The 72,089-nt window shown below is 27.0% G+C and overlaps 3 protein-coding genes across 4 annotated transcripts in view; 1 reads left to right on the top strand and 2 right to left on the bottom strand.

Moving 5' to 3' along the window:
- Positions 1-8,887, bottom strand: part of LOC145831517 (uracil-DNA glycosylase-like) — a 10,884-nt gene extending 1,997 nt beyond the window's left edge. Inside the window, exons 1-6 of the mRNA XM_082938796.1 lie at positions 8,814-8,887; positions 3,927-4,024; positions 3,127-3,232; positions 2,733-2,903; positions 357-468; positions 1-11 (exon numbers count right to left, since the gene is read on the bottom strand). The exon at positions 1-11 is cut by the window's left edge and continues 168 nt beyond it. Of these exons, the coding sequence (XP_082794922.1) occupies positions 1-11; positions 357-468; positions 2,733-2,903; positions 3,127-3,232; positions 3,927-4,024; positions 8,814-8,876 (561 nt within the window). The 5' untranslated portion in view covers positions 8,877-8,887. The remainder of the gene's footprint in view (positions 12-356; positions 469-2,732; positions 2,904-3,126; positions 3,233-3,926; positions 4,025-8,813) is intronic.
- An 11,962-nt stretch (positions 8,888-20,849) lies between these two features.
- LOC145832244 (cullin-3-B-like) lies at positions 20,850-23,063 on the top strand. Its single transcript, XM_082939565.1, has one exon. It carries the CDS (start codon positions 20,850-20,852, stop codon positions 23,061-23,063), a length of 2,214 nt encoding a protein of 737 aa, XP_082795691.1.
- A 13,010-nt stretch (positions 23,064-36,073) lies between these two features.
- Positions 36,074-60,709, bottom strand: LOC145831405 (uncharacterized). 2 transcript variants are annotated; one of them, XM_082938659.1, is made up of 22 exons: positions 60,624-60,709; positions 60,330-60,416; positions 57,970-58,077; positions 57,672-57,719; positions 52,457-52,582; positions 50,636-50,755; positions 49,087-49,173; positions 47,518-47,580; positions 47,022-47,213; positions 46,010-46,177; positions 43,191-43,364; positions 42,835-42,951; positions 41,942-42,034; positions 41,597-41,674; positions 40,925-41,050; positions 40,510-40,545; positions 40,002-40,058; positions 39,668-39,836; positions 38,069-39,279; positions 37,348-37,890; positions 36,594-36,754; positions 36,074-36,489 (listed from the first exon to the last, which is right to left on the bottom strand). In XM_082938659.1, exons 1-22 carry the CDS (start codon positions 60,689-60,691, stop codon positions 36,422-36,424), a joined length of 3,900 nt encoding a protein of 1,299 aa, XP_082794785.1. In that variant the 5' UTR covers positions 60,692-60,709; the 3' UTR covers positions 36,074-36,421. The 2 variants fall into 2 exon arrangements, with proteins under 2 accessions (XP_082794785.1, XP_082794786.1); XM_082938660.1 differs by lacking the exon at positions 40,510-40,545.
- Between the last annotated feature and the right edge of the window lie 11,380 nt (positions 60,710-72,089).

Raw genomic sequence — 72,089 nt, 5'->3', positions numbered from 1 at the left:
CAGCAGCACCCCTGAAAATAAATTCCCCTAAAGCGAAAGTAAGGAATGTTGATAGTTAAAAGGAACGCTTTTAAACTTAACTGTGCTTTTTTATTATTATTTGTTTGTATAACGATTAAAATATAAGTGTAGCAGAAATTATAAAGTTTAAGTTTTATTAATTAAATTTAAAATTAATTATAACATAAGATAAAACATTACCGTGAAGCCAGATCATAATAAATAAATTTTTAAATACATACATGTTAATCTAACTTGTTTTTCCAGAAAAAAATTAGTAATTCAAAATTCAAGTAATAATATTTATGTCAAGTGTAAAAACAAATAAGTGCTTTTTTTTCTATACTTAATAAAACCTTGTTTTGCCCACGGAGTCAAATCACCGTGTTTCGGAGTTACAAATTCATCATACTCTTTGCTCAGCAATTTAAATATATTTCTCAAACTTGGTGGAAACTTGATGTCTTTCTGTTAAGTTTTAAAATTGTTATTTAACTTTATACAAAACATTATTGTGGCAACTAATTATGAAAACTTTTAAGTATACTTTTTTAACCATTTATTACATTAATCACTTGCACTGTAAAACTTCCTAAAACTACTAGTGATGATGCCAACCAGTAGTAAATTGTAAATATTTAAATTTGAACAAAGTCTCATGTGTACATTAAACTTAGACAAAAAACAGTGAAAAATAAAATGTATCAGAAAATCATTTATACTTCTATAGAGTAATAAAAAAAAACATTATTTTTTTAATTCTAAACTGTTATTTAAAGAATTAAAAAACTGTTTTTTTTTGTGGACATTTATTTTATTGAAGCAACTACGTCAGTAAGTTAGAATATTATCCACACGGATGCACACTGACTATATACTTAAAATTAACTTTAGATTACTTAAGATTATTGTTTTTCATCTTAGTTTAGATATAACAATATTTTTCATGGAGAATAGAAACAAAAAATAACTAAATATATTGGCTTTTCAATATACAGCTACCCAGAAACATTTTTACAAAAAAACCACCAAACTAAAAATTGCACAATGGCTTAGTGGTTTTATTTTTAATGTGCACAATTCAAGACATGAGGTCTTAAAACAACATTAATACTTTCATTACTGGAAAAAAACTAATATTATATTTTTTAACTATTTTTATAAGTTAATGTAAGAAATTAACAATGGTTAAGTTTAATTTTTTTCCACACTTTTTTTTGTGAACATAAAAACTTCTAAGCAAAACTTTTTTTTAAAGCAGATGTTGGTGATTTATTAAGTACAGGGTTATTAAAATATTTTAGAATTTTTTTCCCAGTTTATCTGAGTTTCTTCCAGGTTTTTTGGTCCATTTTAAAAATAATATTAAACTAAAGGTAAAAAACTGTGTAAGTTATATAACAACATTAAAAAGATATTATAAGCTACTTTTAATGCGTTTTTAATAGAAATAAAATTTTAGTGAAACAAAAAAAATCTATATGTATAATCTATAAAAAAAATCATATCTACTTTTATGTCTAACTGAAAATTTATTACTTTACATGTATAAATAGTTTAAAATATCAGGTATTTTATTGATATTTGTTTGAAATTCCAGATTTTTAACTTTTTTTTTTCAAAATTTTTCATGTTACAGACTTTTTTGCCTATATTGTCAAATTCAACGTTTTTCAAGGTTTATCCAGAACTCCAGGTTTTTGGAAACCCTGTAAATATGTAACGTTAATTGTATATCATTTTTAACAACTTTAGCACTGAAAAGTAGATAAACCATAAAATCAGTATCTTTTTTAAAAAAACACACATTTTAACTTTACCACTTTTTTCTTCAACTAACATAACTTTTTTCAAGTTTCAGAGCTTATTAAGAAACTGGCTTAGAGTTGGTATCAAAAGAGACTCATTATTTCAATATCAACAGGGTTGTCTATCATTCAGTCATAATATATGTCCTGAGTGATCAAAAACTGTGCGGAGTCATCCTGAGCATTTTTAAACCCTTTTAAACAAATTTTAAACTTTCTAAAACAATCTGTGTTTTTAAACAAATAGTTTATAAAATAACAAAATATTGAAACTAAAATAACCAAACCTAATTCTAAGTCTAGAAAAATTATATCTCGAGATTAATAAAAAAAAAAACTTGAAACTATCCTAAGTTTTTCATGAAAAAACAAAACTGTACTGAGTCAGCTTTAAAAAAAATTATAGTACCTTGAGTTATCCCAAGCTGTCCTGAAATTTTCAAAAACTTCAAAATTTTTCATAGTAAGTGGCAACCGTATATCAAACAAAAAGTTACTTAATTACTGGTAAACTTTTTAATAAAATAATTTTTATTTATATGAATTAATGAATTTTACATTCAATACATAAACTTGGTTTTAAATATATTTTATAAAGTCAATAAAAGTCTTTTGTTTAAACAGCTTAAACTATTTAGCTTATTTTTACAAACAATATCAATCAGTGTAGAAATATAATGAAAGTAAAAATATTGATAAAATTTTATTAAGAATAAAATTAATTAAAAATTAAAATAAATACTTAGGAAGTTGAAAAAAACTTAGCTAAGCTTTTTAAATCTTAACTATTCTTAAATACTATTACAAAAAGCTATTACAACAACAAACTTATCACAATTTTTTTAGTTATCTAAAAAATAAACCAATTAAATAATTATATAAAATAAACAACATTGAAGCATAGAAATTTAGTCAATAATTAACCTGCACACTGAAACAAAGACCATGGGCTTGGTTAGGACCGTGGTAAGGATCTTGTCCTAGAATAACAACTTTAACTTGGTCGAGTCTTTGATGCAGCGTCCATGAAAAAACATCTTGCAAGGGAGGATAAATTGTGTACTGAGATTGTTCTTTGCTGACAAACTGACTAAGCTGAAAGTGGTAAAAGTAGTTTTTTTAAAAAGAGGTTTAATAAACTATTGTATATAACAACTATTTGTAACCTTTTAAAAATAGTAACATAAAAAGTTAGATTTGCCATTTTGCAGAATCTCTTTTAAACAGTTTTCTGTTTGAATTTAATTAATTTTAAAATAAATATCTACATTAATAATATATTAGGAATTCTTCACCTAAACAAAATATGACATGTTACCTTTTTAAAGTAGGGCTTCTTACTCTCACCAGTTAGTACCTCAGCCCAAGAGTTTCCAATAGTGACTGTTGAAGATGCAAACTCAAATGCACAGTTTTCACCGGATCTAAAAATTCACAACAACTAGTCTTTAACACAATCTTTCAAAAAATTATAATTGAAAAATAACACAAAGACATGTCTTATTTTAAGATCGACTTAAAACAGATAAAATTGTTCTAAAGAATTTTAATTTAAACTCGTAATAAGTTTATCTAAAACTAATTAAACACTTTTAAAATTGTTATATATACAGGGTTGCCACTCCTTTTTTTCAAACTTCTTCCAGGTTTTTAAAAGTACACATTTTTGGGTCTATTTTTAGTTTAAAGTTAAGTTAAAGGTAAGAAACTGTGTTAAATAGTATATAAACATTGAAAAGATACTGTAAATATGTTTTTTAATAAAAGTAAAATTTTATGATAATTTTTTTTTTATTTGTATGATAGATTTTTTGAGTCAAATCGAAACTTAACTACTGAACATGTGAAAATTGTTAAAATTCTAGGTTTTTTTTTCAAAATTTCCCAAATTCCAGGTTTTTCCAGTTTTTTTTGTCTAAATTGTCAAATACCAGGATTTTCCAGGATTCCAGGTAAAGTGGCAACCCTGTATATAACTTTAATGTTTTAAACAAAGTGTTTTAAACAGTATCAAACTTTACATAAGCATTTCAGTATGTTATAAGCACCTTTTTCTTTCAAATAAACATGTAAAAAAGATGTGTAGAAAGCTTTATAATTTGTAAAACCAAATCAAACTTTTTGGCGGTAACTACTTCTTTCTCTTCCACAGGTTTTGTTTCAACTTTTGCTTTTTTTTGAGTCACTTCTTCATCTTTTTCTGTTTGTTGTTCAGCCTAGAAAAATTATCTAATTAATTGTCTTAAATTCCGTTTTCTTAGATAATTTTTATTTGCAACAAAAATAATAATGTACTTTTTTGAATTAAAATGTTGGTTTTACTTAAAAATCAACCAGTAATTAAATCATAAAGATACACACAAAACAAACTTTATACTTAACAGTCATAACTAAAAAAATAATAAAAAAATGTATATACAGTTTAAATATTTTTAAGAAATCACTTTTAGACATTTCGGTCTATGACAATATGTAAGTGTTTTTCTGCTAAGCAATAAGAAATATGGTAGTACTAAAATTACAATTTTTTGATTAGATACAAAACACTTAAAAAATAGTAGTTTTAAAACTGTGTAAAAATTGATTAGTTGTTTATTAAACTTGACTTGTGTATAGTTTAAAAACTAATTATTTATTAAAATAACTTACTTATAGTTATAATTAATCCTAATTAGATATTAACCTAAATACAAAATAGTTTTTTTTTTTTTTAATTAATTATTACATATTCCACCTCAGTGGTCTTCAACCTTTTGAAAATTGTTAAAACAGATTTAAATAATTATGCGCACTCTAGACTATAAAAACATCAATTATTTTTATAGAAAAAACTTATTTTTACGTTTCAAGTGTTTTAATTAATAAATTGTGTCTTAAGAATAGTGTAACAATTTATGTAAAAATTAGCTTTTTCTATTATAGAAAATTCTATTGTAGAAAAATTTGTTATTTGAATTTTTAATCCAACTGTAGTTCAAAGGGAAAAGTTAATCTAATCAGAACTCTGTGTTATTGTGTACATAAAATTTGTTCCCCACAATTGCTACTATGTGAAATCAAACAGATCAAGTTACTATTAAACAAAAACAAAGGTTATTTAACAAAACAATCCATTCACATTTGAAAAATTTAGATAAAATAAAGACATTAGGTCCTGAAAAATGTGTAGTTAATTTAAAAATTCCATTCATTAATAAAAATTAAGAAATGTTAGAAACAAAAATTAGAAAATTGATAAGAAATACTTATCATGCAGCAAACCCTAGAATCTTCTTCACCTCTAAACTACTATTAACACCAGGTGGTGAGGATCCAATATCAAGCTTAAATAAAAGTATGGTAATTTACCAATACAACTGCTGTTGTAAATCAAGCTATATAGGATTAACAACAAGACCTCTAAGTAAAAGGATAAAAAAGCATGTCCCAAAGAATGTAGAGAACTTTTGCTTTTCAGATAAGAAAGATGATATAGCGGTCAAGGTTTTAAATGTATCTAAATGTTCATCCATTGCAGAACATTTGATTAATAATTCAACATGTGCAAACAGTTATAATCTAAATATATTTAAAACTATTAAAACTAGCAGTAATGTTTCTGATTTGATTAAATTAAAAGCTATTCTTTTGTTAAGGAAACCTATTTTATGTAAACAAAAAGAATTTGAATTTACTGTTTCTTTATTTTCATAATAATTTATAAATATTTTTTTCATTATATTGATGTTTAGTTTTACTGTAGATTAATTATAACATAAGTAAACTTAAATGCTTTTAATTGTTACTAATTGCTTTTATCTGCTATTAATCTCTTGACTACTTTATGATTACTTGGTTTCTATAAAAGTTTGTAAAATCTTATCTCTTGTTAGCTTTGTACTCTACTGATGAGAATTGCTCGAAATATATCTATTTTTATTGAAAGTGTGTGTCTTGTATATCTTATTGTATAATTACTGGTCACTTATGTTCCAATATTTGAATAAGAAGTATGACAAAAATGTTATCAAGCATTGTAATAAGCTGATGTTCACACAGAGTAAAGGTATTTGAAATAATTGCTCTTATTAGTTCATAGAGTTCTTAAAACAGTGTATGATTAAAATGGTTATTCCAAAGAGGATTTTGTTAAAAATAAATAACTTAAAATTAAAGTTACACAGTGAAGTAGAATAATTTTTTTTAATTCTGAAATTCTGGAAATTGAAAGAAAGTATAAATATCTTGAATATGCAATTTTAAATTACTCAAGTAAATTAAAGATAGTTCTTTTTCCAGAATATTTTGATAAATTTAATATTTATGTGAAAGAAGTTGTAATTAAACAAAATAGTAAAATTATGAAGGACAGTAGTAAGAAATTGAACAAATTGATATTGCAAAAGTTTGGTAACTTAGCTAGATAAAATGCTTTTAATTATTCTAGGCAACAGTTGACAGAACAAGAGAGCTTTGCATTAAGTCTTGGCATTAACTTTTTGCTCCTTACAACACATGCAGATAAGGAATTGCTTTTTTTTAGGATTTGAGTGTTTTTGCAAACAACTGGTATGTTGAAACCTAGATCTATTGATGAGGAAACTGCTACAAAAGTGAATTTATCATCCTTGGCGTATAATTACAGGGTTGCCACTCGTTTTTTTCAATATTTTTTCCAAGTTTTCCAAATTTCTTCCAGGTTTTTAAAAGTACACATTTTTTGGTCTATTTTTAGTTTTAAATTAATTTAAATATAAGAAACTGTGCTAAATAGTATAAAAACATTGAAAAGATACTGTAAAGTTACTTTAAATGTGCTTTTTAATAAAAAATTTTTGATGATGACAAAAAATCTTAATTATATGATAGAATTTTTGTGTCAAAATGAAATTTTACTACTGAAAATGTTAAAATTATTAAAAATTCCAGGTTTTTTTTCAAAATTTCTAAAATTCCAGGTTTTTCGAGGTAAAGTGACAACCCTTTAATTAAAGTAAACGATAACCTAAAATAAGTAGCTTGTTGGATTTCTTTTAAACAATAAAAATAGTTAAAGAGTTGAAAAATGACAATAATTTGATAATTTCTAAACTGGACAAGTGAAATGGGTGTGTATTAATGAAGAAATCTGATTGTTGGGGTTATTCATTAATATTTAAACTTTTAAGCTCAGCAAAAGAATTAGACAACATTGATTAAGTTGAAATTGAAATTATTAAGTTTCTGAAATAGTTATTAACTTTATTAAAAACTTGCAAATTATTCAAGATTTACCTACTTTTTCAACTAGAGATTTCGAATTTTCAGGAAATATTCCTTGGAAATTCTTTAAAATTATGCTAAAATAAAATTTTAAAATATCAAATATTTTGGAAAGAAAAAAGTCTAATTTCTTGTTTATTTAAGAATAAAAAACCTTTTTTTAGTTTGAAACTAGATTATTCTTTCTAAATAACTTTTCTAAATTATAAAAGATTAGACTGAGTTTTTTCTTTAAATGAACACTCAAAAACTTTTAGGAAGAAAACTTTTATTAAAGGGTTTCCATAAGTTAAAAAAAATCCAGGTTGTTGAAAATACAAATTATTTGTCCCTTTTTAGTTTGGAAAAAATAATGGTTAAATAAAAAAAGAAAAATGTGAATGCTCACAACTTTAGTCAATGGATTGGTGTGGAGAAAGAATTTTTTAACAGCACACTGCAGGTCATTTGGTTGTAATCACTACTTTGATTTAAATTTAAAGCAATAAAAATAATCAAACATAAAATATTTTTTCAAATTATTAAGTAATGAACTTTTCTTAGATGGTAAGCACCATCTATAAACACATTCTGACAATACTGACCATTGAAACCAAGGTCAGACCATGGGTACCACACTGTCTACTTCATTAGATTTCAGTTTTAAAATCATTATAAGTTTGTTTCAAAAACAAAAAAGATGCTTAAAATATATATTCTTAGGACCTGGTGCACAAAGAATCTTTTGGTTAATGAGAGGTACACCACAGATACCTTTTAATGTCTGGTCCATTTTCGCTCACATTTTTAATGTTGCCCTTTCTCAAAAAACAACCAAAAAATGTAACTTAAAGGGAGAAGATGTAATGTCACTATAAACAACATATCTAGTGTAAAATTAATACTGGAAAAGCACTATATTTTTATAGTATAGTGCTTATTCACTTATCCGGACTAATTTCCAATAAAAACTAGTTTGTTAGGAGTGATATGTTTCCGTTAAATTGACTTTAAACTTAGTCAAAGTTTCCGTTTTCTTTCTGTCTGTTTTTTTAAGTAAAAAAAATCTTTTATTTCATTGAAATAGATAGGTTTACATTATTTTTTGTTTTTAAAGATAAATTTAATTTATATTTTCTCTTAAACAATTATTAATATTTTTTCTAAATAAATATTTTTTTAAATTAATAGTTTGGGCAGATGGAATTACAAATGATGAATTTTACTTGCTTGACCAATAAAAAATGTATATAGTTGCAGAGGGTTAGTAAGTCTGATGTTTTTCTACCATAGAAAAAATAAATTAATTAACCTTAAGTTTAGCTTTTATTATTTATCATTTTATTATATATTACTTACAATTACTATGTATTTGTTTTTACCATAACACTTTTATTATGCACTACATTATATGCAGCAGTTATATAATTATATGAAAAAAACGATTTTTGTAGTTATTCGGACACGTTTACAGACAAATCTTGCCCAACGTGTCCGGATAATTGTTAAAGGACTGTATATGTGTTGGCCAAGGGTTTGGATTTTGTAACAACTTTCAACTTGGAGAGCTTTAAAGCTGCCATTAGGATCTCTGTCTAAGTTTCTATAACTTTCAGTACATGGTAGGTAAAAAATTAAAACTACTAAATGTATCCTTAACTTATTTATTGGTTTGAAAACTTTGCAGTTTTAATCAATAAAATCTAGCATTATTACGTATCAAATAAAAACATTACATTAGTATCACTTTAAACTATGTTGTTTTTTATAAGTAAAAAATCAAACCTGCTCAGCCTTTCGTTTTGGAGGTGAAGTGAAAAATGATAAAATGTTTGCTTGACTTGGCATTATAAAAATTACTTATAATTTATTTGTATATATAAATAGAAGCCTATTTAATTAGTTTCTATTCATAGTTCACTTATTTTCAATATGGCGCCAACATTGCTCATTGTTCACTTGTTCATAAAATAAATTGGACTCAAAAGCAAATAATTAGGAATAATTTATTTTTTTATCTAAAAACTTTAAATTATTTCATTACATACATCTGCAGTCTAAAACTTGAAAAAAACTTTTTTCTTTCCTAAATTTAACTTCATACGTTAGTACAGTGGAAGGGTCTTAATGATAGCACCAATGACTGTAGAAATTAAAAGTTGTAGGATTAAATTTCACTAGGACTCGACAAAGAACTTTCAAACAAGCCTCCAATCTTACGTTTTTTAGCAAGAGTTTCGATATAAATTAAAAGTTTTCAGTTTATCAATTTTATTTATTTCGTTTGTTTTTTGGTAAGTTTAAAAAAAGTAGTTTGATAGAACAGAAAAAGTTGTGTGCTTTATATTATATACGTTACCTAATATATTAATATTAAATAATTTTTATATTATTTAGTTATAAAAATAAAACAATATTATTCGGCCTTAACTAGCTGTATTAGAAAAATGAACTGTATAATGTACATACTTGAAAAAGAAATGCGAGTTTTGATAGCCACTATTTTTTTTTTTTTGGTAGCCACGGATCTTGTATCTCGTTTCGTTATCTTTAGAAATTTGTGACGTAACAAACGTAATTAGTTACGATTTCCCGCAAATACCGACAAGTATGTTCACAAGACCGGAAAAACTGGTTTTTTGTTGATATGTACTATACTAGTGTAAAGTTTTATTTACACTTTTGTTACAATATTAATTGTAAAAAGATTTGTAGTGATCTACTGGATCTACGATTCCGGATCCGGTTTTAGATTTTTTCTTAATTAAGATTTGGCCGGATCCGGATGCGGATTTATTTTTTCAAATTAATAGAGAGCAAAATTATAAAATTCAATTATTTTAACACCATCATTTAGTAAAAAATGTTTAATACAAATATCTTGTTAAAAAAACACAATGTTGTTGTCTAAGTATTGTATTTTATTACTAGGAAAAAGAACATTGTAAAAAAAATCTAGTTATATGAAATTTCAGTTTAAATACTAAGTATCAAGCTACTTATACGACTAAATTTGAATTTTGTACCTTGTATGACGTAAGCAAAAGATAAACTAAATGTAACAATGATTTAAAAAATAACAAACTTAATTTGTTTTTATGATAAGCTTTATATTATACTTTTATTTACAAAAATTTGAGCTATAAGATGAATAATAATTTCTTTAGCAACTGTTATATATAGAAAAAATTTAGTATATAAAATTTACTCATATCAACGCAATTAAGCTACAAAGAAACCTGATCTTGTTTATTCAAATTGTTATGAAGATATAAAAGTTTTTCACCAGTTTTTGGAAGCAATCGATTTTGCTTTTGTTCGTACAAATTACCAGCATCTGAAAACAACCTTTGAGAATAAACAGAAGATGATCGTGCTAAAAGATACCTTCTTGCAAACCAAGAAAGATGTGTTTATTTTTTCGTTGTTGAGTTCAACCAAGACAAGACTTCAGCTTCTTTAACTTCCTCAACAGATATTTTTTTTCAGCAAAAGAAAACTTAATTTCTGTCTCAATCTCTTGATCAACTGAATCTTGTTGCTAACTTTCGTAAATGTTGCACTTGTTTTCGATTCAAATGTAGAATAGAACGACAAAAGCATTATTTTAGGTCGTTAAGCTTTAGGTTTATTATGCGATACTAAAGGAACTTGATGACTTTGACCAGTCTCACGATAACAATGATTTTTTACCTCTGATTTCAGTAGCCATACAACCTTTTGTTTGAGAATAGCAGGGAAAAAGTCAAGTAGATACCGTATATCAACAGCTGTTGTGAGTAATAACAAGTCGTTATCATGAAGGTTTGTTCGTTTGCTGTTATAAGTAGTATAAAACCTTTCTTCAAAAGCCTTTTTATATTTTTTGCTAAGGTTGTAAATCTACTTTGACCTGGTGGATTATAAGCTATATGATTGATTTTTTTTAAGTACTGCTGCATGCGGGATTACACTTGTCAGCAATGCGTTGTTTTTAAAAAAACTGCTGCGTTACTATGTAAAAGGGTTCGAGCAGCTCATTAAGGAGGCTAACAAGTTTTCATTAAAAAACTGTTACAAAAACTTTGGGTTTAAATTTGTTGTTAGCTACGTAGTTCTGGACATATGTTTTAATTTTTCTATCAGTTTGACTGGCATTGGCTATTGACATACCTATGTTTTTTATGAAAACATTGAATCTTTAATTATCAGTTGAAGCGTGTGAATGAAACAGGGTGCTGAAGAAGATTTTAACAACAACATACTAGCTTTTATGGTAAATAAATTGTCGCAAAAAACTTTTTGTTGAACTATTGCTGCATCTTGAAAATTCAGTAAACAAATATTAAATGAGTTGTATTTGTAGAGTTTTTACCATAATTTAAATTTAACATAATCAAATGAGAATAAAAGAGTTAAACTTAGGTTGTAAAGACTTTTAACAAACTGAAACACACCAAAACTTAATTATATATTTGATGTTAACAAAAGAACATATTCTTATATTATAAATAGAACTAAAATATAAAGTTAGTAGAAGAATCTAATCTGCAAGAAAAGTTAAATTAAAAATTCACGTTTTACTCTAATGCAGCGATTCTTAACTTGGGGTAAATTTCTTTGTTTTAGAGCATGGTTTCCCAAAGTGGGCGATATCGCCCCACTGGGGGCGATTTTAGTAAGTCGGGGGGCGATAGTTAGTAAGGGGGCGAAAGGGTGGGCGATAACTAGTAAGGGGGCGAAAAGGGGGCGATTTTAAAATGTTGGGTTGTCATAAATTTTTTTTTATCTTGCTATTTTACTAATTTTAGCTTGCTATTAAATTTTTGACGCTGAGGTAACTATCACCTCATGATATTTCTAATTGTTTTTTGAAAAGTCACTAAGTAAGACTAAGAAATAAAACTATATAGGGTTGCCAATTTGTCTAGAAACCTAGAAAAACCTGGAATTTGACAATTTAGGCAAAAAAACCTAAAAAATCTGGAATTTTTAACAATTTCAACATATTAAGTAGTATAATTTCGATTTGACACAAAAAAGCTATCATATAGATAAAAATATGAATCCCTTCGAGGCAGATCTTTTTGAAGTAAACGACGTACAGGAAACTTTCTTAGACTTACAAATTGACCTTCAACTTAAATAAATTTTTCCAAAGAACGATATGAAAGTTTTGGACTCAACAAAACCTAAGGCAAAAGTGTCCAGTCATTTGAGAAAAATTTAGATTGTTTTTTATAGTTTTTCCTTCTAGCTATGTTGTTGAGAAAGCTTTCAGTTCAGTTATCAACATATTGAGCAAAAGATCTAATCTAGATATTTGTAAAGGAGGCGTTATTTTACTGATTAAGAATCAGATTAGAAAAACTTGCAAGCAATCATGAACCTCATCCTTCACATTATTTTAGACTTCAGTAGCAGACATTATTTTATGAAAGTTTTTTTATTTTATTTGATCTTTTAAAATACTTCTTATTTAACCTGGTTTGTATTGTATTTAAGTAGTCTTTTTATAATAAAAATTTTATTAACTTATTTATTCTACAACAGGTTTGCATAATGCCTAATAAACATTAATTACGGTAGACTTCCTCTTGAGTTCGCACTTTTTACCCAAAAAATAGTGCAAATTTATATTTTCTAAAATTTAACTTAAATAAAGTCTATTACTAAGTATGTATGAATAAAACAAAAAATACATAATATTTAATAGCTATATAGATCTATTTTGTTAATGAATGATAGTTTTATGTTTTAGTTGATTTCATGTTTATTCCGAACGTTATTGCATATAACACATTTAAATTTATCATTTTGTAAAAAAAAAAAGGTAATAATTTAAGAGTTTGCATTTTTTGATTTTGTTCAAAGTGCGAACTCAAGCGGAAGTCTACTGTATTTATTAAATGGTTTATGTTCTTTTAAATCTGTTAATAGTTTTATTTTGACCTGGTTAATTGTTTAGTTTATATTTGTTGTTTACATTACACTAAAAGTTTATATAGCATAGTGATTAAAGTACTTATTTAAAAGAAACTTATTTGAAATATTTTTGTTATTACTTGTTTAATCTGTATAAATTAAAAAATCTTGATACCAATAAAGTTTTTAATTCAAAAGTTTTATTTTTGGTTTTAAAAGAATATAGATTTGAGATCTCTATTTGAAATAACTTAAGAATTTTCATTTAAAAAAATCTTAAATTCAATTTTATTTCCTAATTTGATTTATTATTATTTAAAATTCTATATATTAAAGAATTTTAAACTTTTAATACAACTGGTTTTTGTTTTATCTTAATTTTTAATATATTAGCAATTAGAATGTGTTGTTTATTTTAATAGTTCTACACTAGCTTTTAGTTTTTCACTATTTTCCTCCGGTAAATTATTATAGGCTAATAACTAGAGAAAAAATAAATTTAAGTATTATTAAATAAGCCATCAAAAAGACTGCTACAGTTACAAAACAAAATTTTAACCTAATTAAAAGAAATTTTCAATCGATTACTTTCTGATCATAGAATTAACAGTAGAATTTTGATTTTTTTTTTAATTTTAATTAAGAAAAAAGATAATGTTAAAATCAAGGTTTAGTTTCCTAAAGGTTATTCCAAGTCAAATACTATTTAATGGTATTCTACTACAAAACAAATAGTTTAAAATTAAGTTTTTAACTTTACAACTAACTTACTTATAATATATCTTAGCATTGAAAATAATAATTTTACTGCATTATCTGAAGCTGTTAATGAAACCACTTTTCATGTGAGATAATCAACCAGTCGGTCAAACTTCCTCAAACTAGATCAGAAATTATGTTTTAATATTTGTTATATTATGTCTAAAATAAACTGTTCATTCTTTTATAGTTTTTTAATCTGTGATACAGTAATATTAGAATATGCCTATTTATAAAAATAATTCAAATACTTTGTGCGGCTTAAATAAGTTACTTAGTATTAACTTCTAAATGTCCGAAAATCGTTATATGAGAGATTATTATAATGTCAGATTTCAGTTAAGATTTCAGATGGGTAACGTACGGTTATAATCTAGTTAAACTTCGACCCGCTAAGTAACTTGAAAACTACTTATACAAAATAATTAAAATTTAGTTTTTTGAAACTCAATATTTTGAAATACACTTTCAATATTGTTTTCAGTTCACAATAGTATTTCCTAGATCACAATATTACTAAATCATTTTATTACAATTTTGCTGGAGTTTTTTAATTTTCATTTTTTAAAATTATGCAGCCTGCAATTACATTTTTTACGAGTTGAAACTAGAAAAGATTTTTTAGTAAATATGAATTGCTGACTACAAAAGTTGTCCACCACTACCCTAAAAGTTTCAAAACAATTCATATCTAAACAGGAGTTATTACAGATTACATAAGGCTTTTTTAAAGTATTTTAATACACTTTACTGGGCTTATAAGAAAACAAATATAACTTATTTTCTCAAGCCCTGTAAACTACATTGGACACAGCCCAAAAGTGCGTGCATAAGAAGTACCAGACTAAATTACATTTCGAACACAACTTTTTCGACTAAAAAGTTTGTACTCAAGAAAAAAACTACTTTGTAAAATCGTGGGGGGCGATTATTTTTTAAATTTCTGAAAAAGGGGCGATTTAGAAAATGAGTTTGGGAAACCCTATTTTAGAGAGTAACTATTTTGTTTATTATAAGACATATTAATAAATGTTTAATAGTAGTCATTTTAATGTATAAGGTTGTTTTTAAATAATTTTTTTTCAAGTTAAACAAACTCGTTATACTTTATAATTTTTTATATTTAATAAGCTTAAAATTCAAAACTAATTTTTTTTCTCATAATTAAACACTATTTTGTATATTGAGGATGAATTTGGTAATTACCTTCCAAAAAGAGATACATTTGTTAATAACTTTCCAAAAAGGAGTAAAACATGAAAAGATGGTTAAGAACCGCTGCTCTAATGGGTGTATGTAGCTGTATGTTTACAACAAATAATTGAATTATTTAGTTAGTCTGTTTGGCTTGACTAATTTTATCTATATCAAATATTCATAACACAATAATATAAGTATATAAAACTGAAAGAAGCTGATCGCGGAAAACAAAGTCTTTCCAAACTAACTGGATCCGGTATCGGCTAAATCTCAGCTAGGGTCCGGCCGGTTCCGAGTCCAGGCAAAAAAATGACCAATTCCAGTTCCGGATCTTGTATCCGATAGATAACTAATGATTTTATAAACACTTTTAGACCTTATAAACAATACATATAATAAAATAATTGTTTTACACGTAGATCACTTTAATTATTTAATGTTGTAAAATTAAATATTTTTCAAACTTAAAAATAGCACTAATTATATTTTTGAAAATAACTTTGAACAAAGTTTTAACTAAGTAATAACTTAACATTTTTTTATTTATTTTTTTCTAAAAGGGTGTATTTCGTTTGTTAGTTGTTAGAATTTTTAAGTATTTAACTTAACTTAAATATTTGTTACTAGTTTTTAAAGTCGTCATTAGGACTCGTTAGCCACAACACATTTTACTACATATAAGTTTTAAACAAGACTATAACTTTTTTTAACTAGCTATTTGTTTTAATCTAGCAATATTTTTAGAATTCATAAATGGTATAGTTTATTGAACGACAAAAAAAAACACTCAAAATATTTGGTCCTAGGACCTAGTGCATGAGAAAGTCTTTTCAGTTATCGAGTCGCACACCATAGATACCTTTTAACGTCTTGTCCAGGACAGATATCCTAATGTATCGAATTTAAGAAGCGTCGGTACCTAAAATACAACTTAAAAGATTACCTTTAACTATTTTAGGTACGTTAGTGGTATTTTTTGTCAAAATAGATAAAAAATTAAATGTCAAGTGTCTCTTGAAAAGTTTTTGTTAAAAAGAACAAAAATGTAATATACAAAATAGTTGCAAAGCTTTCTTTAGTCAGCTGTTTTTTTCAAATTCTTTAAAATACAAAGTAGGTTTCTTAGAAAAAAACAATTTTAGCTTATCTGTAATAATAAATTTATTTCTAAGTATCCATAAAAGCCCTTTTTTTAATATTTAATTAAAAATTTTACTGTTTTTGTTGTAGTTAGTTTTTTCAAGTTTTACTCAAAAAAAGAAAGTTTTGAATGTTGAACATTTAAAACATGCTTACCTAGCATGGAAACTGCACATGTTCACAACTTTGTTTAGTTATAAAAGCTTGGATCATAAATATATGTGAGTGTTGTTACAATTTTAGTTAATTACACTTCTTTAAATTTGTATTTTTGTCTGACAACAAACATTATTTAGTGATTAATATCCCGACCATTAAAAGAAGAATAGAGGTTGAGTAAGTGTTATTTTTTTTATAAATGTTTCAATTCATATTTTAAGGCTTGTTTAGATATAGTAATAAAAAAGTATGACAATTCTTAGATGAACTGATGAAAATTGCAACTATATTTACCGTACCCCTTAAAACCTAACAAAAATTGTAACCCTGAATCTACTATGAAAAATGTGTGAAGACTTTATATAAATAAAATGCTTTGTGTTTATTTATAATTTAAAAAAAAACTATATTTAAAAATAAAACTATAAACAACAAAACTACTAAAATGGTAACATAACTTATTAAAAACAAAATGTTTGTATACCTAGGATGTAAATATTAGTTTTTAAGTTCAGCTAGCATAGTTGTTATAAATTAAATAATTTTAAAACTTATTTTTGTGGTCTTACAAGATTTACATCCTCCGTATACCAACTTTTTTTTTTAATAAGTAATGTTACAATTTGAGCAGTTGTATTGTTTTTAGTTTTTTTTGAATATAGTTTTTTTTAGTTTATAAATAAACATAAAACCTTTTGTTTTATATAAAGTATTAATATATTTTTCATAGTAGTTTCAGGGCTGCCACAGCCTAAAGCTAGTAAAACATGTTTTATAAACTATTGCTTGTTAAAAGACTTTGAAATACACAACCTGGTGTTTATTAAGACCTAAACAAGGTTGAATTAATTCAGCTTTCATAAAATTATGTAAAAAAATCGTGTTTTTGCAGCTAACTTAACTTACCAATTTTTGAATGTTACTTAGTTGCTAAACTTAAAGTTTATTATGTTAAAAATCAAAAGCTTTTAAAAAGTTCAAATAATATAAAAAAATATTTTATACAAGTTTAAAGATGTAAGTTTTAGTTTAATGTTCATAATTTTTTGATATTAGTAGCTCTAATTAGAATTTACCATGAGAGTAAATATTCTTTGGTTATTTTGAAATAGGACCACCCTCATTTTTAGTTCATATTTATTTCAGGTAATTTATTTTTTTTAAACAATTTCAAGTTCTCATACTTATAAGATTGGATAAAAAACAAAGAAAGTTGAATAAAAAATAATTAATGAATCTAAAAATTCCAGGAAACAGTTCTTTTATACTATTTAAAAAAAAAGTTTTAAAGATAAAAAGTGATCATGCTTCATCTAGTTCTATACATACAGTTTTGAAAATACTTAATAATTTTATTTTTTAAGACTTAAACATTTGTTAAGGTATGTTGTAATATTTTTAAACCTAGAAAGTGCAGGGATAATAAATACAGTTTAATCTTTAAAATAGATGTAAAACGGATTTCTTTATTTTTTATTCCTTTATGTAAGTTTATTGTCTTAGTATTTTTGAATTTACTTATATTACAGGGTTGGCTTTCTGTAAGCATAAATTCAAAGCTATCATGTTTCAATTTAACAATTAAAAAAAAAGTTATATATGTGTTTTTATAAACAATTAAAACCTTTTTATCTCTTAATTCATAATTGAAAAACACCTCTGAACTAATTTATTTATCTGAGGTAGTTATACTAAACATTTTTTTTTGCTTTTGAAATCATACTAGATTTTTAAAAGCTTAAAAATAGTAGTACCCCATCTATATAAATTGATATAACACCTTCAAAAAAAAAGCTTAAAATTATTACTTTTTTTTTTCTTTGGAGAGTTTGTGTAATACTAAAAAGTTAAAAATTATTTAAATTAGTTTTTGTAAAAATAAATTACTAGCAATCTTTTTACTTCAATTTATACTTCAGTTATTAAAGAATATAAATTCATTAGTTTTAAGATCTGCAATCTTTTTGTAATATATTTCTAAAGTAATTTAAAAGACTATACAACAAATTTTATATATATTGTACGTATTTAATTAATATTATTGATATTAAAATTGTTTAAAGAAATTTCAAAAATCATAGGTAATACTTACCATTGTTTTAAGTTATACATGTGCACTTTACAGAGTGCACACTGGTGTGTATAACAATGATTTTTATTTTTCCATAATGTTATATTAAGTAACTTTTCTTTAAAACAAATTATTCTTTAAAAATTATTGAAAACTTGGTTTTTTAAACTTAATAAAAAATTGTAGCATTTAGTTTGATAGAAAGTTAAAACATAATTATAGTTGTAAAATGTTTTACTCAAAATATATTAAATAATGTTATCTTATTAAATAACTCTTAGATTCAGTAAACAATTTATAAAAAATTTGTAACTACTTGTCCACAAAAAATGGTAGCTTGCTTTTTATAAATTATTATTTTTTTTAAATTCAATTAAAACATGATTTCTCAAACTTTTTTTCAAAAGGCCCTTTAAAGAAGTTTAAAAAGCTATAGCCTTTCCAAAAAGATTTCTCAAAAAGCCACAATTAAAACTGCTTAAAACATTTTTTTGCTCTTCATCAACTCCTGAATATATAGTGTAACTTTCAAGTTATGGCCTTGTGGCTCCCTAATTTTTTCCATAATATCTAGTATAAGTTTTAAATCTACCATTAAAAACGCCTAAGACCTTTTATTTTTCTTCATCACCAACTCCAGAATATATAATGTAAGTTTAAATTTATGACCTCATGACACCCTAAATTTCTGTAAAGACCCAGTTTGGGAAACCCTGAATTAGAATAACAAGTATTTTACTTTATTAACAGTATACTGTCATGCTGGCAACTTCTTAATTAAACATTGCATATCTGTAGTTTAAATGCCTTTTTTAGTCTAGAGTAATCTATGTTATTTAAACAAAAACTTTTTATGAATTAATAATTAACTCTCATTAAAGTTTTGAATTTTAATTATCTTTTAGTATATTTTGTGTAAGAAATTGAAAGTCTTAGCTATATACTTTAAATTTAAAAAAATGTGAAAGTTATTTTATTTAAAGTTACTGATAAACACTTATTTTATACTGTAAAATGTTTATTTTGTTTAAAAAAGCGTTCCTCACAAATAGCTTAAAACCAGTTTAATATTTTTACTAGATAGTAGTAGTAGTGTCATCAAAATATATATTAAAGTATTTTATTTTTTTAAGAAATAATTACATTAGCTTGTGTTAGCAGTAGTAAGTCTTAGTTAGTAAGGTTTACTTATATGTTCTATGCTAATTGGGTTTAAAATGTTAATCCAAGACACAACTTTTAAAAACTTGTCATAAAAATATAGTTTGGAGTAAAAAATATAACTAATTACTGTTATTTGTCAAACTAAAATTATATAATGAAAAAAAACACACATAATTAAATAAACTAGATATATTTATGCTTTTCTCATCAGTAAAATACAAAGTAAACATGGGATAAGTATTTAAAACTTTTATAGTACCAATTAAATCAAAAATAATAAAATGAGCAATAAAAGATTATAACAATTAGCACAATTGAAATTAACTAATTTTAATCACAAGTAGTTAGCAAATAGTAAATCTACAAATTAAAACAATGACAGAAACACCTTATGATATATAAAGTATTCGAAAATTAAGAAACAGTATCTTTGTGTTAACATAAAACAGGTTGTCTTAATAAAGTAAAAACCTATTTCAGTTTAATTAAAACAAAGTGTTTCTAAAAATTTTTGATTATTAAAAATATATTCAAATATAAACGTTGACACACGTTGGGTTACTTAGTGAAATCAAGTTTTGAAACATTTAAAACTTTAACCAGTACACTATCGTTGTTTTTGAATAGCAAAAATTACCTTTGCTCTTTTATCCTTTTTCTTAGCTATTTTGTTGTCGATCTGATATAGCTTCCTTTACGAAAGTAGGTAAATTGATGAATTATTATATTTACTTTTTAAAATGTGGATGCCAGATTTTTACCACTTGGTGTTATTAGTAGTTTTGACGTGAAAATAATGGTAGGATTTGCTGCATAATAAGTTGTTTTGATCAGTTGTTTTACTTTATTCTCTAAAATTTTTAAACTTTAATTTATAAGCAGAAGTTTTAAGGTTACTAAACATTTGTCTGGTCATACTGTCTTTCTTTTATCCATTTTTTAATGTAAATTAAATGCTTTGTTAACTAACTCTTGTGGGTACCCATTTTTATCTACTAGCAACTTAAACTGATTTAACTGACTAAGAAACAATTCAGGGAAACGAATTTTATGTGCAATCTGACACAAAGTTCTAAACAAGTTAACTTATCTCTTTAGATTGCAGGTAGCTATAAAACTCAAATAACAATCTGTAAATGTTTTCTTTCTATACACAGACAATAGAAGTTTCAAAATCTTCTCTTATGTTTGCTTTGTATACTACTGAAGAGAATAGCTGAAAATATAGCTAGTTTATTAAATTGTGAGTCCTGTTTTCCAAGTTACTAGTCAGTAATACTAAATATACCAAATTAAGAATTTTTTTATTAATAATTTACTTAATTTAGTGATCAAAACAGTAATAAACGTTGAAAAATTAACCTAGTCAAATCAAAATAAAGAACAAAAACTTAAGACTTATAACATCATCAAATTTTACAAAAATGGAATGCACCCCAGAGAGGCTCGGAAAAATAATAAAAAGCGCAAGCATAACTGCGTTCGAAGCAGAGTACTGGAACCCTCAGAAATCAAACTTTGAATCCACAATGGAAGGCACCATGAAGCGGCTGAAGAAAGCCACCAAGCGCTTGCTGAGAACGAACTTTGAAGATTGCGCGAAGCACCCGACGGTGCTCAACGACAGCTTCCAGTGCGCGATGTACGGACACGCCGACAAAGTTTGCAAGATGTTCGAAAAGGTCGTTTCGACGCACGTCCGAGCCAACCTGCTGCCGAAGCTGAAGAGCGTGGAGCGAGCCAACCTGGTTCGTGTGCTGCAAACCACCCTGAACGGTTTCAGGGGCTCGATGGAGCAGTTCGGCGCGGTTTTCCGCCACGTGGACGAGTGGCTGCGAAACAGGAAGAAGTTCTTGAAAATCGGCGACCTCGGCTTGAAGACCTTCGTCGAAGAAATACTGCTGGACGGGGAAATTTCACGGAAGCTGACCGACGTTGTTTTGGAGCGCGTCGACGAACAAAGACGAGGATCAAGTGTCGACGTGGATGAGTTGAAAAGTTTCGTCGAGCTGCTCGACAGCATGGAGTTTGAAGTGGACGGGCGGGGCTTGCGCGCAGCAGTTTTCGAAGAAAGTTACTTGAGGAGGGCGGAAGAGTTTTACAAAGTTTTGGCCGAGGACAAGATATCGAAGCTGACCTGCTACGATTACGTCGACGAGTACAAGAAAGTGCAGGAGGAGGAGAGGAGAGCTGTTGGTTTTTTCGCCGGCAAAGAAACGATGAGGAAGTCAAAAGAGATGCTGAGGCGCGTTTTCATTTGCGACAAGGTGGGACGAATTGTTTACAACGACAAGTGCACTTTGGTAGAACTTTTGCAACACGACGAGGCTGACAAGGCGATGAAGGTTTGTAAATGCATCAACAAAATAAAAAGAGGCCGAAACGTTCTTAACGAGTGCGTCATTGCGTACTTTATCAGCGCGGGCAAGGCATTGGTAAAAAGTATGAACAAAAAGGAGGTCGGTTTGCAATTAGGAAATCTTATAAAACTGAAAGAAAATATCACTAAAGTAACAAAGTCCTCTTTTAAGAAAGAAATCGTTCTGGAATTTTCGAAAATTGTCTGCGACAAGCATGTTATTGAAAGCTTGTCTGTTTTCATCGACCAAACATTAAGACAGAACGTTAAGGTAGATCAGGAAAAGCAGCTTTTAGAAAATGTAGACCAGTTCATAACCATCTTCAAATTTGTGGAAAACAAAGAATTTTTCAAGCTAGTTTACCACCGCAGTTTGAGCAAGAGACTTCTCAGTAAAAAATGTTCGCTTGGCAGCGAGAAAATGGTTGTTGAAAAGATTAAGGAAGAATGCGGGAGAGATTATACTAGTAAGTTTGAAAAAATGTTCAAAGACTTGGAGACTTGCGAAGAATTTAATGACAGGTACAATAACAATAGAGCAAGTAAAATGGCAACAAGCATCAAAATACTGTCTCCGTTCATCTGGTCTATCAAAAACAGCCACCCTATCAACATGCCTCCTTCCATACTAAAATATTTTGATAGCTACAGCAAGTTTTACAGGTCCAGCTTCGGCAGCAACCGAGTGCTGAAGCTCAACTACTTGCACGGGTCGGCGGAAGTCGTTTTCGTGACCGCGGGCAAGCCGGACAAGGTCCTTCAAGTCGGCAACTTCCAGATGACCGTTCTGATGCTGTTCAACGCAAGGAACCAGTGGACCGTGAAGGACATTTCGCGGGAAACGAAAATTCCGATGAAGGCGCTGAAAAACGTGCTCAGGTCGCTGGCGTTGGGAAAGACCAACGTGCTTCTGTCCTCCTCGCAAAATGAAGTCTCTTCAGAAGACATTTTGAAAGTGAACGATGATTTCACGAGCAAGAGGAGAAAAGTTAAGATTCCGATGGCGGCGCTGCCCGATGAGGAAAGAAAGGAAAAAAGACAAATTAGGAAAAACTACGCGGTCTTCAGCAAGGAGGCGATCAGAGCTGCCATCATGCGGGTTATGAAGCGAAAAAAGTCCCTAAGTTACAACTTGCTGGTGGTTGAGGCGTTGAAGGTTTTGGCGGGAAAGATCAAGCCGGAAGTTAAGGAAATAAAAGAGGAGGTCGAGTATTTGGTCAGACACGACTTTATTAAGCGCGAAGCTGAAAATTCAGATAATTATTTGTACATTTCTTAAACTTTATTCTGCTGCTATCATTTTTTTTATTGATAATTTTAGGTTCTGCACGACTGATATTTAAGTTATGAAATTATGATTTTAAGTGCTTTAACTTTTTTTGTTAAATTAACATTATTATCTTGTTTTATTTTTCAAGTTTCTTGTTTAAGTCGTACACATTTTAAAATTGTTGGTTTTAAACAAGGTTTTGAAAGTGTATTAAAGGTTTTTACATAACTATGTTTAACAAGTTTACAACTTTAAACGATTGAAGTAAGTTTAAAATTGTATATTTATTTTGTATTTTATGCTTATTAAATACTATTAAATTTGTTTGAAATACTTAATTTAACGATATGATAAAAATAAGGAACCATAGATTTGTGTTATATAAAGTAGAATTTGAAATAAGTAAACTTCTAAAAAAAAAACATGCTGTACTTTTATATATCAGTTAACTTGTGTAAAAGTTTCGAGTTTATAAATTATCGAGAAAAATTGTTAGCTTACTTTTTTGCTTATACGTCTAGTTAACCTTTACTACGTTAAAATGATTTTATATCGTTTTTTAACAAAAATTTATAGATATTAGTTTTTTTTTTTTGAAAATACTCAAAATTTTAGTACTGCTCAAAAATGTAAATATTTTGGTCATAGTTTCTATAAAACTGTTGCTCTTTATATGTCTGATCATATAAACATTTTTAGCAAAACAATGCTACAATCTAAGTTGTCTTATAAAAACTTTTTGCGCGAAGAGTCAATTTTGCACGAGAGTAAGAAAAATAATTAAAAGAAAAAAAAACAAAAAAGAAGAAAATAGGCTACCGACCGAGGGTAAGGGTTAGGGGTAACAGTGATAGTATAGATAATAAAAAAAAATATATACACATTAAATAATTTTTCAAATCGTGCAAAAGTGTCTTCGTTTAAAAGTGACCTCTCGTACAAAATTGGCGCCGTATAAAAAAAGTTTCTCTTTGTGCGAAAGTAACCGTTCGTGCACAAGTTTCATTGACAAAAATTGACTTATTGTACATATTTGACATCTAACCGTTCAATTTTAAAGCATTGGTAAACAAATTATAGCTTTTTCTTTTTAATATATAAGCTTAAACCAATTAAGTTTAAATAAACAAATAAAACTATATGTGTCTTATGTAATCAAAACTAAAAAGAAAATGTTTGTTTAAGATAAATTTATTTTAATAAGTCATCTAAAAATCAATATATTCGTATTTTATTAAATTTTTTTTTGATATTAAAATTTTAACTGAAATTCGTTACAAAAAATCCGTCGTAGTAACTTTAAATGTATACATACAATGTTTAAATTTTTTGTATCAAAAAAATTACAATTTTTATTACATACACAACTTACAAAAATGACATTTTAGTTATTTAGCTAAAGTTTAAAGCTGATTCACAAAAAGTAGAGAATTTTAAAAATAGCAATTTTACTTTTTACAAAAGTTTATGTTTTTTTAAAGTTTATTTTAGTTTTTATATTCAAAAAATTTTTTTAAAATTGAATAACAGCCTAGTTTATGAGGTCGAAATCACTACAAGTTTTCGTGGTCAATTATTCTCCTTTTGGATGCACTGCCAAAGAACCACCGTCCGAAGTTTGGTTTCGCTCGCACTTTCTTGTGATTTCATTCAAATAATCTCCTTCTATGTTTACTTCACTTTCCTCAACAAGAATTTTATAATAGTTGTTTTAATTGAGATGCCGGGTTGACCTATGGATAACTTTAGCGCCCTGCTTTAAGTTGTCTTCGTGAATCGTTGTTCCGTAAACTGCGCCATCTTTGCGAAGGACGGCTGAAAACGGCGTGAAACCTCCGTTCACTGTGACGCTGATCTTAACTGATTGTGAACTTGTTGTTTCATAGGCGCTCACTGCTTTAATTTGGAAATTGTATCCCGTAAAATCCAACTTTAATCCGTCGGCTTCGCGCGCAGGACGATAGCTGAGTTTGTGGTTCGTGTCGTCGAAACGTTGACCTAGAATTTAAAGTTAAGCCGGGCTCAGCCTAGCTTTGTCTTTAAAATGTACCAGTGCAAATTTTTTGCTTAATCAAATCCTTGATCTCTTGATCTAAAGCAGCGTGGCATTTTTAAAAACGCCCATGGTCGTCGAAGAAGACGGTTACAGTACCAACGAAGGTACGGTTTTCAAGTTCGGAATTTTGAGCTATTGCCTGAGTCGGCGTTCTGTTGCTGATTACTTCTTCCACCCAGTAAATGTGGCCCAAAATTTGTGTTGCGTCATCGGGCAGCATCCTTGCTGGCACTTTCTGCTATTTTTTTCTCGCCGGCTATTACAAATGCGTGCACGACATCGTTTTCATCAACTGCTGGACCCCCGAAGTCCCCACTAGTAAAACCACTTTCGCCAGCTGTGTCAAACTCAAGAAGTCCACTAGATTATTTTTTCGAGTACGTGAAAGAGCCTTTAAAAAACCTGTCTGTTCGTCTGTTCGGAACCCGTAAAAGCTGTAGTTACTTCCCTCTACCTTGCTTTCATTGACGTTAGCAATTGTTGCTACTGTCAGAAGGGAGGTGCACGAAGGGTTCTTCTGTCTTGACGAGCGCGATACCGAGCGTGTTTCTGCCTGCGATTATCGGTAACAGGTATTTTGGGTGCACGAGCCAAAAGTAAGAGTTTGGACCTCCCTAAAGCGGGGCTGTTGTTTACCAAGCCCGCGTGAACGTACACTTTCGATTTGTTTTTGATCCATTCCTGTCTTTCTTCCATGTCGGCTAAACGAGAGTCGAGGCAATGTGCCGCGGTCAAAACCCACTGGCGCGTGACCATTGTGCTACTGCAAAAAAAATAGTGGAATTGTCGCGCAGGTAAGAAAGCAAAACGTAAAACGTTGGCAGATCTCTCCCGCGAACGATGTCACTTAGTTGCCCAGTGACCTGACCCACAGCTAAATTGGTTAAGCCAACTTTGACCAAAGGTAAAATTTCCTTTCTAAGACATGCGCTGGCTTGCTTGAGATAAGTTTTAGCTTTCTGAAAAATGTATCGAGTTAGAAACTTATAATGTAACTGTAAAAAGAATTAATTGTGGCAAGTTTGAAATAGAAAAAAAAAAAAATCAAAAAGGTTTGTTTAAGTTTTAAAAATGATCATAACTAAAAACTTAATTAAATTTTTTTTTAAATAACTATACCATAATTATTAAAAAAATAGTCTGAAATAATAAAAGCATGTACAGTTTTAATTTTAAACAAACTAGTTTTCAGTCAAAATACTAGAAAACGACCTGATGTGTTTTACTTTAATTTTTTAGGCAATATTTTTAAAACTGAATATAGTACTCTGTTCACTTTAAATAGTTAGCACAAAATCTTTTTTTATGAAAGCGATTTTTTTATCATTTAATTTTCTTTATCGGCATAAAATAGTTTAAAACTTAGTAAGAAGTTGAAATTAAACAAAGGAATTCTCGTAACAACTTAAAGTAAATTTCCACATCAAGCTTCCAGTGTACAGAAAACTAACTACAAGCATTTTACAGTTCACACTTTGAAAAACTGCTCAAGTTATTAAAACGTTCACAAAGAAATTTTTTAACTGTAAACGGTTGGTCATTTAAAAAAGCGCGCTCTGCAAACCAGGTTATATTTAGTAAACGCTTTATCTTGAAAAAAAACTTTTACAAGTTAATTTTCTTGATTGGTATTTATTAATAAAAAGCTTGAAATGATAAAATAAGTTTGAAATAAACTATGTTAGCTACTAATATTCAATGACTTTAAGCTCTTAAAAAAGTTTAATTTTATGATAATATATTATTTATAGCTCTAATAAAAGATATTATGCAAAAATTCAAAAACTTAATTTTTGGAAGCTAAAAAATGTGTATGAAAAAAACAGTGTGTTTTTGGACCTTTAATTAACAAAATTCATGAACATGCATCGGATATTGTGAAAACGAGACACGTTATTTAAACTTTTTTTCAAAATTTTTTTGGTAAAGGAGTTCTTGTTTTTCCTATCGTAAACTTAAAAAGTAAGACTGTATAAAGAGTTTAAGCAAATAAAACTTTAGAAAAGCTCATGTGGCGATTTTTTGTATGTTTTTTATTATATTTAAGAAGTATATGCAGCAGACATGGTAAAAAGCGCCGCCTTTGCATAAAACTAAAACAAATACTATTAAAAATCCCCGGCAGTAGGATTTATTAATCTAAAAGATAAATAAACTTTTACAAAAAATTTGTAATAGCTAGTGTTTTTTCTTAATTTTTTTTTTCCTTAAACTGAAGATATAAAATGAATTTTTCAAAATTTTTTTCAATTTTATTATTAAAACCTATGATTTATTTTAAAGTTACAAATTTATACTTTGTAGTTATTTCATTAAAATTAAGTCTACTATTTTAAAACTATCATTTGTGGACAAAGCATGCACAAAATAAAAATAACTAAATAAATTTCAAAAAAATATCGTAAATAAAAAATTAAAGTATTTCTCTAATAATGTTGCTTCTTTTATTTATTTATTAACAAGGATGTCAAAACATTTAAGTTTTTTGTATTTTAAAGAACTTATGTATTTATTTATTTAAATATGTTGATGCAAAAAACAATTTAGTCAATAAATAATAATTTTCAATAAAAGGTTAAGTTATAGAAGAAGATTATTTTACACTGTAAAAGTTATTTTATTCTTTTTCAAAGCTTTAGGCTAAAAAATCACTTAAGAAAATTAATATGTAAAAATAATATTATAAACTGTTTTAGTTTTACAAACAAGGTATAAAAATAATATAGTACATTGTAAGTTAAAACTTTTTTATTTAACATGATAGTAAATTTATTACATCAAAAGTAATAAAAATTAACTTATCAAATTCGATAAAATGTAAAATATGAGAAGTAAAATTAGCTATAGTTTATTACTTTAGCTTTCTAGTTACTATAGTGATAAAACAGCTGTAACTAATGGTTTTCAAATTTTACCATACCTGATATGCAGTACATATTTCGTCAAAGTAAAACAACACTACTTCTATTTATAAAATGTGTTTATTAAAGGCAAAAAAAAAAAAAGTGTTGTTTATAAAGCTATTTATAATGCCAAGCAATGTTTTTGTAAAACATTTTAATATTTCTGTTTTAAAGGTTATGTATAAAGTTAAGGGGTGCACGACTATTCAATTTCTGACAACTCAAATTACGACAATTCACACTCGGAAAATTCAAATTCTGACGACTTAAATTCGACAAGGCACATTCGGAAAACTCAAATTCGGACAATTTAAACTCGGACAACTCGAATTCCAACAATTTAAATTTTGACAACTCAAATACAGCAATTTAAATTTTTTAGTACATACTACTATTTAAATTCAGACAATTAAAATTCAAACAACTCAAACTCCGATAAATCAAATTCCGTCAATTTATATTCAGATAATTAAAACTCATACAGTTCAAATTCCGAAAAATTATTCTTGAAAACTCTAAAGTGACAATTCAAATTTTTAAATCTGACGATTCAAGTTCCAAAAATTCAAAATCTTACAGTTTAAGTTTAAACAAATAATATAGCAAAAACTGACATTTTAAAAATCTCAAAATTTGCACTTTTTGTCGTAGAATATTGGTTTTTAGGTTTGTGATATTAAAGTTTTGACTAATTTTTTTTTAATCACTTTAAGGAAATAAGTTTTGCTTAAATAAACCGTTTTTTTTATTCGAACTAAACCATGTTATAATGATGATTTATCACTTGGAGTATATTAAAACTTTTTTCTAATAATTTCAACATAAAAAACGAAGTTGTATAATCAGTTTATATTTATAGATAGATATTTAATATTAAAAGTTTTAGGATATATAATTCACTTTTAATCTATTTTAACGTTGATTTAAGTTAACACGTACATAACATTTAAAACGCGCGAATTAATACGATAGTTTTTTTGCTTAGTTAAAAAACTAAATATAAAAATTTTACTTCTTTTAAATTAAATTTTTAAATAATGTACACTTTAAAAAACTATTATAGAAACTATCATTAGTATAAACTGTTATGAGTAACTTTATATATAAATACATGTATTATTAATCCTGGACATGAAGTTAAACTGTTCTGGTGCATGACTCGATAACCGAAAGGTTTTTTCGTGCACCAGGTCTTTGGACCAAACTTTTTGAAAGTTTTTGTCCTTCAATAAACAATATAATATTATAAATTCTTTTTAATCACTGTAGAGTTTTGCTTTAAAAATTAAATTAATAATAAATACTTTTTATCACGTTCGATTTTTTAAATTTTATTGAACATCATTAACACATTACTTAACAAAAAACTACTGAAATAAAAACTTCCATCTCAAACATACATATTATTTATACATAATAAACTGATTACAATTATTGATTTGATAGTCCAAAGAAACACAATGTAGTAACTAACAAAAAGTTAAGGACCGAATCACGTTGACAGGGCTAAGACCCAAGCTTTTAGTGCTTTTAATTTATATTTTTTAAATTATCATTTAAGTTAAATTTTATCAGACTTAGTTTTTATAAACCCTTATTGAGCATTAATATTTTTTATTTTTAGTAACAGCAATAACAACAATTTTTTAAAATACTTTAACAATTTTATTTATATCTTTAATACTATTAAAAAAGAAATCAAACATTTAACTATAACCATAAGATTTCTAGCTGTTTGTATATTCTTACTATTCGAAATATAAATTTAAGCGTTTGCTAATAAAGATCCTCGCAAAACAAGTTCACTGGAATGTATAATAATAACAAATTTCAACAGTACTCTTTCTTTATTACATATTGTTTATTACATGTTTATTACAGTTGTTTTATAACAATCGGATTTGAAATTGTGTATTGTATCTGTTATTAACCATTAGTCTACAATAATCTATTTATTCTTATTTTTTATTAACACATAAATAACACCTGTTTTAACTTTTATTTTATCCTTACAATACTTATTATTTTTTACAAACCACCGTTGAAGAGTCTTAACTTGTTAACACACAGAAGCATGTGTTAGTGTAATAAAGAAAGAGTACTTTTTAAATTTGTAGTTATTATTAGATATATAGAGGTATATACAGTTACAATAACAGTGTTATAGTAACATATGTTAATTACAATAACAATAGTTTAGTCTAGATTGCAGCATTTTCTATATGGTTATTCTTTAGATTATTTTTTAAGATTACTATTTTGAATAAAGTTCAGAATACTTACAAACTTACAATTTTTTTAGCATACCAATGTATGACAAAAATTCATAGACTTTATACTTTAACAGAAAACTAAATATTTAAATGGTAAGCTAAGACAATTGTTTCAAGCAAAATTATTTAAAAAAATCTCCTTTTCTGAGGAAATCAAAGATTGAATAAAAAAGAAAAAAATGAAAAAAAAATCTTCTTTATGGTAGTAAATATTGTTTGCTTTCTATTTCTACAATTTTAGACTTAGACAAGTGTCCAAAATATAAAGAAGTATATTTTAACAAAGAAGGAAATTTGTTGTTGTTAATATTATATATTTTTTTTATTAAAAGCATACATTTTACAGTACTTATCTTTATATTTTCATTTATAAAAGTTAAGTTCAGTTATGGTAGAATTCACTTCTTAAATTTATTATTAAATTGTTATACAATAGTTTATTTATCTGTTCAAAAGTAAAATGATTTTTACTGTTCGAGTAAAAGTACTAGATAAAGTAAAAGTTACCTTTTTAGCACAAAATACATAATGTCATTCAAGTATTCACATGTTTTCTCTAAGTATTGTTTATCTCCTTTTATAAGTTGATTTAAAGTTATACACATTTTTTAGTTCTTATATTCCTAACTAAGTTTTAAGACATTTTATTTAGCAACCATTTAAAAAAAGTACCCGAGCATGAAAATATAATTTAAACAAACAAATGATTATTAAGTATTTAATATTTGTTTGGCATTGCAACATTAGCATTCTGGGAACCCTGTTTCTTAGCACAGTTCCTAGATTCCTATGTTACTTGTAAAAAATAAGTTAATCTGAAGCAAACTTTTGTTTATGTCTAATATGTAGCAATTGAAAATTGTGACACACTAAATCAAATTTAAGCACGATATTTTCATTATCTTTTTTTTTTCATTAAACACTTTTAATATTAATGATTCTGTAAAATTAAAAAAATTACAAGACTGTGTTTAATATTTGTTCAGTATCGAAAATATAATAAATAAATAAAATGTATTAGTAAACTTTATATCTATAGAACTTTTAATAATGTTTAAAGTAGTTAAAAGAAGTACCATATTTAAAATAGTTGAAACTGTTTTGTTATTTATTTGTAATATTGCAACTAAAATTTTATACAATATTCACAATAGTATTAAGATGATCTGCTCTAATGTAAGCTATATATTTAAAAGTTAAAAATAAAGTATATATACTTCTAATTAAGTTTTCTAAACAAACAAACCAGACAATACTATTTAAGTTTGAATGTACTTTTTGTTTTTGATTGAAACTTTACTACTAAAAAATAAAACACTAAATAGATTGATAAATACGATAATACATATTTTTTTTTTTACTTTATAAAGTTATAACAGTTATACAAAAAAAATACAACAGTTGAAAAGTATATTGTTTAGAAAATGTGTTTCTAAAAAAGTTAAGTATTAAAAGTACATATTTTAGAAAAAAGAATTTGTGGAAAACTTATGATGCAATTTGACTTACCAAACTAATTTGATTTTTATTTTGTTGTTTTTTTTTGTTAAACTTATTTGTTTGCATATTATTCAAACAAAGCACTAAAATAAGTACTCAATTACAATTAAAACCTTTTTTAAATAGCTGTTTAAATGAAAAAGTAGACATTTATAACTTTTAACTTAGGAATAGTAGTTAAGTTACAACACTTTTAATTTTTTTTACTCATATAAAATCTTTATTGCGAGTGGTTTTATGAAACTAATACTTAATAAACTGTTAATCAAACCTATTATATCATGATTAAACTGTACAGGTTGATTATGACTGCAATTTTGTAAAAAGGATTTTTTTTTTTAGACTTTACAGAGAAATCTGTATATTTTTTAATTCATTCTATGTTAGACTATACTTAGATTAAGTGATTCTTAATCGTACAAAAAGAGTTGCAATTTATTTGTGTAGGTTTCCTACAATTAAACTAAAAATAAATAAAGCATTTCTGCTTTTGGTTTCTTTTTGTTAAGCAAATATTTCAAAATTAATTTTTGATTAAAATTATTGAAAAAAATTTGAAACTTTTAAATGCTTATTATAAAAATTTAATTAGAAAGTAAGTAATAAAAGCTAACTTACATACATAAAACAAGTTAAAAATATTAAAATAATTGGCATGACTTAATAGATAAGAATACTTTTATAATATAATTTAGTTTTTTTAAATTTAAGATCTAACACTTAACTTTTTAAATTTAAGATAATATAAATATTTATGTTAAACAATTTTTTTCTGAGAAAGTAAAAAAAAATATTATTTACTCACCATTGCTTTTGTCTATTTTATTGAAATAAAAAACTACACAAACATCATGATTTTAAAATTTAAGCTACTTTCTTATTTTATTATATAGCTGAATTTATATACAAAAATTTTTAAATACTTTATAAAATGTGTAAAAACATTTTCGTTTGTTTCACAACTTAATTTTCATTTTTAAAAGTTTTAAGGCTTCATTTTAATTATGGTAATTTAGTAAATAAATTTTAGATCAATTTCACATTTAATCTTATTTCAGTAAATTATATAATACTAAATGTTAATCAAACATAGTTGAATTTTTTATATATTTAAAAAGTCTAACCGATATTTATATATTTTTAAACGGAAATTAAACAACTACCCCATCTACTTATCAATTCTCAAAGTTGAAATATAAGCACTGTGTACAAATTTATTTAATATGTAATAAGTACTAATCCAAACACGTATAAATTCCGTTTTATACTATACTTAACTTCAAGTCTTATTTAGTTTTTTTATAAAGTTTTTTTTCAAGTAGTCTACTTTCTAATAAATTAGATAACATAATGTATTTTATATTAAGTTTTAACATTCGATAATTTTTATGCAGAAAATGAATAGTTGCTTACATGGGAAAACTTACAACTTTAAGTTATCAAAAAAAAAAGTAATTGCAAAATAACTACTTTTAAAACAAACTAAAAGTCTTTTTTGTAAACATTTAAAATGTAATTACCAACAAATTGTAACTAATAAATAATAATATTCTTTTGAACATTTTTGACTATTTCAAATTTCTTATTTAGTTTGAAAAACTATTTTAATTCAAATGAATATAATTTAATGTTAAAAGATATGTTAGGTCAATACATGACTTCAAATTAATTAACATAAAATTTAATATTTTAACAAAGAAAAAACTCTTATAGAGATTGTTACAGGGTTACCAAAGTTTTTTTTATTTTGTCAGGTTTTTCAAAGAACAAGTTTTTTGGTTTATTTTTAGTACAAAATTTAATTTAAGATAAAAAACATTCAAAAGACACTGTAAAGCTGCTTTTAATGTGGTTTTTAATAAATGAAAAAGTTAACAAAAAAAATGAAAAAGTTAAGTATTTTTTTTTATACTATACATTTTTAGTATCTAATCAAAATTTCATTACTTTACAAGTTAAAATTCCAGATTACTTTAGTTATTTTTCTTCAAAATTTCTGTTTTTTTAACCCTGTTATTGAGTAGGTGTCAGAAAAGCACAGCGTCACTTTAGCATGGAGCGACACTACAGCACAGAGTGACACTTTAGCGCGGAGTGTCAATTTAGCCCAGGGTGACACTTTAGCACGATCGATATATTTAAGTGGTTATATTAAACACTAAATAAAAAGATACTTAATAAATTGTTTTAAATTTTACTTAATATAGTCAGCATCCTGTTTATTATTAATTTTAGGCACTTGAAAGTGTGAATTCAAAAGGAAGTATTATCAAAGTTATTTCTATTTAAATCTATAGTTAAGTAAGGAGTAAATTGTAAGACAAAGCTTGACAGCCTTTTAAAGTAAACTACTCTACGCCCTAAGTGAAAAACACATGAGGCGGTAGAAATCAGTCAAACTATGAAATAACCACACAACGGATGCATTTTTATAACATACTGCCTAAACTTCAAATGTTTTTTAAACTTTGTGTGTGCTCAAAATATTACAACATTTTCCAAACTTAAAAACCGGAAACCTACCCAAATAAGTGAAATAGTGCATTAAATTAAATTTTCGTTTAAGTCTAATCAAATGTTTACAACTCTTTATTTCTGTTATTTTGGCATCTTACGGTCAGAAAAATAAATATTACCTGTGATATAACTTCAGCAAGAAGATAATTTGTACAAATGAAATAATAACGTTTTACAAAATATTTTAAGTGATTTCTTATTCTTTCTGTTTCTTATTTTCAGTTAACAGTCAGACTTGTCTAAATTTTCTTTATTGTAGTTTTGTGTTTAAGTAATTTCTAATTTAGTAAGTAGACTAATCAAATTAAGGTTTGTTTAATTATATTTTTCTGTTTAGAAAACTTCTTCAGACATAAAACTTTCTGAAAGTCGGTTATTTTGTGTTATTAGATTTTTAAGATTGTACATCTAAATGATGTTCAATTTTCTACATTTACTAAGTTTAAAAACAAAAAAAAAATGCAAACAAGGTTCCTAAAACTAACGTCTTAAAATAATTTAATAAAAGTTTTACTAGTAAATTTTTATATTATGCTGTTTCTTAAAGTTTCAAAAGAATAAAAAAGCTAAATAGATAACAAAAATTGTGATATAAGTTAATTTATCTTTGCAGTAGTCTATAAATAAATCTTATAACACATACATACGTATTAAAAAGTTGTGACACACGTGGACTAAAAATAAGAGGAACTAAACATCTTTTTGTACTGCGATATTCAAACCTATATGTATTTTAAAAATGAATATTGGAGCTTAAAAAAACAAAGGCAATTTATTTACATTTTACTAAAATTTATTTAAGCTTATTTAAAATGTTATTAAAAATTTGGAGCTCGTTTATGATGCTAGGTTTATACAAATAGTTATAAATTGAAAGTATAAAAGCTTTAAATATTTTCGTTAAAATGTTTTGGTAAAAAGTCAATAGAATTTGTAATATTACCAAAAAAATAATGTTTGCTTTAAAATAACTAGTTGTAATTTATATTAAACACCAAGTTTTAGTTAAAGCTTTAGCTTGTTAATTTTTAGTCTACATGTTGCATAGTTTGTTTTTATAATTTTAAACAACACTTTTAAAATGATATGTAAGCATAAAAAGAGTGTCACTCCGTGCTAAAAGTGACGCCCGTGCTCTTCTAACTCGTTCCCCTGTTACTATACAAGAATTCCTAACTTCTTGGTAGTATTTATACAAAAATTTAAAGTCTTGAAATGTATTTAAGTTAAGCGCAGGTTTCACATCTTTTTTAAAGCTGTGCTATATGTTATTGTAAAACTTGAAAATAAGTTTACAGTTGGACTTTTCAACTTATCAAGTAGTTTTTAGTGAGTAACTTTTAAATATGGAAATCATTTAAATTAGAGTATAATGTATTTTAAAGTTATATTTTAAGTTGAATCACAAATTAGCTATTCTAATTCGCTAGTTATTCCAAAATTGTTAATTATTAACTTAACCTGTCCTGTTACTTTCAGCAAATAACTTTCTTTCATCAACAAAATTTACGTTTTTTTATTCTCATTTCAATTGAATGAAAAAAAAAACAAATAGTCGATTTATTGAAAAAAATTCCCTTAAAAAATCAATAAAGAAATGTCTATTAGTTTTAGTGATAATGAATTTCTAAAATAAATGTTCATTAACTTACTTGAAAAAAGCATGATATAATTTCTTTTTACTCTAAAACATTTTTTGGAATAAAATGACAGTAATACTTCTTAAAAAGTTTTACGTAAAATAAAAAGATTTATAAAAAACAGGTTACTTTCAATCAGCATAAAAAAATTACTAAACAAAATTTAGCTAAAAATAAACGTTCGATATAAAAAAGTTGTGTACATCACATTAAACAAGTATTCTCAATATATTGGCTAATTTAACATTCAAGTACAAAAAAACTACCTTTAAATATTAAAAATTAATTTGGAAAAAGGTGAAAATCTAAAATTTTGTGTCAACATTAAAAATTACTTAACTATAGATTAAAACTAATTTATCAAAGTTGTTAAAAATAATGTGTATTTCCTTTCTCATAACGACGTGACCTCTTCTTAAACCGTCAATTTATAATTCTTTTGAACAAACTACTCATTTTATTTTCTATGCATTGAATGTTAGCTCAAATCTTGGACATCTTCCTTATTTGAGCAGCTCGTACTTGGTGAAGAATTTTCTATTTTACCTTTGAAATAAACAAAAAACAGGCATTAGCAGGTAGAGAAGTAGTAAAATACGTGTACTCGTTATCATCATTTAGTGCAAAACAAAACGGTAACAAAAACTCACTTCTCGCCCAGTAGAAAACGTAAGGCCTTGAACTCGGAAGATCTTTCATTACACAGAAGATAACAAACATCATCAGAGTAGCATCTGAAGTCTCTTTAACATGAACTCTGGACAAGTCTTTCAGGTTGATCAGGATGGGGTTTGTTTTTTCCAATTGAAGACTAGAAAAGTATGGTTGTAAATTAATGCTAAAAAACAAACTATTTAGGTAATTTAATAAAAACTACAAAGAGAAGTTAGTATGTTAAAAGTATTTCTCACAGTGTTCATACTTTATTTATTTCAATTATTTTTAATCTTTATATCTGATTATTTGTTTGCACTTAAACTTTTCTTTGGTGGTTAAAAAGTTTAAATGCTTTTAAAACTTGAGATGACTCAGCTCTAATAAAAAATCTTGAAAATAGTATGTGCGTAACATTGGGTTGTTACAGAACTATTACTTAAATGGTCGATTGTCATGTTCAGTCCTTAAATTTAAATATCATTTATAAATTGCGACGGTTTTCTTTTTAATATAATTGTTTTTCTAATAGATTATCAGTCAGTTCATTTTTTAGTTAATACATAATATAGACTTGTTAGTAGTTTTGAGTGTATGCAATCATCCTGTTTTATGTAGAATTGCAAGTCAATTGAAAACATATTCAAAATACAAACTAAATTGTTCAATTTTACACTGTAAATAAAAATGTAAAATAAATAAAAAACAGCACGTATCACTCATGACAAAACGATCAAACTCAACACTCACACGTGAAAATCGTCAACCGTCTTGGGTTCGCCGATCAGCGGCACGTAAGCCTGGACCGACTTGAGGCCGTCCATGACGCTCGCGTCCAGCCTGGGCAGCCTGACCACCAAATTTTCGTCGGAGTCGATCGACACCCGCACCTTGTGCGACTTGTCGTACGTGCTCTCGACGTTGAAGATCCTCCTGACGCTCATGAGCACCCTCTGGCACACGTGCATCACGCTGTGCGGGGATTTTTCCGGCGAAACGTTCGGTTTGGGCGGAGTGACCAAACGCGTGAGGGAGTCGTCGTCGTCTAGCGGGGAGCTGGGAAGGACTTCCTTGCTCCGGCGCGAAGGAAGGGAGGAAACAAAGGATTCGTTTCGGTTGGACTCCGAGGTATTAGATGTGATTTGCGGGATCGAGGGTTGCGCGGAGCCGTTGACAAGATGGTTGTTGTGTGAGACAGTTTCGTTTGTCAAAGAAGATTGTTGGGCTGGTGAAATTCTTTCCACCTCTCGGTTCGGCCGATACATCTTCGTTAATCCATCGTCAACAAAGTTCCTAAGAAGTAATGTAAGTTTATTTGATTTTAAATACATATTAAGACTAGTTATTATTAAACTTAAAAAAATCCTTTCTAAGCATTGAAGTCTAAGTATGCAGAACCTAAAAAAACTAAAATAACTTTAAATATTTTTTACATTAACACCTCATTAAACAGGCAGAGAAAAGAACTTACGTGTACATTTGCCACGACTTTTTCAGGAAATTTCGCATATTTTCTTCCGATGAACGGGAAGAAACATCTCGCAGCTGTTGATTTTCAACTTGCAACTTTTCAACTTGCTCTTCCAGCGGACTGACGCGGCTCTTGAAATTATCAATTTCCGCCTTAAGCTCATCTTCTCTTTCCTCGTGTTTTGCCACGACGGTCCGCATCCTCAACCTGTGCAATTTGTTTTTCTCGTTGCTAAGTTCGACTTTTTCGTTCGCTTCGATCACTTGGCTTTTGAGCTGCTCGATCAAGTTTTCTTTTTCTTCCAGCACGGCTCCAAGGTTCAAGTCGTCGTTAACTTCTTTCTGCTGCGCTCTTTCCTGCAACTCTTCAACCTTAGCTTCCAACTCTGAAATCAGTTTATTCTTTGCGTCAATCACCAGGGAATTGTCCTTAGTGTCTTCGAGTTTTGATTCCAACTCGGCAACTTGCTCATTGGCTTCCTTCTCTCGCGACTTGGCGTTCTCGCACTCGTTCAGCTGCTCGGCCCACTTTCCGTTCCAGTACTTGATGTCGTTGTTCTTCTTCTCGAACTCGCTCTCGTAGTGCTGGTTTATGGTGACCATGACCTTCTGGTACTCCAGTATCTCTTCTTTGCGGCACTTCAGCTCTCTGTTGTAAAAATCCGTGTCTTCCCTGACCTCCTTTTCGAGACGCTCCTTGGCGAGCCGTTCCGTCTTCGCTTCCTCTTCGGCGACGTAGACCTTCATCCTGAGATCGTCGACCAGCTTGCTGTCGCTCGCAGCCTGCGGCACGGGCCTCGCCTTCTTCCCGTCCTTCTCGCTGTCCCTGCGCATCTTGTCCGCCGCCCTGCTCAGCTTCCTGCACTCGTCCTTGGACGCCTTCAGCGCCCTCGTCAGCGCCGTCTTCTCCTGCTTGAGCGCCTGCACCTTCTTGTCGTTGGTGTTGAGCGCGTCCGCCACGTTGTTGTACAACTTTTCCAACTTGTTGGCCTTCCTCGTCTTCTCAACGAGCTCCATCTTCATCGACTGCAGCTTCTTTTCGAGGTCGTCTTCCACCGCCGACTGGTCGATCGCGCCGGAGCTCTCGTCGATTTCCGCCTTCAATTTACAGTTTTCAGCTTGGAGATTGCTGTTTGCGCTTCCCAGCTTGAGGATTTCGTCTTTGTTTTCGGCGTTTTGCTTTTTGAGCTCTTCTATTTGTTGCTTCAGCTCCTGATGAAACTCATGCATTAAAGTGATGTTGACTTATTTAGACATTTTATAATCTAGTCAAATTAAAACAAATATTTTGAATTTACGAGCTTATACACTTTAATCAACAGTTTTTAAATTGTTAAAAATAGTCTAATTGAATAACTATAAAATAATTATTCTAACATCCCTTTACTACATTAAAAAATATAAAAATATTATCTTTTTAAGTGATAACACATACTTTTCCCTTTTATGTATGCATCTTTAAAGTAAACATAGGTTTAAAACTTAACTAACATTTTTAATATACAAGAAAAATCGTTGCACAAGTAAACTTAACTAGCTATTAGACTAGATACTTTTACTAAAAGGATAATGTTAGTCAACTATAAACATATGTAGAAACTTTTTTATTTTCTTCCGACGAAGCTTTATCACACTTAAAGGAACTTTCAACAGCTGCGAGCCTCTCTTCAGCATTTCTAATTTTGAGAGTTTTGGATTCAATTTCGTCTCGCAAGGTCGTGTTCTTCAGTTGGCTCGCTTTCAAATCTTCTTCCAATTGCAAGACGCGCCTTAATATTTTGTGAGTGTGAATATACTACTTTTTCCGACAATTTGATATAGATTGTAGTTGAATATATTGTTTGAAAACTATTATGACTACAAGTAAATAAACATCAATAGAAAAAAAACTGCAAACTTTGCAATTTTTTCAATATTTAAAAAGCCCGACTAACTGATCTTCGACGTGCTTCTTGTTCAGCTTTTTTATGGTCAGATTCAACCCTTCAGTTCTGTAACAAAAAATATACTAGTTTTTTTTTGCTTGATTTGGATATTTTAATTTGTTAACTCATTAATAATAAATCATCATGCAGTATCTCATCTTTAAAATAACTATCTTATAACACGAATTTTCACAGAATAATAAATATATATACAATATACATTCATATACATAAATACTTATCATCAAAAGTTACTTAGATAAGACTTTTGTTACACAAATGATCTTATCCATTTAAATACATTTTCAATTACTAACTTAAACATTCATACAACATTTGATTATTAAGCATATAATGTTGTTTCAAATTACAGCTAGGTAGACAGTATTTTTCACAGCTCAGCTTACTAAAAGACAATTTAGCAGTATAATAAAAAACTAGTGAAGCTAAACTAACACGCGATAGTGCATAACTAAATTACTGTAAAATTTTAGTTTTTATGTAAAAAGGAACAAACTTTTGCACATTCCAAAACTCTTTTCTTCGCTTTTTCCTATAAAAAAAAAAAAAGTTTTTATGAACAATGTGTTTCAAAAATACCAAGAAAATTTATTTATTTGCATGTTAAATTGAAAAATGAATTACTTTTTTCAGTAAAAATTATCAAATTAATAATTTGTTAGAAATAATTCAAACAAATAAAAAAACAAAAACCTTTAACTGCAATAACATAAATGTTATTGATTAGATATTAAGTAACTAAAATTATGTTTTAATTTCTGCTGTTTTTGATATTTTGTTAAAAATTAAAAGAGCAAAGTTTTCTTTGACGATATAAAATGTTTTTTTTTTTCAAATTAACGCGCTATAGAAACGTAAGCCAGTTGAAAGCATGAAAGCAAGGAACTATGTGCAAGCCACAAAAAACTTACCTTTCAGCTGTAGAAACGTTTGGCGCGGATATGTTTTGCTCGAAGTCACGACAATGACGTGGCAGTTTTTGCTTGGCCAAGGCGGGAAATGTAAGCCGAGGAAAACTATTCCCTTCATTAGGAGTTCTGCATTAAAAAACTGGCTTATTTTTATTTTGAAGCTTATAGATCCAAATTTAGGTTGATACATAAAACCAATAATAAAATATTATAATAAAAATAAGAACTACACGTATTAAAAAATAAAAAACATTCATAAACGGTAGAACTTACTTTTGTGAGCAAACATAAAGGCTCTGAAAAAATCTTACTGTTTAATAGTTTGATATTGACTTTTGTAAAACTTAACAATTCTATATAAATAGTTAATACATGTTTTGTTATAAAACTTTATTAAAACTTATTTTTTACTCAACACTATTTATGTAGATAATTTAAGGATAAACATTTTCAATCTTTTTCATATCTAGACAAATAAATATTTTGATAAGTAGTTAGCATCGTTGATTTAATAGTGATACATGTAATAATGATATCATAATTAACTTTATGAAATAAAAAGAGTAGCTAGTATACATAATTCCTATACACTTAACTTGTAGAGTACCTATCGTTATAAAAATTCTAGAACTTAACATTAAACATGAATAAATAACAAGAGCTAGAACTTACTGGAGATGCGTTTTTTTGAAAGCTGATTTTATATTTGTATCGACTTGTAGTGTCAATTCATCCAACACGTTTTTGCAGCTGTTATCAAAAATACGAATATAACTCATTATGTTCTTCTTAAGAATAAGTTGCTCTAATTTACAAAATATTTAACATGAGATAAAATTTGGACAACTTTAAGACTGTTTTGTTTGACAAAAACGCTTAAAAATATTAATTTCGCAAACTATAACATCAAATAAAAATATTGTATTTTTAACAAACAGACTCGTAAAGTAACAAATTTTGCTCTAAAGATTAATCTAATTAAAAAAAGCAAAATAACAGTTAATATATTTGACTTACACAACATCAATGTCATCTTGGTTGCTTGGAGTTTCCTGTTGTGGCTGAGTAGTTTGCTGTATATTGTTGGTGTGGTGACCTAGTTTTTTCTTCCTGCGATATATTACTTAAATTGAGTCTTACTCTTGTATTAATTTTCAAGTTTTGAACAAAAATAAGTTGGATCCGTTGTAAGCTGGTCTGAATTTATTGGAAAAGAAAAAGAAATAGCACTTATTTTACATTAACATTACTCTCTATTTAAATTAATACAATGTGCTTGATTATTAAGCGCAAGACTGAGAGTACGAGAGCAAAGCAGATAGAAAACTCATGTAAGTGCAATACAAAGAACAAGTTTAAAATATATATTTGTATTACATGTTTTGGTCTTAAGAAAACAAATAGAGAGATCTCAACTACTGGAGGAGAAATAATGAAATATTCTTTCAAGAGTTTATTTTACAAACTAAGTTTTGGTCAAAGACTTCTTATTTAAGCACTGACGAGGTCTTTGACCGAAACTTAGTTTGTAAAATAAACTATTGAAAGAATAAATTCATAGATATTTGTATGGTGGATTGGCTGAATGCGGAACAGGTTAGTGATAAAAAAGTTTTTTTTTCACAATTGTTCTAAAATATTATAGGTTGGTTAAAAACTTGGGGTGGACAGATTTTTAAAACTTTTGTAAAGGTTGAACAGATTTCAATTAATCTAAAGACTATTGTACTACTGTATACAACTAAACACATTTAAACATTTCTTGATTTCATTCTTATTTGAAAAACATATCTGGTGAGAAACATTGGGTGACAATAATGTTATTTTAACATAATGTTGTATTAAAAAACAACAATACCAAATTAAAATAAAAGCAAACTCTCAACATAATACTAAATACACAAGCTAACAGTAGTTTTTCAAAATCAGCAAGGCGTCTGCCAGGAGTAGTTGAAGTCTTCGCAGGCTTCGGAGGCCTTCCGCGCCCTTTCTTCTTCTTCGTTTTATTTGCTGCACAATCGTCGCTTCTGTGTTTAAATTTCAATTACACGCTCAATTTGTAACATTCTTTTAAAACTTAATTTAACCACAAACTTTATGGCTTCTACAGCTTTTGATTGACACCATCAAACAAAAAGCTTACTTATTTATCATATGTTTACAATTGTTTTACACCGTAAAGTAATGAATTAAACTAGTTTTTGATTAAACCTTGTACAGTTTTCCTAGTTAAACATATACAAAATCAAAAAAATAAAAAACTCACACGAGCGGTTCATCGCCAGGTTGCGGCCTGGAAGCGCTCGGAAGTTCCTTCACCACCTCTTTCCTGGGCGAGCCGAGCTTTATGGGGACGGCGGGGTTCTCGTCGAAATCAAGCTGGCAGCCGTTGTAGTGAGGCTCGCTCGCGAACACGCTGCTCGACTGCGGCTTGTGCGCGCTTCGTAAAATGCATTAGGTTGAGAAAAAGTAAACAATGAGTAAATGTTAGTATTATTAAGTAGATTAAGAAAAAGTAATAAGTATTTGATGTGGTGAGTGCTGCAATTTTTAGTTTTGGACTGAAAGAGCTTTGAATTTTAATTTGTAATAAACGCCCTGCGAATCTTACTAAATACAGGGTTGCCAAATGTTTTTGGAAAATTATCTCCAGATTTTTTTAAGTACAAATTTTCGGGTCTACTTTTATTTTAAACTTAAGTTTAAGGTAAGCAACTGTGTTAAATAGTATAAAAACATTGAAAAGATACTGCATAGCTACTTTAAATGTGTTTTGTAATAAAAAAAACTTTTGATGATGACAAATTTTTTTTATCTATATAATTAATTTTTTCAGTCAAATCAAAATTTTACTACTTAACATGTTAAAAATTCCAGATTTTCCAGGTTTTTTTAATGATTTTTGTTCAAAATTCCTCAAAATACAGGTTTTTTGGCAATCCTGTAGATATTTTGAACAAAACATTAAATTAAAAATTTTAAAGATTTTTCAGCTTTGTAAAAACTAATTTATAGCTAACAAATTAGTGATTTGTCTAACTGTGAGGTCAAAAAATTACAGAAAGTTATACTTAGATTTTGAACTTGATTTCTAGGTTTCTAAAACACTTTCAGGATTTTTGACCTTAGTCTATGGTTTTTTAGCTTAAAATGTTTCTTTTTTTTTCAGCGAAAAGATAAGTTAGGACTAAAAAACATTTTGATTCACAAATTTGAAATTACTTTAAATTGTAGCAGTGCTTTTTTATATTTTTTTTTATTCCATAAAAATTTGTACAATTTTTTTATCAAGTTTATGCTGGTCGTAGTAATATGGTTTTTTGAAAGTCTTAGTTTTATGTATTATTATTAGCCTAAACAACTGCTAAGAATTTAACTTCCAATGCTTTAAGATTTTATTTTTAAAACAATGGTTCACTCAAAAAAAAGGTCATCAGTTATTAACAAAACCTGGAAAAATGTGGTAAACATGTAGGAAAACAATAGGCTTTAACTAAATTAAAAGTGTCAATAAGGTGCGAAAAAAAGACAATGAAATTAAAAACACCTAGTAATTTAGCAAAAAATCTTAAAACTATTAGGTTATTCATCAAAATGAGTTTACGTTAAGGTTAGGAAACTATTACAAGAATTTTTTTTAATTATCTTAAACTACAATACGGTTATTTTAATTCAATTTAGTTTATAATTTAAAATTAATTCTAAAAATTCTTATTTTTGACAAACATATCTTAACTAGCATCTTGTTATAAAAACATTTTCGATAAATATTTTTGAATGCTAGTACACTACATCAGAAGCTTTTAAATTCTGGTAAATGTGACTTACATTTAGATAATATTAAAACAGTTTTTTAAATTTCAAATTTAAAATTTTTCATTTTGTGTAGTAATTCTACTACAGGATATAGTCGTTGATATGAAAACGAAATAAATCAACTTTTCTACTTAACTTCTGTAGTCAATGGCCATGTTCAGTTTAAACAAAAAATCAACATCTTCTAGACTTGGGAAATAATTAAAGTTAAGTTTTTTTTTCTTATTCTCAGATACTTGTTTGTTTGTTTTTAATTGTGAAAGACACAGTTTATCATAAGGGGGCATAAAGCTTTTTTTTAACAAGAACTTACATAGGTTTTTAATTAAAAGCTAAAATTATTTACCTCAAGTCACCCTTTATAAAGTACTAAAACTTTATTTAACCTTTAAAATACAGTCACTTCTGTAAAAAGTTTGGCATTCAAACACAAAATCTAGCTTATTTTAATGTTTTTTTTAGCTAGTGATTTCAAACTTTAAGGAAATAATACTTTAACAGTTTTACAGTCTTTACAACACTATTTAAATTTAAAGAATAATTGCAACCAAAACACATAAAGGTTTAAGTATTTTTGAAAAATTGAGCCTTATCTCAGAAAACAAAGCATTTAATAACAAATATGAAAAACATCAGTAAATACTAAACTGCAAATAACTTTAGGTTAAAAAACCCTAGAGACCATTATCTTTTTAATGAAATCTTTTTTGTGTTTACAGTTTTTACTTTGAATTCAAAACCTATTGAGCTAACTAATTTTTTAAATTATATCTCTAAAAATATTTTAAAGGTGTTTTATAAGTTTCTGCAATTAAGACCTTATAGTAAACAAGGAAAGAACCCTCTGAAATTTAAATATTAGTTAATTTTCTGAACTAAAAACATAAATAAACTGGACTAAACTATAAGATATACAAAAATAATTTAATAAAAGTCGAAAGTTCATTGATGCTCAATGAATTGCTTAAAGTAACACAAAAATATTCAATGTTTTTATCAAATTTTGAGAGTAGTCGATGAATCTTTTTTATACCTACTTTCATAATATTTCATAACATTTTAACTTAAGTTTTCCAATTTCTTGGCATTCAAAAATACCATATTATTTGGCCTTCATGGTAAAAAAACATTATTAACTAATGCTAAACATTCATTACAAAATGGCTTTATTTGACATAAAGTTTTCACTATAACCTATACTAACATAAATAAACTTACCACAAGTAACTCAGATTTTAAAACAATAAACTTTCAATCAAACAAACTAACGTTTGAGCCAGCTGGTCACTTTTAGGCTTGCTGTAAAGCTTCAAACTCAGGTTCTTCGGGTAGTCGCCGAAATGCTTCCTTTTCAAATCTGTTTTGCGGCTGCTTTGAAAAGACTCGTCCGTCGTGTCCAGGTTCTTCGAGGAAGACGACCCGTTAGGTGTTGAAACCCTGCAAACGGTAAGTTTTTTACAAGCTTAATCAAAGAATTTATAGTTCAGATTCAAATTTTAAGAACATGCTCAGTTTTAAAGTTAATCATTATAGCATAACACAAGTTTATAAGTTTTTAAATAGTGTTGCTTCAATCAATACAGATAAAAAAGTAGCAACTTTTTCCGGTGCGTAGTTTTATCAAAACATTAACAACACACGGTATTCTTGATTCGCTTAAGTGTTATTTTAAATAATAAACGTAATAAATTTTAATAATAATATTGTTCTACCTCTTGGTTTAAATTATAAACTCAATTATAACATGAATTTTATATTGTATTAAATTTTTAAATTACTGAATTTTGATATACTTTTATTTCAGCCTATTTTACTAAGATACATGTGTTAAAAAGTCTTAATCGAAATATCTTTACAATTATTTATTTTATTCTGAGAAGTGAATTGTTAAATACTTTAAAAACAATTCAAAAAATACCATTACCAATGCAAATTGAGACAACAAAAAAAAATTAGGTTTAGACTTTGTTCTTATCGTTCAACTTTTAATACTTTGAAAGATGTACAGGGTTGCCAATCGTTTTTTCAAAAAAATTTCCAGGTTTGATGATGACAAATTTTTTTTATTTATATGATATATTTTTTGATACAAATCAAAATTTTATTACTGAAAATGTGAAAATTCCAGTTTTTACCAGTTTTTTTTTTCAAAATTTTCCAAACTTCAGGTTTTTCCAGGTAAAGTGGCAACCCTGGATGTAACTAAATTAAAACAAAAATAAACGCAAAGGTAATTTTGTTAAATCCCCAACGGTTCAGCACCAAAGAATAAAAAACTCACACTTGCGACTCGAAAGTCCGGCTGAGCATTGAGGGCATGGGGGATATTTCGTTGCCGAACACGACGTGCTTGAACGGCGGGGGGTTTCTGGTGACGCGAGTCGGGGTGCTGGTTGACTGCTTGAAGTTCACACCGTTTTTCGCGTTCGGTGAGAACGCGTGCACACCGGAAGACGTGCCTGCCACTGGTGAGCTGTAGAGAAAAAAAAGTTCAAAAACTATTTTTTAATTCTTATACTTAATTTGAATATACAAATGCTTTTTAATTAATATAAGCTAAGTAGCGTTTTATTATTTATTGTGATAGTTACTCAAATACAAATTGAAAATAAGATTCCTTGCTATGAAATAAGAAAAGTTAATTTAAAAGAAAAAAACAATTCAAGTTATCAAAATATAATTTATGTTTTAACATATGTATCATCTAATTTTAAGTGAAAAACAATAATTAATTTTGTAATATTTTCGTTTTAATTATAAAAAACTGTATATCTAACATTAAATTTCCAGGTAGTACATTTTGAAAATGCTTGTTTTTAGGAGGTCTTCCCGGTCCTTTTCTGCTTTCAAAAATATTTTATCTTATTAAATATTAAGTATGATTAAAAACTTTAAATAAAACATAAAAATCAACACTCTATTCTGAATACTCCAAATCATCATAAAAAAATAATAGAAAAACCACAACAGAGACATTACAGGTTCAGCATTAAAAAAAATATATCTAAAAAATGTTTTTACAAAAAAAAACAATAATTAAACTATAGAGTTTTAAACAAAAAGCATCGGCGAAAGTCAGCAGAGCAGAAGCCTGGACTTTCGTTTGCCGTGAGACAAGCTCAAGTTATTAACAATAGGGTTGATCACGCCAATTCGATCATCAGACCACAAGTTTCGGTAGACTGAGACCGGTTTCGTCCTTCTGAAGGACGAAACCGGTCTCAGTCTACCGAAACTTGTGGTCTGATGATCGAATTGGCGTGATCAACCCTATTGACTATAGAGTTTTATAATTAATTCTCTGGTGCGTACAGCTCTTTTTCTTTAGTTATCAACGGATTATAAAAATGGAAGAATTATTGGTTCAAGCTAGTAAAACACCTTCACTTACTTTTTTACTTACTTTTTATAGCAATTTGTTAGTCTAATTTACTTTATCATCTTTATCATATTATTTAGGTGTATCTCTTTAGAAAAGTATTTGTCTTTAAGTTGAATTATTATGTATTAAGTGTTTATGTGTTAAATGAAAACACTAACTCCTTAAACTCATTTAGAATGAGAACTTTAATTGTTTTCCTATATAAAACTATAAGTAAATACAGCTGTATTTATCACGCAATTTTATTGTATATATCGTTGAAAAATGGTCCACTTTTAAACCAAAAAAAGTAAAACTTTTTGTTTTCCTGGGTTTCTGCTAATGTTTTAAACTTTATCTTTTGTTTTCCTGTAAAAATGTATTTTTTCAGTGTAGTGGAAACCGTTTGGCTAAATACACTCAAAATGTGTATACAAAAGATAAAAAGTAAAAGATGAATGAGAGTCTAAAAAATTATGTGTAAAAAGTTCTCAAGTTAGAAATTTGCAAATTAAACTGGGATAGTTATAAAAGAAAACTCCCTATAAAATCATATACAGTCTCCTTGAATTGATTTTAATAATCTGATTGTATATACTATAAAGTCTACAAATTAGTCAACAGTTCATGTACACAACATAATGACAAGTTAAGCACTCTATAAGTAAAAAACGAGTTATGTGAAAAATAGTTTTTAAATAAACAATTTTTTAAGCAAAGTAAGAGCTTCTCGTAAATTCAAAATAAGCTAACTAAGAAAATTCAGGAACAGTATTTCCCAAAGGGGACAATAGCTAGTTAGACGGCGAAAAAGTAAAAGGGTAACTAGCTACTAAAAAGGGGATATAAAACAAGGGAACGATTTTTTTTTGCTAAGGAGGTTATTAAGAAAATGAGTATGGGAAACCCTGGTCTAGAGGTTGTGATATCCTACAGAACGAAAACAAACTCAAATTTAAAATATTAATGCATAAAATATTCTAACCTCACTTCATGGAGCTTTCTAGACGGTTCACTTTGAAATCCAGCACGTTGCTTGAATCTTGGCAATTGAGGTGTTGCTAACAGTCTTCTTAAATATTAATAAAATTATCACATCTATACATCACTCTAATTATCAAAAAAAAAAATTAAGTAAAATAATAACATTATCTTTTTCTATCATTTTATAAATAATTTTTTTAAATAGTTCATTTCGTTAATTAATTATCAGAAAAATCATTGTTATACACTATTATTAAAAAAAATAGTGATTTGAGATTAAACAAGAGTAGTTTTTTTGCCAATTAAAAAAAACTACCTCATTAGCTTAAACATATCAGGATACTCAAGGACTTTATTTTATGAGACATGATTTTGACAACTAACTATATAAAATAAACATTTAAATGTTTTAGCAATTTCTTATATATTTAAAGCCATATGAGTTTTTATGAAATGTTATTCGCTAGATTTGTTACAGAAACAATTTTTTTAGTTTATATATATAAAAAAAAAGATTTGGAGAGTTCAAAATATACCATATGCTAAATGTACTTTAAAATTTCAAATACAAAACAGCATATTCATTAATATCTTTTGATAAAATTTCTTGACTTTTCTAGCTCATTTCTTACTAAATTTTTAGTATTTAAATTCAAAATTTATTTGTAGAAAAAGTTTACTAGTTTTATATTTTAACACTTAAAACTTCTTAAAACACAAAAGAATACTTTGTGAAAACTAAGGCTTCTAGCGTAGAAACTGAAACAAAAAATATTTTAGTGAATACAATTTTAAGCTGACTTCCATATACATCAATAAAAACAATATTTTTAACAAACCAACCTTAGTTGAAAAAAATGTTTTAAATGTATAACTTTATATTTTAAAATTCAAAGTTTCTTAAAGAATTTAATGTTAACTTTGCAGGATTTTTTTTTTAATTCAACCTTTCTACAAGTTGTTTTTGTTTATGAGTAATGCTGATGGCAGTCTTATTCTGTCCTAATTTAAAATATAAATTTGCACAACGCTGTTATCAAAATAAATGAAGAAGATACAATGAGTCTATTCTAGGATTGCCACTCTTTGAGTCAAAAAATTTTCCTATAGTGACCAGAAACTTTCCTGAGTAACCTTAAACTTCCCTGAGTTTTTTTCAAATCCTTTAAAAAAAGCTATTTATTAAAAAATTACCAAGTTAATTCTAAGAATACTGAAGAACTTGCCGCAAGGCTAAAAAATTTCTAAATAAGCACTTAAAAATGAATATAATAACTTTTTTGAACAAAATATTGAAACTGGATCTAAATATCATTCTAGATTTAGAAAAAAAATTCCCTGAGATTTTTAAAAATCTTAAAATTTCCCTGAAATTTTTAGAACAAACCAAAACTGCCCTGAGCTTTACTGAGTTAAAAAAAAGAGAATCAAAACTCCCTGAGTTTCCCTTAGATTTTCTACAACTTGAAAACTCCTTGAGTTCCCTGAGTGTGTGGCAACCCTGCTATTCACTTATTATTTTTTTAGAAGAACAAAAAAAAAAAGCAAACTTTTTGGCCTGCGGTTCATCAAACTCGTAAGCGGAAGTGGCAGAAGTATTAGGAAGATGAGAGGTATCGTTGAAGCTGTCAGCTGCGGTAGAATCCTCATCCCACGGCTGGTGCAGAGTCCTGAAAAGTTGCATGTAGGTTTGTAAATTTTAGTGTTTGCTAAATCAGCTGAACTTTATACTCGTTGTAATATTGTTACACTTTCAACTGTCTAACAACCATGCCCTTAATGAAATTGACTAAGATAATTAAACAGTTTTACTAGTCAAAAAAAATTCAATATTCATATTACAATTCACTTTTCTTTCAACTATCTAGTACAAAAAATATTTTTACTAACTATAAATTTGTGATCTTATTATGTTTTTTAATGACGATGAATTTAAGATTTATCACTTTAAATAATTTTGTAATAAAAATAGCTGATTACAAACACTAAATAGTATACTATTTCGTAGAACTAAGTAGTCATACTATTTAAAAGTTCTTATACTTAGATTCTGAAATATTAAATTAGAAATAGATTTTAAATAAATTTTTGAAAGAATAAATATATTACTTCTCCTCCAGCAGTTGAGATCTCTCTATTTGTTTTCTTAAAACCAAAAAATATATAATAATACTTAGATTCTGATTAAAAAAAAAATTACTAAAGTAAAGTTTAGTCTAAAAAACCCTTTTATAAACAAAGTAAAATTTATTTTTTTAATTCTGTTAACGTATAACAGTTGACTAAAATAAAACTTCACAATTAAAAAAAAAAAGTGTATACATTTCAACATTCAAAAACTAATGTATGTGGTTAAACTTTCAACAAAAACGTTTAAATATCTTTTTAAACAAATATTTCAAAACGTTCAGATTTAGCTTTGATTTTATGTAAATTAATTTTAATTTCACAGAATCACTTATCTTTTAAAAACCCTTTTGAGCTAACCAAATATCAACTTTTTGATAATTTTAAAGTAATTTAAATACAAATTTTGACCGACTAGTTTTAAAGTAATTGTTTAAAACAGGGGTATTTGAAATCTTATCTTTATAACTGAATTGCATACATCAGGGTTGTCAACGGATTTTGGTAAATTTTTTCTGGGTTTTTTGAATTTCTTCAACGTTTTAAAAAAAAGTTTTTTTTTGTCTATTTTTAGTACAAAACTAAACTTAAGTTAAAAAAACTATCTTGAATAGAATAACAACATTTACAATATACTGTAAAACTACTTTAAATGTATTTTTTAATATTAAAAAAATAAAATGATACAAAAAAATGTTTATCTTTATGATTGACTTTTAGTTTCTTTACATGTAAAAATAGATTGAAATTCTGGGTTTTTCCAGGATTTTTAGTGACTTTTGTTGAAATTCCAGGTTTTTTCGTTTTTTTTTTCAAAATTTCTCAAATTCCAGGTTTTGGAAACCTTGCTACTATGTACTTTGTATAATTATTCATAAATTACAAGTATGTATTAAAAAGATATATATTACTTTAAATACTTAAAGATATTTCACAAACAGTTTTTATTTCATGATGTTTTATATTTGTTTCAAAAAACATCAAACTCTACGATTTTCCATGACTTTTTCCTAAAACTTTTAAAATTTATAACTTTACATGACATTCAAAGACTCTAAGAATTTTTGGCACACTTTGTCTTTAAAAACTTGTTGAAGACAAAAAAATATACGAAAGAAGAACGAGCGAATTGATAATTTACCTAATTAATAATTTAGCATGTCAAATAAGTTTTAACAAAGACCTTCATAAATTTAGTAAGTCAGTAGCAGGTCGCGTCAGTATACACAGCAATTTCAACTAACCGATTTGTATCAAAAAACTTCTGCCGTTTCTTATCAAGTTGGCCTCTGTGCTTTTTCTGGGTGAAATTGGTTTTCTGTCTTCTGCGTTTGCGCGGACTCCTTTGCAGGGACTCGTTGTTCGATTCACTGCTTGGAATAAATATTTAGTTTATACCGATTCATATTATTGGGACACGTTCAAAATCCACCCAGTTATATTCGAGAACCGCTTACCGATCTAGGGTAACAGTGATAGTGGAAAATAAATAAAAATATGCAAAAAATATATAAAATAAATTAATAAACAAAGAAAATATTCAAAAAATCGGGTGGATTTTGAACGCGGGTGGATTTTGATAGTATACCATATTATTAATTTAACATTTTTATGTCTTTTGGCGGAACTTTAATCTAAGTTTAAAAAAATGCTAACTTACATGTTGTTGATTATGCATGACTGTATTAAACAAGTATAGTAAGTGTTTGTAAATAGTTTCATTTAACGAATGTTGCATTAATTTTATCCTATTAGATTCTTAGAACTTTTTTTTTACTTAAGAGAAGTATTGTATAAAACACGTTAGAATTGTTAAACTATTTTGAATAAATAATTATCAGTATCTCTTCAAAAAAATTCTCCACTGTAATAATAGAAACAATATATTATCAATTTTTTTATGACTGTAAACTTTCATATTAAATCTTAAGAATATTCTAACTAAAAACTATGGAGCATATTCTGGTATTGAACACAAGTCCATAGATACTTATAAAAACCGAACTAAATCGCCCCTAAACTAATACCTAGATTTTAGCCACTTTTTTTAATAAATATGTTACTAAAATAATACTTAGAATAAAAATTAGCTCAAAACGTGTTTTTACTTAAACAATTTATTCAGTTTAATTTATTATTAAATTAAAAACAGTAGACCAACCATGCAAATTTATTAAATATAAATTTTATCACTGCAGTAAGTTTTACATAACTCATGACAATATCTTAAAGTTGAGTCTAACCAATAGGAAAGGTACATCTAACCAGGGTTTCCCAAACTTTTTCTTATCAGGCCCTTTTGAATAAACTAAAAAAGCTATGCCCCTCTTGTAGAATTATTAAGCTTTAGCTTATTCTAGTCTATATGTTTATACTTGTTTTGTTTCAGATATTTTAATTGTTATAAAATTTACTTAATTCAACAACGAGTTATTCTTCATGTAAATATCTTTACGATATAATTGCTTCTTCTGTATAACTTGTAACATTTTTTTTCCACATTCACGCTCACTAACTGTAATGAAATTAAAAGCCTTACTTCGAACACGGGTTGCAAATGTTCTAAAAGGTTCATCGTGGTCTTGATACAAGCTTACCAGTTCTGCTCTTTTGACACGAAGCCATTCTGACTTAGCCATCAACCTAGGATCATTTGCCAACATGAGATCACTAAGTTTGTCATAAGCACATTGAAACAGTTGTATGCTTGTATTCTGGCTGCTTATGTTTGAACCAACTTTGAATGCCTCCCACCTGCGAATGAAAGCAATCCATGTTTCTAATCCCACGGTCCACTCTTGGCCGAATCAGTTGAGGTTCATTTGGCATTGATTTTGATGAACCAGAACTCTTTTCATGCAGGTCCAGAAGCCTGCAAACTAACTCACATAACTCATTTGGCGTTTGGTAGCTGCGTTCTCGAATTGCGAACTTTATCACAACTATTATAAGATATTTTGGCCTAATGACCGCGGCAGCTTCTATGACAGGAACAGGTCCAAATACGGTCCGGCTTCAAGGACCAAGTTTATTGTTGAGAATGAGTCGTCCAGGACAGGCTGGCAGGACTTGTAAGATTTGTTCCGCCTGTTGTTGAAGTGGCGTACGCTGAAGCCCACCAGGGCGTCAGGGGAAAAGGGATCTTGGAGTTCCACTCTCAACAAGATTCGAACGAGGCAATGGACGAGCTTGACGGAACTGAACACAAAGCTAGAAAGTTGCGACTTTTGAAAGTTGAAGTAGGTGTCTACTGCAGAACCAGAGCGGCACCCATTAACGTAAATTGGGAAGCAGTGTAGTTGTTATGAAGGTGCTTCCACATGATCAACTTGCGGTAACAATTGATGGCTCACGGAGATTGACGCGAAGGAATAGAAGGTTTTTGAGGTTGTACAACCCAATCTCTACGAGTATTGATACGAAGAAATTCCATGGTTGGCGTCAGGATCAATCTATCTCACAGGAAGAAAATGTAAGTCATCAACCTCCTGATTCACCTTCAATGTTTTTGGATGGTTCGAAAGATGCCAGAACTGATGAAACAAATGAAGCTGATGGTGATCATAATAATGTTGAGGAAGAGCACACTACTGCTCCTATGGTTTCCACTTGCTCTGCGTAGGTTAAAAGACTTCAATGCCCCAGGTCCAAGTTGGTGATATTAATAAAGCCAGAAGGGATTCAAGTTAAACTGGATATGTTTAATTGCGCAGAATTTAATTGTAATTTTATTTTTTGCTGTTTTACAGTTATATTATTTATTTCTTTTAATTAAAAAAATCCGTTTTCAAAGCGTTTTCTTGGTTAACGTCAACTGAATTTTATTAGTATATCCAATTTATTTCAATTTTTAAGAAATGCAGTTTGTTACTTATCTAGATTCCCTCATTTGAGCTTTGTTTTACCTTAAGTTTATTTTTCCTTAAATGAGCAGAAGGAGATGTAAAATTATCAAGCTTTAGCTCATTTTAGTTTATATGTTTATACTTGTTTTGTTTTAGATATTTAAATTGTTATTAAATTTACTTAATTCAACAACGAGCAGAGTTGCTGAGATCAAGCTGAGAAAAATTTCCCGACTTTTCTGAATCAAACTCTTAACTTAAACTTATTCTAAAATATATAATCTAACACTTGAAACTATATAGAGCTTTCAATCTAATTTTAATACAGGTTAAAACAACAGTTTTTTTTTGCCGAAATCAATCATCTAACTTGCATTACATCACTTGAACCATCTGTGTATGATTGACGTATTTGCAATAAACAGCTCTATCAGCAAAATACTTGTATTATTACCTTATAAACACAGCTCGTCTGAAAAATGACACTACTTTTTGGCTTTTCCTAACATAAATGTTTCTAAATAAACGAAACGATATATAGGAAACTTTTACGATTAAAACCTAAAATTAATAACGAACTTTCACAACTAAAACCTTAAAACAATAACAAACTTCTGAATTAGAAACTTGAAAGAATAAAGAACTTAATCAAACACTGTTTTTTTTATTATATGTGCTAAAATTTAATTTCACCGCTTCTTTATTAGCACTTCAACCTCTTCATCTAATGAAGATATGGTTTTCTTCATCTGGTCTGCATCTCGCTTTACTTTCTTGGCCGTTAACCATTTGCCTCATTTTATTTAAATCGTTCTCATCTGCTGCCCCTACACTTGTTGAAGAGAATCTTTTCTCTAAATCTAGTGGGCTTCATTTCTTTTCTGTTTGTACTCATTTATTTTTACCTCCAATTTTTCTGCCTCAATTATTTACATCAACAAAAAACATTTTGATTCTAAAATTAGGCCAGATGAATTTTTGTGTATATATCACAGTTTGAGTTTCACTATGGAAGTGTCCTTGCTACAGACCATCAATACTTAAAAGCTTACAAAAATTGCGTGTTCAAGTAGGGTAGTTGTTCAATATGTTAATAGAAAATTTTTGCAGTTTTATAGAGGGTATTTTATTAATTATACCAGATGAAGGCATTGGAAATTAAATAAGTTTGTAAATCTCTAGGAAAATTTTGTAACTTTAACCTGACTTTAAACAATTTTTAATTCAATTATTTTTTTACGTTTTGAAGGCTTTGGAAAATAAGGAGTTTTGTAAGTTTAAACTGACAAAATCTGATATTTTTTTTGTCAAATTTCCTGAATTGAAAAATTCAACAAATATTACAAAATTGCTTTAAAGTCAAAATTTACATACTTTGGATCATTTTAAGGTAAGTTTACTAGTTTGTTAAGAGACATTTAAATTTGAAAAATTTATAAACAAAAATTGAACTTAAACTTTTTTAAACTGTTTAAACTAAGTTTATTTGAAAGCCTTAACAGTAGAAACTGTTAAATTATAAAACTTTTACTCAAATACCTACAAAATAATCTATAAATAAATATCAACTTAAAATTAAATACTTATTTAACATAAAGCGCAAACTTCGGCCCATGGGCCATTTGCGACCCAAAAAAGCAAAAATCTGAGGCCCGCGAGCTACTTTTCCGCAAATAACAGCTTTTAAAAACTTTATTGAAAAATATTTGTAGTAAAAATCGACAATTAGGCTCTAATTTTTAGCATCACTAATTACTGAAAAGTTTATTACTTTTTTGGTTTAAAATAGTATTTTAATATTAACTAATCAAAATAATTCAAAAAAAATGTAGCCTGCAGAAGACATCTTTATGTCGTGCGGTCTGCAAGCAATTTTGTTTTTTAAATTTGGCTGCAACTTATAATAGGCTCCCGAGCCCTGACGCGAACAATAGCAAACACAATGTTTTTCTTAGTTAATTGTTCACAAACTTTAATTTTGTTTTAGTTAATTTACACACTTGTCTAAAAAGCCGTAAAATGAACTAAGAATTTAATTGAACAAAAAATCAATTAGTATCTAATTTAGTATACAAAACACAACTAAATCAATATCAATGTATTTGTTTTTTTTTTTGAAAAGATTATGTTTGTTATGCTTAATAAAATTATAAGTATATAACATGTATTTGTACTACATATTCAAATTAACTATAATATCATTCTACAAACTCTGTATGTACTTTTAACTAAAAAGGCAACAAAATATATAAGTTCAAAAAAAGTTTATTGTAATCTTTTTCACCAAGTAAAGCTTCCATAATGATTAGCGAATACTTGCTAAACAAATATATTAAAGTAAAAATAAACTTTTACTTAAATATTAAACTTATAATTTTATTTTACTGAATACTATAGAAGTAAACCAATATATTGAATTTAATAATTTTCAAAACAAAACTGTATTTTATTGACAAAAGTTAAACAATTAAAATTGGTTTCGTAAAAACAAAAACAAATTCAAGAAACAAAAGAAACTCATTTGAGATGATACACTCAAATTTGGAAAAATTAGTGAACTAGAAAGTTAGATAATAAACTATATCTTAATTCAAGTCTTTATTAATAAACTAACTTAATATTTGTTCCATTTTGAACGTCATTAGACGATTCTGAAACCAACCTGCAAAGAGCATTACTTTTATAATAGATAAAACTTTACTATAAAATTTTATTTAGTTTTTCAATTAACTATTACATTAAACCATATAAATAAAGGTCTATAAATAAAACTGAGATAAAAACATAAGATATTGAACACTAACTAAAAAATGTCAAAAAAAAAATACATTTATGTAAAATTTCATTTTGAATCATTTGAATTACATTTGAATATTACAAAGCGAATAACAAATCTATTTTATTGAACTCACGAGTGATTGTTGATTCCATTAGTATGGCTTATTATCAAACTGTCGGGTAGATTTGCTGTTGATTGCTTTGCAGGTCTACCAACTTTGGAAGATTTACTGCAGTCTTTTCTGCATTGATTTTATGTTACTTACTTTTAAATAACTTCTTAGAGTTATTTTTATAAGGTTTTGTATAAAGTTATATTTAAATTAATCTTATAGAAATAGTTGATGGTAATGAAGAACTATATTCATTTAAAAAATTTATATTTAAAAATATATATAAATTTATAAAGTTAAGTAGTTTAAAAAGGCTTGAATTAAGTATTTAGCTACGGACAAGCGATCAATTACAAAAAAATTGGGCCAGTTGTTAATAAATTAAAATCAGTATTGTGAATAAAATACTTTCACAGTTCAACAGTCTTATATTAAAAAACACATAATAAGCAATTATTATTTCACTAACTAATTTCTTAGCAAAATTAAAGACTTTCTAAATATTAAGAACAAAACTATAAAACTCAATGCAGTGCGTAGGTAGATAAACACACTAGATAACTGAAACTAAATAGTTTACAAGAAAGGTTATATTTTAAATTCTAGTAGTTATATAAATGATGTACTGATAAGCAAAAAAATCTGTAATTTTAACAACAGGATGCATTTCTGATACCCTGAATAAAAAAGTTGAAACAAAAGTTTTATCTTATTTATAACTGAAACTAATCATTTTAAAATAGCTTATTTAATCATTAAACAACCAAAAGAGCAAGTTATCATGAATCTCACAACAATTTTGTTTTAAATCAAAAATTACATTAGTTTTCTATCAACTAAAGTCAGTAAAAATAAAGCAAGGTTGTTCACAATATCAAAAAAAAAAAACTTTGTTCATTTTCTTTAAAAACTGTTAAAACATATTTTCTCTCATTCTATATCTTATTGCATATGAAACTTTCAGTGTCTATTTTTAATCTATAGTCAAGCAAATATTTAGATATGTCATATTAATGGTTTTTACTGTTATCTTTTGTGAGTGTTCAACATATATGCAATTGGGTATTAATTTCATGACCAACAATAACTTATGCAGGAGAGTTGTAAAAAAAGAGCGCTTCTTTAAATCTAGCGGTTTTAATACTAATATTTTGCACTTAAACCTTCGTTTAAGATGCATGACAATCTAAAACCAAAAAAAAAATATTTTAAAACCGCTAGAAATAAGACATTTATTTGTAAGAACTAAAGTTTTTAATAGTTAAATCTACAGTTTTTATATTAAGAACTTAATTTACTAAAGCAGGTCAATAAAACATTGAACTAGAACGCTAATTTTAGTAAAATCAAAAAAAAATTCTTGAACTATGTACGAAATATTTAATGGATAGTAAAAACTAAAAAATCATTTTTTAGATTGTTTAGTTAAGTAAATTAAAAAATGTAACTAAACTTAGTAAACACTGTATATGAATAAAACTTAATAAAAACTAAATAAATGTTTCTATAATAATAAAATTAACTAATAAAACTAAAAATAGATCAAAATATACAATATTTTTTTATTAATATAAAGTTAAATGAATTATAAGTTTAATCAATGTTTGTTAAAAATTTCAAAGAGTTTTCAAAAGCAAATTATTAATGAGCTTTATAATAATTAATATATTAATTTAATTTAATACTTTAGTTACTTAAGTTGAATTTTTAATTATTACGTAAAGGTTTCTTAAACAACTTATTCCTATAAATAAAAGTTATTTTAAATTTGTATATCAGAAAGTAATAAAACACTTTATTTAAATAAAAAAACATTTTCTAAAAATGGCAATAAAAATTTTGCACAGATTAGCTAATTAATAGTTGTTAGACTTATCACACTACTAAAGTTAATAGCTTATATAATTTGAAAAAATGATGTGATAAAATTCGAAAGAGAAAAATCATAGACATTAAACCTAAAAGAATTGTCTTAATACATCTACATATTTCTAATTAATTTTAAAACAAAAGATATAAAAAACCAAAACACTTTAATAGCTTAAATTAGCCTGAAAAAATAAACTAAATACTAAATAATTTTCGAAATTACTAAAACTAAATTGCAGAACAAGTTTACATACTTCAGTAGTAGTACTTCTAGCAAAGTTAAACTTAATTTCCCTATGAACAACTGAATTATTCAACAAACCATTTTATATTAAAATTATTCATTCTAAAGATTTGTTTTTTATAAAAAACTAATTAAATATTTTTAGCTGGTAAATAAAATGCATAAAAATTTCTACAACACTAGGTTTATCAATATTGTAGAATATTTAGTCTTTAAGACAACCAGTTTGTTGAAGTTAAACTTTTTTAAATCAATTAAAGATACTAACTGTGTAGGTCTAAAACTATCATCTAATGTTTTGTTAAACTGCTTTGATTCAGTATAGTAAGATGGAAACATCTTTGCTTTAGGAGTTCTGTTAAATTGAGCTTATGGTTTATTTTAAGTTTATAACTATACTCTTAATAATTACATTTAATGTGCTTAATTAAATAAGTTAACTTAATTTTGTTATCTAGATATATAAAAAAAAAGAAACTTGTGTTATTACTAAATTATTAAATTACTAAATAATATGAAGTTTTATTTTATTTAGCACCTATATTTGTGAAACAATACTTACAAAAATCTTTTTCTAGGCGTTCTACCTTGAAGATTACTTTGGTTTATATCATCTTTAGTTGATGACATAAAATTGTTGTTGTTTAATTAAAACCTGTAAAAAATAAACGCTATTGTATTATTATTTCTTTTTTTTAAGGTGTTAATTTTTTTTATAATCTACTACCAAGTATAAATTACTTTTTGTAGACATATATAGGTTAAATTATGTATAAAACATATTCAAATCATTTGAAAACTTATAAAAATTCAAGTTCACTTAGCTATTAATATTTAAATATGTGGTTAAAACAGAATCAATTCAAGTTGAGGATTTTTATACAATACCTTATAACATTAATTATGAAAATTATCAAATTTATACTTGAACAAAAAATATAGATAAATAATTTTCTCACTTCTATATTTTAGCATAGTGAAATTAGAACTATATGTTTTAATTAAAAAAGGATTGCCACTCTTTGGGGTAAAAAAAACGCCTGAACAACAATCTGAGTTTGGTCTAAAAAAAATAAAAAAAAACTTTTGTAATTTTGGCATAATTACCTTAAACAAGTGTGCATATAACTTAATAAATACAGTAAACCATTGAGATAAAAAATTTTCAAATATATGCAAACCAGAATTGTTCAACTTTTCATAGATATTAACATGTTTAAATATGTCATGCAATAATAAAGACAACTAAACCTTAAAAAAGTGCTTTAAAATGCTAAAATTCTTTAAGTTACAATAATTTGTGTACAGAATTTTTATAATTGATTTAATAAGCACAAACTTTAAAGATGTTGATATCCATTGTGTTTGACTTACGTTAAACACAGTGATGCTTAATTTTTAAATCAATAAAAGCAGAGCTCCAAATGTATGCCCTACACATTATGTCAAAAAATAACTAAGAAATTTAGTTTGTTAAATTTAAATCGTTTTACTTCTAAAAAATCATAATGTTAGAAACTGAATCAACCTACAGTTAATTAAAATATAACAAACATAGTTAGAGTTTTCCAAAAAATATTAAAACTAGCCTAAGTTTTTTTTTTCAAACTAGCCAGAGTTATCATGTTATATGTTCAAAATAGAACTCTTTTAAGATTAAACAGTTTTAATAGTGTATCATATTTTAATGGCATAGTGTTTATTAAGGATAAATAAAACTTTAATAAAAAAAGTTTAACAAACACTAATAGTAACATGATCCAAACATTTTGATCTAATTATAAGAGTAGCTTATGAGTATACAATTGTATCAAGCTTACTACTCTTTGATCTCTTACCTTAACTATCTTGAGTGACTAAATATACCCTAAGTGACCTTAAACTGTCCTGAGTCATCATCAGACTTTTAATCCTTTTAAAAATTTCTTATAAAAACTAAATTAGCTTTTCAAAATCAATAAAAACCAGGTTTCTGTTCAAAATTGATATAAAAAATTTCAAATTATTGAAACTGAAAAAAGTTTATCTCATAAATGATCTAGAAAAAAATGGACTAATTTTTTAATTAAAACTATACAAAAAAAAAACTTATCTAAGTCATCCTGAGTTTTTTTATTTTCAAACTTACTTTAATTATCCTGAGATTTTCAAAAATTGATAACTGTCCTGAGTTATCCTGAGTGTATTGTAATTGTAACCCTGTTGTATTCAGCTTATATTAGAAATTGGGAAATAGTAGTTATTATTTGTATAAAAGATCCAAGTAACTTAAAGTTTTTTAAATTTTAAATAATTTTTTTAGCAATTTGAAAAAATATTTCAAGTTAGAAAACTTGCTGTTTTTTAATGATGAAGTTATAAAATAACTATTAAACCTCAAAATATTTTTGAAATTTATATTACTGTATTAACTAATAGCTACAGTGCAAGACCTAAAACTTCACAAACAGCCTAAAATTAATTACTTAATTTATTTTTCTTTTAATTAATTTAATCTGATCTAGTCAGATTTTACAAAAAAAGTTTTAATCTAACCTAAAAAAATCAACCTAGTTAAAACTTGATAACTTAACTGGTTAAAATTTTCTGCTTAACTATATAAAATTTAATTATTATTATTTTTTTAAATAAGCTACAAAAAAAAAAGGAACTGAAAAAATATGAATGGATTTGAAGAACATTTAACTGTTATTATAGTGTTTATTAAGGCAAACAAAAAAAAGATGTAGTAAGTAAAATTTGATTTTAAAAATCAACTGTTCTGTGAAGTTATTAAGTAGTGATGTATATTTAACCTTTTATGTTATTGATTTAAATTTAAACTTTATTAAGTAATCACAAAGTAAAGCAAACTGAACAATAATGTTAGCTGCTTTTTAAATGCCAACTAGTTTATCATAACAACATAATTTATTTTATTTCTTACCCTCAATAAAAAAAAATTCTTAAAATTACTATTTATAAACAACTTCAATATAAGCTAAAGATTCAACTGAAACTTATTATTTATGATAATCATTTAACTAAGTAAGATTTAAAATAATTGGATTAGTTTTATTATAGTTTTTTTACTGACTTTATTTTATTAGTACTATTATTCAAATTCATGTAAAAAGTTTAATAGGTACTTTTTAATATAAATATATTAAATTTAGGAAAATTTGGTTAACTAAACTAACTTACTAAAGCAAAAATTATTCTAAACACTAAAATTTTTAATGTTGTATTTTTTCATAATATTCCTTTTATCATATACATAAGTTAAATACTTCTAATAATAATAATTTTGTTGGCTCAAAAATTGTTCAAATTCATAAAAAGATATACACTTAATAACTTATTTTGAAATAAAATACACAATTATAATTTAAATGTTATTTCTTTCATTTTAGAGTATATTTATTGTTCACTTCAAATAAACTACTTTACAGATATTTTAAAAAACTATAAATACTTTTTTGCCAATTTTAGCATCTAGTAAAAAAGTTTCTTGTATTCTAAAGAAATTCAAAGTTTAATAAGATAAGTTTTCCTTAAATTTTTAAATACTATTACAAATTGTTAATTAGAAAGATACATAGGCAATGGACTCCAAAAAATATTATTATGTTATAAAATTAATCCTACACTTAAAGCTTTTTTTTCACAAGTCAGCTTGAATAACTAAATGATAATATATTTTTACTTAAATAAAAGTAATAACTTAAAACCATTAACTTATTTTTGTCAATAAAAGAGAAAACATTAAAAAAATTATTTGCACATTTTTCTCCATTTATAAAATTATTTTTAATTATTATTAAGTTGTTTTAATGTCATTAACCTGAATTGTAACTTTTATTATAAATTATACATAAGTATAAAAGACCAAAGTTTATTTAAAAAACTCTGGTAAAAATAAATTGAACAGTTTAGAAAAACCATCTAAGGTTTATAAAATAATTAAATATATGCATGAATATTTTGTAATTTTAATAATGTTCATATATCAAATTTTTCTTTTCAAAATTACCTTAATTTAACATAACCAATATAATAAAAAGTTGAAATTTTTAGTGGTATTTTATTTTAAAAGAGTTCCTTAACTTTTATTTTCAAAAAATGGAATTTATTAATAAAAATAAAATTTTTTGTGATAATAGGAAATAATCATTTTTGCTTAAACTTGTTTAAAAAGTCCCCATAAGTAACTGGTGTTGTTTTAATGAAGAACTGGAAAAATCTGTATAATCTAAAAAACTCAGAAATTATATGCCTCATATTAAACACATGTATGTAACTAGTGTCAAGATATAATAATAAACTAATTAAATACTAATTTTAAATTTTTTAGACAAAAAATTTAATCAATTTTTAGTTTTATTCTAGATAAAAATGCTTAAATTAAGTTTTGGGTAAATTTTACTCTTTGTTAAAATATTTATTTATATGCTTAGTAAAACTTATAAAACTCAAGAATAAATAATTTTTTTAGCTATATAATATTTATATATGTCAAATGTTTAAGCTTAAAAAACTTATGTAAAATAGTGTTTATTTCTGTTCTATAACTTTTAGTCTTAAAAAATGTCTGTGCTACCAAAAAATAAGCAGCACCCAATCAAAAATATGAGTTAATGATGAATTTTTTAGCTAAAAAATAGTAATTTATGGCCGGCTGAAATTGTTTTTTTAAATTGAGGTTGGTTAGTTATAATCCATATTACGTTTTACGTAAATTGAGGTTCTAGTCAGCTTGTGATTGAGGTTTTAGTTGGCTTAGCTTGACTCAGTTTAGATTCAGGTATGCCAATCATAAAAAATATTTTAAAGGCGGCGCGGCATACAGGAAAATGACACTGCGCTTTCAAAGTATGTTTGTGGCTTAAAGCACAGCATTGACTTATAAATAACAAGAGTGGGTGACACTCCCCCAACATGAATCAACATGGAGAGTGAGTGCACCGCGGCTCTAGACCCGCAGCAGTCGGAGTCAGGCTTGCTTTTTGGCTCCCTGGCACCACCGACGGCTAACCGGCCAAATCCCCCGGCCTGTGTCCAAGGCAAAGCCTGTCGGGCTTCTCCCCGCTTGGTCCGACGCGCGGATCAGAGGCAGTGAGACGAATGGCAGTAAGAAGCTGCTCTTGTGGTCTTTAATAGCCCCAAACCTCTAATGGTCATTTGCAAATGATTTAGCGCCTCACCTCTTTTGACAAGGGAGCTGACACTAACTCAGGGCAACGCTTGTCGCACCCATGAAGTACGCGGTGACAGGCGGCGGTCTAGCTATGTCTATCGAGGACTCTTGAGCTTGACTGTTATTCTTTCCCCGTCGATTCAGCATCTGCAATTCAAATCCTTCCAATTGGTGACGGCCAATGTTTTTATGACCCTTTGGAGAGCTGTTCATCTGCCAACTTGTGACTGCGGTCTATACGTTTTGGCTCAAGCCGTTTTCGTACTGTTGCGCCTCCATAGTTTAAAATTATTAACTACTTTTTAACGATTTTAAAACACATAGGGTTTTATTCTTCAGAAGGGAACATTTGAACAGTTTGCAAACTGTATTTTAGAAAAAGCTTTTTTTCATCAAGTTGTTCATGTCTGATATTATTCTGTTTTCGAAAATATAATTTGTTTTTTTAATAAAATTTTTATTTTAGGCTAAATTATTTTAATTGGAGCTGTTTGACTAAGTAATTTTTTTACACATCATTGAATATGTTTTTCTATTATTAAGAAAAGTTAATTACTAACTTTGATTAGTACATTGTACTTAGTTTTAGTTTCTGGAAACGGGGTGTGACACTTTAGCACGGTGTGACACTTTAGCACGGGGTGACACTTTAGCACGGGGTGACACTTAAGCACGGTGTCACTTAAGCACGGAGTGACACTTTCGCACGGCGTCATTTTAGCATGGAATGACACATTTGTTTATGCTTATATGTTATGTTGAAAAATATAAAAATAAACAATGCAACTTGATACTACAAGCTTTTAATATGTTTCAAGTTAAAGCTTCAACTAAAACTTCGTATTTAATATAAAATTACACTAATGGCAAACCTCAACTTAATATTAACAACATAAAAGTAATTTTAAGAATTCTATCAAAGCATTTTATTAAGACATTTTAACTAACGTATTTAAATATTTACTTAAACATTATTTGACATTAGAATAATTTCTTTCAAACTATATAAATGAGACTCAATTTTTTAGAACAAGATATATTTCATGCTTCTTTCATCAGTTGTATACTAAGCAATAAAAATAAAGTTTGAAATTTAACTTATATAGTGGAAATGCAATCAACGTAATTAATAATAATAAAGCAAAGAGTAATTAACAATACATAAGTACTTATTATAATTACAATGCAACTAAAAAAATAATAATAAAACAGAGCAACAACTTATAAAACAATTTAAGAAAACAACGAAACAGTATAATCAAAATCTTTATGTTTACATAACTTAGGTTTTCTTAATAAAATACAAATTGCCTCAAGTTTAATTAAATCCGAAATGTGAAAACACTTTTTAACAATTTTAAATCTTTTTAAATTATAATTACTAGCACAATCAAGGTTTTTTACTAAGTGTTCAGAAATAGCAGATCTTTTTGAAACATTTATTACTCTAATAGATTTAATTTTCTCATTACTCTTACAAAATTTGTCAATACTTTTTGGAATATGTTCTTTTATTCTTTTGCCAAATTGTCTTGAGGTCATCCCGTCCCGACATAACTGGCTTCACAGAAGCAGTTAAACTGGTAAACTACCATACTTTGTTTAAATTCTGCTATCGGATCTTTTCCTCCAGGTCAAGACGAGAAAGACATAGATGAACTTTTTGATGTGTTGAACAAAACACATTCTTCAATAAAATTTACTTCAGAAAAGGGAAACAATGATGAACTAGCTTTTCTTGATGTTTTAGTAAAACGAAACAAGAATCAATTTTTGACAACCGTTTTTAGAAAGAAAACTTTCACTGGTAACTACTTAAGCTTCCATTCATTTTGTAGCATGAAGAGAAAAACAGATTTAATAAGAACGCTTTGCCATCGAGCACATAAGATCTGTTCAAGAGAATTAATTGATGATGAAATAAAACAGATAAAATTGATATTAAATAAAAATGGTTATCCACAAGAACTTGTTAATAAAACTATAAATTTACATCTTAATAGTTTGAACAAAATAAAGCCAGTAGGGCCTGAGAAATGCTTGATTCCTTTAGTATTGCCTTATGTCAATAAGAACTCAGGAGTGTTAGAAAGAGAGATTTGTAAATTAGTAAGTAGGACGTATCATTCGGCTAAGCCAATTGTTATTTTTATATCGAAACCAATGTTCAGACCTGGAGGAAAAGATCCGATAGCAGAATTTAAACAAAGTATGGTAGTTTACCAGTTTAACTGCTTCTGTGAAGCCAGTTATGTCGGGATGACCTCAAGACAATTTGGCAAAGGAATAAAAGAACATATTCCAAAAAGTATTGACAAATTTTGTAAGAGTAATGAGAAAATTAAATCTATTAGAGTAATAAATGCTTCAAAAAGATCTGCTATTTCTGAACACTTAGTAAAAAACATTGATTGTGCTAGTAATTATAATTTAAAAAGATTTAAAATTGTTAAAAAATGTTTTCACATTTCGCATTTAATTAAACTTGAGGCTATTTGTATTTTATTAAGAAAACCTAAGTTATGTAAACATAAAGATTTTGATTATACTGTTTCGTTGTTTTCTTAAATTGTTTTATAAGTTGTTGCTCTGTTTTATTATTATTTTTTTAGTTGCATTGTAATTATAAGTACTTATGTATTGTTAATTACTCTTTGCTTTATTATTATTAATTACGTTGATTGCATTTCCACTATATAAGTTAAATTTCAAACTTTATTTTTATTGCTTAGTATACAACTGATGAAAGAAGCATGAAATATATATTGTTCTAAAAAATTGAGTCTCATTTATATAGTTTAAATATTTACTATCATATTTTAAATAAAACTACTTGTTTAAACTTAGCAACATATACGAGCTCAAGGTTTTTTATAACATTAGTTAATAAGATTATAGCTTAACTTCAGTGAGTAAAGTATAAATAGTATAAAGTAAAAGTATATTAAAAGAGTAAAGTATAAATACTAGTATATTAGTAAATACTTTAAATAAATGTGTAAATGTGTAAGATTTATATATAGACTGCAACAAAAGTAAATAAAACTATTTTACAATTTTTCCTGTCTATTTAGGTTTTCTATTCTTTTAAATTTTAAGAAATAGCATAATTTGAAGTTTTATCAGTAAAATTTTTATTTGATTATTTTAAGCCGATTGTTTCAAAGTTCTCATGTTTGCATTTTACCATCTGCCAATATTGTTACTTTTATATATACAGGTTTAGCGTTTAACTGACTTAACGCGTTATTATAAGTCGTAGATAGTTTCTTAAGTTACTTTAAAATTAAGTTGACATGTTAATAAAGTTGATGTATCAAATACAAATTAAACTTTTACTATTAACTTAATATTTTATAGGTGCTAAAGGAACTATTGTTTATTAAAACGGATTTAGAAAACACTTAAATATTTAAATTTAGACTAGTTGTAATAAAATTGAGTCAAGAAAATGGTGTATTTACAATTAATAAACTGCAATAAAAAACGATAAAAAACTAAACAACATGAATGCCAACTAATCGATTTATAAGGATTAAGGATTTTTAAAACTAGTTACCATTTAATTTACCAACTTCTTGTTTTTCAGTACTTATTTTTGTTATTAAGTATAGTTTTTCTTAAAAAATACAGGCCACTAAAGATGTTTTCTAAAGTTTTGCTACCTTTAAATGATTTTTCTAAATATAGTTTGAAAATACTGCCAAACTTTGTCTTACAATTTACTCCTCCTTACTTAGATAATATTTTTATCAAAAATAATTTTGGAAAACACACTCTTTCTTGAAATCACACTTTAAAGTGCCTAAATTGCATAATCAACAGCATGCTGGTTATATAAATTTAATTTTAAACGTTTTATTAAATATAAATTTTACACGTATTTAATTAAATTACTTAAAACTATCGATGGCGCGCCTTAATGTCACTCCGTGCTTAAGAATAATTTTGTGCAAAAGAATCAATCAGTGATAAAGTTACACTCCGTGCTAAAGTGAATCTGTGCTAAAGTGACACTCTGTGCTAAAGTGTCACCCCATGCTAAAGTGACACTCCGTGCTTAAGTGACGCCGTGCTTAAGTGTCACCCCGTGCTAAAGTGAAGCTGTGCTTTTCTGACACCTAAGCCCCCTGGTTAAAATTCTACAAAATAAGATTAAAAAAAGATAAAGATATTTACCCCTCAATAAGCCCTTAAAATATTAGTTTAAAACAAATAATTAATCTATTATGCTCAAAAGCTGGTTACTTTTAAGTTTAATATACTAAAAACAAAGTTTTTAAAGTTATATACGTAAACATATTTAGCTTTTGAGAATGAATAGTAAATTATTAAAACTTTACTGTAGGCAAAAGACTAAGACAAAAATATGTTTTCATATTAAATTTTATATTTCAACAAATGTTTTTTTTTTAGAAAAACTTCTATTAAAACTTACAAATAAGCATTGAAACACCTTTGGTAATCTATGAAAAAATATTAAATTTCTTTAATAGAAAAACTATATTTTAACTGGTTTTTTTTTTGATAATTTTATTTCAACTTCACAAGACTTTAAATCTGCCTCAGCAAAAATCCTTCAATTTTTCTCGCACCAAATGACATAACTTCTCTGTTGTAAACTGAATTTAAATTGTGCTACAAACTTGGTTTTTGGGGATAGGTCAATAATGCACAAAGAGACAGTTTTACATGAAGACAATTTTAGACAAAGGGATATTTTTTCACAAAAACACTTTTGCATGAATGGTCACTTTTGCACAAAGGGTCATTTTTGCACCAGAGTTACAAAAAAATACAAAGAAAAATAAAACACTAATAAATTTATTAAAACAAAATAATAAAAAAACAAAAATAAGGAATAAAAATTTACCAACTCAGGGTAAGGCTTAGGGGTAATAGTGCTAGAAAAATAAATAAAACTTAAAAACAATAAAATAAAATATTAAATTAATTAATGAAAAAAAAAATTATTAACTTACTCTTTTAAAATAATACTTTATCACTAATTACCTATAAAACTTGATAACCTTTTTTGTATTTCCTAGTATAATAAATCTTTAAAATGTATATTAGTTATTAGAGTTGCTAATTTGCCTGTTATGAATCAATATACATTAATGCTTTTGATCTTTGTTTGTTTTTATGTACTTAATAATCTTTTCAGAGTTGCAAAAGGTGTTTTTTTCATGTTTTTTGTATTTCTTCCAGGTTTTTAAAAGTTCAAGTTTTTTAGTTCAAATTTAGGATAAAATTGAATCTAAGGTAAAAACTGTGTTAAATAGTATAAAAAGTATAAACCGTCTATAACTATTCAAAATATAAATTTAAGTCTTTGTTAACAAAAGATCCTAGTGAAACAAGTTCACTGGAATATATAATAAAAATAAATTATACAGTATCCTTCTTTTATTGTACGGACATATGTTTCTGTGTGTTGACACATTAAACACTTCAACTGGGTTCTGTAAAAAAAAATAATACTGTAAAGAAAAAGAATAGAAACTAAAGTAGGTGTATACATGTGTTCACTAAAACAAAAATATTTTCTACAGATTTTTAGAGGTTAATAGTTAATAATAGGTAAAATACTTGATGTTAAATCCAATTGTTATAAAACTATACAATATTTGTAATTATTAAGTCTAAATTAAGTTAAGTAAACTAAAATACTCAATAAAATAACAAATCATAATACAGGGTTGCCACTATTTGAGTCAAAAAATCTTCCCTAAGTAACCTTAAACTTCCCTGAGTTTCCCTGATTTTTTTCAAATCTTTAAAAAGTTTATTATTACTAAAAAATTCTGATGTTCATTGAAAGAATATTGAATAACTGGCAACAAAGCTAAAAAATTTCTAAATAAGCACTTAAAAATAAATAGAATTATTTTTTTTGAACAAAATATTGAAATTGGATTAAAAAATCTCATTCTAGATCTAGAAAAAAAATTTCCCTGAGAGTTTTTTAAAAATCTTAAAATTTCCCTGAAATTTTTAGAAAAAACCAAAACTTCCTTGAGTTTCCCTGAGTTAAAAAAAGAATCAAAATTCCCTGAGATTTTCTACAACTTAAAAACTTCCTGAGTTTCTCTGAATTCCCTCAGTGTGTGGCAACCGTGATAATATAATCTAATTACATGAATGGATCAAATTTATTCAGGGTTACTAATGATTGAAAAAAATATATCTAATAATTAGTCACAATATATACAAACATCAGGATTAACTATTTAATCAGGGTGCCACTTTACCTGGAATGCTTAAAAAACCTGGAATTTGGGAAATTAAAAAAAAAACTGGAAAAACCTGAAAGAAATTTGGAAAACCTGAAAAAATTTGAAAAACAAGTGGTAACCTTGTTTAATCCTTCCATTCATGTAAGTAGTTTATATTATGGTTTGATGTTTTATTGTGTATTTTAGTTTACTTTACTTAATTTAGACTTAATAATTACAATTATTGTATAGTTTTATAACAGTTGGATGATACATTAAGTATTTTACCTATTATTAACCATTAACCTCTAAAAATCTGTAGAAATTATTTTTATTTTAATTAACACATGTATACACTAACCTTAGCTTCTATTCTTTTTCTTTACAGTATTTATGTTTTTACAGAACTCAGTTGAAGTGTGTAAATCTGTCAATACACATAAACATGTGTCGGTACAATAAAAGAAGGATACTGTATAATTTGTTTTTATATATAATAATTTTTTTGTGTCTAATTAAAATTTTTTTATTTTATGTATAAATTGTTTAAATTTTAAGTTTTAAGGATTCCAGGTTTTTTGGAAATTGTCTTCTTAAGAAGTGAAACATTGTAGTACTCTAATAAACTTTGCTG

Source organism: Thalia democratica, chromosome 3 (genome assembly GCF_965202585.1).
Source record: "Thalia democratica chromosome 3, ktThaDemo2.hap1.1, whole genome shotgun sequence".
Taxonomy (NCBI): Eukaryota; Metazoa; Chordata; class Thaliacea; order Salpida; family Salpidae; genus Thalia; species Thalia democratica.
The sequence above is the reverse complement of the archived record's forward strand: the minus strand, read 5'-3'. Positions and strand labels throughout refer to the sequence as shown.

Excerpts from the sequence above, each read along its gene's own strand:
- LOC145832244 (XM_082939565.1), top strand. The coding sequence starts at position 20,850 with ATGGAATGCACCCCAGAGAGGCTCGGAAAAATAATAAAAAGCGCAAGC.
- LOC145831405 (XM_082938659.1), bottom strand. The coding sequence starts at position 60,691 with ATGTCATCAACTAAAGATGATATAAACCAAAGTAATCTTCAAGGTAGA. Across the intron at positions 46,178-47,021 it reads CGGACTTTCGAGTCGCAAGT|GGTTTCAACACCTAACGGGT; the intron begins GTGAGTTTTTTA and ends TACCGTTTGCAG. Across the intron at positions 41,675-41,941 it reads CAAGATGACATTGATGTTGT|CTGCAAAAACGTGTTGGATG; the intron begins GTAAGTCAAATA and ends TTTTGATAACAG.